General features: G+C 33.8%; 1 protein-coding gene and 1 non-coding gene across 2 annotated transcripts; one reads left to right on the top strand and one right to left on the bottom strand.

The window, feature by feature from the left end:
* The first annotated feature begins 42,018 nt into the window (after positions 1 to 42,018).
* Positions 42,019 to 44,129, top strand: LOC115992942 (probable 2-oxoglutarate-dependent dioxygenase AOP1). The gene is made up of 3 exons (XM_031117190.1): positions 42,019 to 42,392; positions 42,805 to 43,126; positions 43,881 to 44,129. The coding sequence occupies exons 1-3, from the start codon at positions 42,019 to 42,021 to the stop codon at positions 44,127 to 44,129; spliced, it is 945 nt and encodes a 314-aa protein (XP_030973050.1).
* Positions 44,130 to 48,595: 4,466 nt separating this feature from the next.
* On the bottom strand, positions 48,596 to 48,667 carry TRNAD-GUC. The gene has a single exon. It is a non-coding gene; the product is annotated as a tRNA-Asp (tRNA).
* Between the last annotated feature and the right edge of the window lie 23,422 nt (positions 48,668 to 72,089).

Here is a 72,089-nt window from a genome sequence, read left to right as displayed (position 1 = left end):
TTACAATGATCATATTATGTTGTGATTTTCAGGAAATACTTGTCCGTATGGTTCAAGAGCTTCAACTTTTCCTAACTCACATATTAAGTCTAGAGTTTGTTTTAGGGTTTTGTCACGGAATAGCCAAAGGGGAAGATTGTAAGGTTGAATTTATTCAATCATTTTGTTGGCTTTATTCGGTGCCAAATTTGCTTGAAATTCAGCATTTAGAAACCCTGTATTTAGGTGGGAATCGTGTAAGGGTAGTGTAACGACCCAAGGAAAAGCGCTAGTCACATCTACGCTACACCTCAAAAGGACTAGTCACAATTGAGGCTCCTTGTAGTTGTTAATAAAACCCAATTCAACCCAGTAAATACCCGATGTGGGACTCATCACACACACACACACACACATCACACAATCAATCAAATTAGGGGACATCACAATCTCCCCCACTTAAATCCCTAACGTCCTCATTAGGGTTCACTTTGTGAGGTAGTGTCTCTGAGCCCACATGGGATTACCGGGCCGGCTCTAATACCACATGTAATGACCCAAGAAAAAGCGCTAGTTGCATCTGCGCTACACCTCAATAGGATTAGTCACAATTGAGACTCCTTGCAATTGTTAATAAAACCCAGTTCAACCCAGTAAATATCCGATGTGGGACTCATTACACACCCATACACATCACACAATCAATCAAATTAGGTGGCATCACAATTTAAACTTGTCATGCCCCAAACCCAATTATAAAGACAAGCACGTGACAACCGCCGCACGCTTATAAAGTAAGCACCAAGGCCTTCTTAGCATCTAAAATTTATCCTCAAAAATTAAATCAAATAAATCCAAAATACCTCAATAATTTCCTTATGAATAGATCTCCAATAATTTAAAAAGAACAAAATTCAAACCTCATGTACATAATGCCAATTGGCCAATAAATATAAAACTATTAGAAGACCATCCAATCCCAAAATCACTAAGCTTCTTCCCTGCTCACAACACAACATCAAAACTCCCAAAACTTACTATTCTTCACAATCTGAAATTGGAGGGGAAAAGGGAGTGAGTTGACTACTCAATAAATAACCAAAGTCCTAATAAATTCTATCAAGCAATAGACCTGTAAAGTAATAAGATGTAATATGAGTCTTCAAAAGTTATAATATACTATGGATTTTCAAAAACAACTAAGGAATTTCATAGTCTTAAAATAATAAGTTGCAAATAGATCACATACTTTAATCTGACAAATATATCATAGATGGTTTAGAAAGTAGTCAGTTTTCAAAAAATACATAAGTAGTTTTAATGACTCAAAATAATTCAAATATTCAAACGTAATTCATATTCTTCACAATCTTATGACTATGGTCACGCTATATCCCCGTGATTAGGCATCAGAGTACCAATGAATAACCCCCATTGGCTGGGTATCAGACTACCAATGAATAACCCTCATTGGTTTAGGTATCAAAATACCAATGAATAACCTCCATTGGTTGGGTATCAGAGTACCAATGAATAACCCCCATTGGTTTAGGTATTAGAGTACCAATGAATAACCCCCATTGGCTGGGTATCAAAATACCAATGAATAACCCCCATTGGCTGGGTATCAGAATAAATTCATAGTCAAATTGTTCATAATCATATATATGAAATCATAGTTTCTAACAAAATATATCTTATTCAAATACATACATACATATATATATATATATATATATATATATAATCATATATTCAATATTCAAATCTATTTGTGATCTTTCTATAATTCTTTACTTTAAATCAATATAGCTAAAAAAAATAAATAAAAAATAAATTCAACATATTCAATGCTCATATTTATTGGTGGAAATTCTTTATTCTTTACTTTGAATCAGTATAGCTAAAAACAATTAAATAAAATACATCATATATTTAGTAATCAGATATATTTGTAATAATTCTTTACTTGAAATCAGTAATACAATAGAAATAAATTGTAACAACTGTAAACAATTTTCAGTAGTTAAAATATGCAAAGATAAAACCAATTAGGATAAGGTTACTTACCTCCAAAAGCCATGCCAAAAAGAACTTCTCCCTAACACTTCTTCTAAAATCCTTAGATCCCACCTCAATTCCAAGTTAATTCAAAATCCTTGTAGTTTTCCAAGACCAATCCAATGCAAACCCTTTTAGCAAACTAAATAAAGAATATACTCCAAACAAGTTTGTCACTTTGATCCTTGGACCTCAAATCTCAATGTCATCCAACACCACAGTGACAACAAGGCAAAGATGCTTTACATGTGAAAAGACTAAGTCATTGGAAATCTTCAAATAATTGGTATTGGCTTCATCTTTTATCCATCAATAAGGACCCTTACAGGACAAATCAGTATTGCCCACAATGGCCCACAAGCATCTAGTTACACTGCCCTCAATAAGAATCATGGGATAAAGTGTTGTGCTTTTAGTGATGAAATTTTTGCTAACTGGATGCATACAGGTTGGCTTCCTAGAAAGGAGAAAGGGCGAGAGGAAGGAGGGGGGGGGGGGGGGGGTGGACGTCAACTCCACTTAGAAATCTTAGGCGTGAAAAGCAAAATCCTTAGGGTGGCTAGGGTTTACATGATACAATTAGGGTATAAATATTGCTAACTTCAATACCAGAAATTACTAAGTTACCCCTAAAAATAAATCTCCTTTTTATTTATTTGTTTATTTTGGAACCGGGTATTACAGGTAGTATGTGAGAGAGTGTGAAGAAAAGCTCGAGAGAGTGTGCACTTAAGAAAAGCCTCGTGATTGGATCTCACGACTGGCAAGTCGCCAAAGGTGGCACACGTGTGAAACATGCAAGGAAGCTGAAGGGTCACACCAACTGGAGCACTAAAAGACAAAACTTCCAAACTGACCAGGCAGTTAGCTCGCGACTCATTCCAGTCGTGAGCTCAAGTCACCAGAATGCCCTGTTTGATGAAAATTGATTGTTCACATTCCTCACTCACCCTACTATAAATATCCTTATACCCACGAAATGTAGAGTGCTTCTAGAGAGAATTTTGAGAGAGAAATCCTAAAGAAAAACAAGATTGACTCATCCACAATCTTCATTCTTTGATTCTCCACATTTCTCTAATATCACCCTCTCCATTGATACATCCTTGAGAGGTACATCAGCTAAATCTTTATCTCACCATACCCATATCTGTGAGGAGGCATTTTGACACTTGGGAAGCAGTTCAAAAGGGACCAATTCATTTTGGTCGATGCAATAGGCTATTGCAGGATCCGGTAAGCTAAAGAAGACAAGGTTCAGTGTATCCTTGTTGGAGCAAGAAGCTTGGAGGGCTTAGGTCCACTGGGTAGATTAGTCTTGGAGGGTCTTCTACTATTCATATATCCCAACTTTATTCTCTAGTGGATTATTGACCACTTGGAAGGTGACAGAGAGGTTTTTCACCGAGGACTTCGGTTTCTTTTCCGAAACACATTGTTGTGTTATCTTTGTGTTTACATCTCTCTTCCCTTTATATTTACCTTTCAATTACTGCTGTGGTTGTGATTAATTTCAATTTAGATTGTTTTACCAATTCTATTTTAGCTTATTTTCATATTCCGCACATACACTGTTTGATTATAAGCTTATGTTGGTAATTTGTAAATTGGGGGTCTAAAAATTCATAGGTATTTTACATACTATTTGAACTTTCAAGCTTCTCACGAAATTACTCGTGAAAGTGCCACCGAAGCATATAACCTATTTCGCGGGTAGCTGTTTCTCGCAAGACAGTCGCGAAAGTCTTTGTATGAATTTCTGTGTTTTCTTTTTTTTTGCCATCCTCATTTTCGCAGGAAGAGCTAACTCATGAGTTACTCGCGAAAATGCCTTTTGAAATAGATTTTTGTTAAAAATAAGAAATAGACAATTTTGACGAAAACTCTAAACACACAAAAGCATAAAAACACTTTCAAAAATATATAAAATACTTAAAATCTTTTTAGGTTTAATCAACAAGTAATTGAGTATACACATCACATTTGAACACGTACAATCACACAAATGGAATAAGCATTCATTAAACATTAGACTTGTGTGTTGCGTGTGTGGATCAAGTATGAACTAGTCTATAGTCTAGTATGAAGTTTCAATGATCAATTCAATCAAGTCATACACGACTAGTACGAAGTCAAGTGACCTATTTCACTTGTAGAAATGAACATATATGACCCCTCATCAATGTGATTACAATAGATTGAAAGCTTTTCATTTGGTTTCCATTTTTCACACTTTTGATCAAAAACAACTCAGATTTTCAGAAGCGATTCCATAAACATTTTGATATAACTTTGACAAACATGAGCCTTTGGCTTTGGCATCGTACATTTTAATACAAATCACTTTCCCTTTTTCCTAGTCAAATACTAATTTGTGCGGTGGCTTTTTTAGGTCAATATATCTTTTCGAAATAGACATTTGTAGAGCTCTTTGAAAAAGAAAAAAAAAATGTGTGAGGAGATATATAGGCACAAGTCTACTCATGTATCAAGATCAAGCAAGACTATTAACCAATCATTCATGACAAGCTTGAAGATCTATTTACAACAATCAAAACATAGATTTCTAGATATCGCTCACACTTAGAAAATGTGCATACATAACATGCTAAGCTCATAAATGCACTATGCCATTAGTACGAAGGTACTAGGCCAAACTCACGTGTGATATACACAACCCAAGTGATCAAACTTATTGAGATTTTTTACTTTTTATGGGTTTTTGAAATTTTCAACACACTCAAAAATAGAACAAGCAAAGTAAGATCAACAAAAACAACAAGCAAAAACATGAAAAAGAAACATACACATGTGAGACCTATATAGTAATGATGAACCAATAATCAATAGTAGGTCACACAAAGGATATGAGTTAAGGGATGATATCGACACCACTGGTCTTACAGAGAGATGCAAACCGTGGACCATCAAGGGGTTTAGTAAAGATGTCTACCTTCTGATTTTCGGTGTTGATAAACTCCTGCCACACAATTTTCTCCTCCACCAAGTCTCGAATGAAATGATATCGAATTTCAATATGTTTAGACTCTGAATGTTGAATCGAGTTTTTGGATAGATTGATGGCACTAGTGTTGTCACAAAAGACGCATATGTTGTCTTGAGAGATTCTATAATCATGAAGGAGTTTCTTCATCCACAATAGTTGAGCACAACAACTCATGCTGCAATGTATTCTGCTTCAACCGTTGATAGAGACGTTGAATTTTGTTTCTTGCTCATCCAAGAAACCAAATTATTTCTGAGATAGAAGCAACCTCCCAAGGTGCTCTTCCTATCATCGACACACCCGGCCCAATCAGCATCTGAGTATCCGGCTAGGCAATCATTTGAATCTCTTGAGTACCAAATCTCATAGTTGGATGTACCATTGACATAGCGGATGATTCTTTTGACCATTGTCGGATGGGACTCTTTGGGAGCTGCCTAAACACATGCACATTCCCCGACACTAAAGGCTATGTCCAACCTACTCACAGTAAGATAAAGGAGACTACCAATCATGCTCCTATAAAGTGTTGGATCTACTTCCACACTGGCTAGATCAGAGCTCAATTTTACCGAGGAACTCATTGGAGTGGATGCATGCTTCTTGGAGTCTAAACTGAATCTCTTTACGAGATTTTTGGCATACTTCTCTTGAGATATGAATATCTCATCTCAAATTCCTTCTTCATTTTCTCCGAAAATTCTTAAGCAAGGTGATCAATTGTCGATCCGAATACAATGTCATCCATATATACTTGAGCAACAAGGAGAGATTTCTCATCTCGTTTGACAAAAAGTATTCGATTGGCTTGACCTCTCTTGAAATTATGATCTAAAAGATATGAGGTGAGACGATCATACCATGCTTTCAGTGCCTACTTTAGCCCATATAATGCTTTCTTCAATCTTAACACATGGTCTGAAAAATGAGGATCTTGGAACCCCTTTGGTTGCTCAACAAATACTTCTTCGTTCAAAAGTTCATTCAAAAAGGCACTTCACATCCATTTGGTATAGCTTGAAATTCATAATACGCGCTATGGAGAGAAGAATTCAAATTAACTCTAGTCTTGCTACCGGAGCAAATGACTCATCAAAGTCTATGCCTTCAACCTAAGTGTATCCTTGAGCCACCAATCTAGACTTGTTTCGGATAACTTCACCATCTTCATCGGTCTTGTTCTTAAAGATCCACTTGGTGCCGTTTACATGTGTATCCTTGGGCCTCGATACCAACTCCCATACATCATTTCTAACAAATTGATGTAACTCTTGGTGTATGGATTCTACCCAATTTTCATCTTTCAAAGCTTCTTCCACTTTCTTCGGTTCAAATTGCACAAGGTAGCAATGATACATCACATGATTCACACTATAGCTCAGTCCTCTTCTTAGACGGAGTCCTTCATCCAAATCACCAATTATGTTGCTTTTGGGATGAATAAGAGTTACTCTTGATGATGGTTTCTTGGAAGTGGAGGGTTCTTCATCACAAGAGATTGGGAGTTGAACTTCTAGAGGTGTAAGTGGACTTAAAGATCCTTGAGTCGATCTAGTCTCCCTTCTTGATGTAGTAGGAGTAGACTCCTTTTCCGATGATTGTCTCTCACCATCATCCCTTTGAGACATTATCATCACCCTCATTTTTCTTAAGGCTTGGAACTTCACCATCCTCACCAACATCCTTTTCTAGAATGGTGTCATTGGTGACTACAATTATCAATTTCATCACTGTCTTTGTCTACTTGTTATACACCCTATATGCCCGGCTATTTACAGAGTATCCTAAAAAGATCCCTTCATCACTCTTGGCATCAAATTTCCCAAGATTCTCCCTATCATTGAGAATATAGAATTTACTTCCAAATGCTCAGAAATATTTCACCTTAGGCTTTTTTTCCTTCCAAATCTCATATGACGTTTTCTTTGTTCCTGCTCAAAAGAAAATCCTTTTCCTAATGTGGCATGATGTGTTCACCGCTTCAGCCCAAAACTTCTGTGGGATGTCTTTGTTAAGTAGCATCACTATCACCATTCCTGGATCACCTGGTTCTTCCTTTCAACAACCCCATTCTGTTGTGGAGTCTTTGGGGCTAAGAATCCCTTCTTAATACCGTGCTTATATCAAAATTATTCAAATTTGGTATTCTCAAACTCCTTCCCATGATCACTCCTGATTTTGACTATGGGAACTTCCTTTTCATTTTAGAGCTTTTTGCATTACCTTTCCATCTTTTCGCATGCCTCCAACTTTTCTCTAAGGAATTCCACCCAAGAGTGCCTTAAGAAATCATCAACCACAACCATGATGTATCTTTTCCCACCCATGCTTTCCATTCTTGTTGGACCCATTAGATCCACATGAAGCAACTCCAAAAGACGAGATGTAGCAGTTACAATTACTTTGGGATGGGTTGATTTAGTTTTTTTCCCAATTAACATGGACCACAAACATTTTTCTCGATCTTTCCAAATTTCGATAAACCAATCACAGCTTCCAGCTTTAAAACCTTGCCACTTGCTTGAAATTTGCATGCCCAAAACGTTGGTGCCATAACTCCAACAAATTTACTTGCGCACTCTGGCATGATACATTTGGCTTGGGAACCACGCCATAGCAATTGTCGGTGGTCCTAAATCCCTTCAAGACTTGCACACCTTCTTCACTGAGAATTAGATACCCTTTCTTTGAAAATTGAACTAGAAAGTCTTTGTAAAGTTGTGATTTACAACTAATTTGTGTTGGCTTTAATTCTATGCCAAATTTGATTGTAATTCTGTTCAATATTATGTACCCTATAATTTGATAGCCCACTCATCCTAAGTGTAAAGTAAGGTTTTGGTACCGCTAGGAAGCGTTGGAAGAAGCCATTTGTTTGGTGGATGCAATCGAGTTGAATTACCTGATCCAAAGAGCTAGAGAAGACAAGGTTTCGTCAAGTCAGTTGGTAGCAGGAACTTGGAGGGCTCAAGTACATGGGCTAGACTAGGCTTAGAGGGCAGCAGAGAGGTCTTTTGCCGAGTTCTTCAGTTTCTTCTTCAATAACACATCGGCATGTTATCTTGTGCTTGCATTCTTCTTCGCTACTCTTTTAGCTTTCATTTTATTGTTGATATTTGATGAATATGGCTTAGAGTAGTTACATTATTTGTTCGCTCTTATTTACTCTATTCCACACTTAGTTTAAGTTAGAATAAAATCAATCGAGCCGTAATTTTAATTTGAGGGTCTAAATAGCTCTTGTGTTTTCATACAAATTCGAGCTTTCAATTGGTTTTAGAGCGGGTGCACTTGCTATGGTTTCATTACCTAAGTGTGATCCCAGACCCTTTTTCGAGATGGATCGATCTCAATTGCTTAATGCTCTTCCATACTTTGATGGGAGCAATTATGCTTTTTGGAAAGTCTATATGAAGGAATTTCTATGTTCTATTGATGATAGTGTTTGGGATGCTATCGAGATAGGATGGACTAGGCCGGAGGCTGCCAAGTCCACATGGGATAAGGCAGCTCTTGTGGCAGCTAATGCTAATAGCAAGGCTTTAAATTTTATTTTCTATGGTGTTTCTCCTAATGAATTTCACACGATCTCTCATGTTACAATTGCCAAGGAGGCATGGCAAATCTTGGAGACGACCTATGAAGGCACCAAAAAGGTGAAGGACACCAAGTTGCAAATGCTTACCACACGCTTCGAGGAGCTGAAGATGAGTGAAGACGAGTCATTCAACTCATTTAATGGGAAGCTAAATGAAGTGGTAATTGGAAAATTCAACTTGGGAGAAAAGACGAGTCATTCAACTCATTCGACTCTAAGATTGTGAGGAAGATTCTACGATCATTGCCAAAGAGTTTTCATGCAAAGGTCACTGCCATCGAAGAGAACAAAAACCTTGATGAGATTAAAATTCAAGAACTCATCGGTTCTCTTCAAACCTATGAGTTATCTCTACCATCTCAAAGGAAGAGCAAATATCTTGCTCTCAAGACAGTTAATGAGAGATTGGAAGCTCAAGACTCCTCGGATGAGGATGAGGTTGAAAATGATGTGGCATACCTTGATAAGAACTTCAGTAATTTCCTAAAGTTTAAGAGAGATGGAAAGTCCTTTAAGAAGGGAAAATTCTAAAATTTCAAGAAGGACAAGAAAGACTTCAAGAAGAAGGATTCAAGAGATTCTTCACTGTCCCAAATGGTCACATGCTTTGAGTGCAAAGGACATGAGCATGTGAAGAAATAATGCCCCACGTATTTGAAAGCAAAGGGTAAAGTCTTTGAAACTACCCTTAGTGACTCATATGGTTCAAATTCTAACTCAGAAGAAAGTTGTGATGTAGAAGGAAATTACTCTGCATTTATGGCCATTGCACCTGTGGACTCATAGGAAGATTTGAGCCTTCTAGTTGAAGAACTTGGTGAGCACACCGAAGTAAAGTCTATAGGAATTGGGGAAGAATCCGATGATGAAGATGAATAAACCAAGGAATTGCAAAAATCTTATAATTCTCTTCTTGAGAAAATTAGAGAGTATGCTAGAGTGGCTAAGCAACCATTAGAAAAATGAAGAAAGCTAAACAAGATTACAAGAGCATACTCATAAGGTACAAGGAAACGAAGTGTGAAGTTGAGGCGCTGAATGGAGAACTAACCAAGGCCTATTCCAAGCTCAAGTTTCTTAAGCTTGAAGTGATTCAAGCGAATGCCAAAGTGGAGCACGTTGCCTCCAAGAAACTTGACGAAGTGCTTGCACATCAAAAGCCTTTTTTTGACAAAAGTGGATTAGGATATTCCGGAGAGAGTAGTTCAAGTGCCAATGTGTCCAAGGAGATGAAATTTGTTAAAGCTAAGGAACCAATGGTAGCAAATCCAAGTGTTAAGAATGTAAAAGTGGCGAAGAAGCCAAATGGAACTACTCAAAAGGTTTTAACAAAACCTCAAAATCCATTTGTGGCAAATCCAAGGCTAAAGGGAAGTCTCTCCCAAAGCTTCAAAGAGATCCTTAAGTTCAACACTTCTACCACCATTGTGGAGTTCAAGGACACACAAGACTTAACTACTATAAACTTCACGCATTGAAGAAAGTGGATTTTCAAAGGCTAAAAGGACAAGGAAAGGGGAATTGGAACATCAAGCAGTCAAAAGGGCGAGAAGCTGATTCCGGTTTTGGTGATGTGATAAAGATAATAGATACCATCACTTCTTGTTTGGCAAACTTTAGCCAAAGGTTTGAGAATCACAACTCTAATACCCAATCCTCTAAGGATATCACCCCAAACGCATGTGCCGTGTGGGTGAAGAAGGGTACATATGCATAAGCATTAGACCATGCACATGCATCAATTCTTCTTATATGTTGTGACTTTGATTGGTTGTTTGCTTATGTTTCACATTTTGGCATGTTGCTTTTCAAGTTTGGTTTGTACTTGTTGTTTCTGTTGATCTTACTTTACATGTTCTGTTTTTTAGTGAGTTGAAAAATTCAAAAACCTATAAAAATTGAAAAATCTACAAAAAGTTTGATCGCTTGTGTTGTGTATGTCATATGTGAGTGTGGCCTAGTACCTTCGTACTAATGGCATAGTGCATTTACGAGTGTAAACTTATGATTTACAACTATTTTGTGTTGGATTTAATTCCGTGCCAAATTTGATTGTAATTATGTTCAATCTTTTGTACCATGTATTTTATGTGGGATTTTATTGTAAGGGTTGTATGTGAAAGAGACTTTGAAGACTCAATGCAATTGAAAACCAAAGAAGTTTTCACAAGTAGCTCACGAGTAGCCTTCCCGCAAAGTGAAGCATGTGCTCAGCATATGATTAGAATGCGAAGAGTCATGATAGATGGTGATAGTTGGTTTTCTCAAGTGTCTCGCAGGTAAGGCCTTCCTGCGAGATACTCGGGAAACATTCTGTTTTACCAATTTGTCATATCTAATACACCTTGTCCCTACCCACGCTATATATACTTACATTACCCACATATGTTAAGGAGTGCTTTTCAAAGAGAAAACCCTAGCCACTACCCTTGATAGTGAGAGATCGTTATACCCACAATTCTCTACACAACCCATTGTGGTTTTCCTTAACTCCTACCTCTCCATTTCCAAATCATTGAGAGGTTGATAGGCCAAACACTTACCACATCCATCCTGAGTGTAAAGTGAGGTTTTGGTGCTGCTAGGAAGCATTGGAAGAAGCCATTTGTTTGGTGAAGACAAGGTTTGGCGAAGTCAGTTGGTAGCACGAGCTTGGAGGGCTCGAGTACATGGGGTAGACTAGGCTTGAAGGGTCTTTTGTTATTCGTGTACTCCAACTTATTCTCTAATGGATCGATTTACCACTTGGAGAGCGGCAGAGAGGTTTTTCGCCGAGTTCTTCGGTTTCCTCTTCGATAATACATTGACGTGTAATCTTGTGTTTGTATTATTCTTCCCTACTCTTTTAACTTTCATTTTACTGCTGTGATTTTGATGAATATGGCTTAGAGTAGTTATGTTGTTTATCCACTCATATTTACTTTATTCTGCACTTAGTTTAAGTTAGAGTAAAATCAACCTAGCCGTAATTTTTAATTTGGGGATCTAAACAGCTCTTATGTTTTTACACATTTTCGAGCTTTCAACGAGTTTAGCTTGTTATGTATACACATCTATCTTTGTGTGGAAAAATCTTGACATCTATGTGTGACTATTGTAAATCGATCTTCACGCTTGTCATGAATGATTACTCAATAGTCTTGATGGTTTTGATACATGCATAGACTTGTGACTATATATCTTCCCACACATTTTATGTTTTTGCTTTATAGCTCAACAAATGTCAAATCTTGAAAAGAGATAATGAGCTGCAAAAGTCATCGCATATACTAGTATTTGACTAGGAAAAAGGGAAAGTGGCTTGTATTGAAACATATGGTGCCCAAAAACCCAAAGGCTTACTCATAAAAATGAAATATCAAAAATTCCAGCCATCGATCTCAAAAAGAGATGTAAAGATAAAAAAATGATCAAATGTTATGAATTGTAAAGAAGCCAAATAAAAAGCTTCAAAGATATGTAATCATTTTCTTGTGGGAGGTCATGTATGTTCATTTCTATAATTGAGATATAACACTTGACTTAGTTCCAGTTGCGTATGACTTGATTGAATTGATTATTGAAACTTCACTCTAGACTAAGGACTATTCCACATTTGATACACAAGGTTTTCAGACCCGGACCGTTCATTGAACCGTAAAAGGGAGAGGTTCAAGGTTTTTAAGGTCGAATCAAGGTTGAACCGAGGTCGAACCGTGATGATGTAATTAATTTAATAATTATTTAAAATATGAATTAATATATTAAATTAATATAAGTAAAAAAATGAACTAAAATAATCTAAACAAAAAATAAAGATCTAATTTTCAAATGTCTTTTTTATATCACAACTTTCATAAGGCAAATAAAAAATATGAAATCTTAAGCAAACATAAATATTGTTGGATAAAACTCAATATTTTACTTTTTTTTTTTTTAATCTTTTTATAAGAGTTTATGTTTAAATTATCTCAAGTTATGCTCTAGGCCATTAGACCATCCAATCAATTGTTTTATGCCAAAGCCAATTTGAATATTCAACTCTTTATGAAAATTTTTAAAATAAACAAAAGCCAGAGAAGTGGCCGGATAAAGACTTAAAGCTTTACAAAAATTGATTAAATAAGGAGCCCAGCAAAATTTTAAAAAAAGTGGTTGACAGAAAGCAAGCTGTCAATCATCTTCAAAGCCTATTCAAGCCTAGCCTACATACTTTACTTGACTATATTTATGGTATGTGGTTGTAAAGAATAGATGGATGCATTGTATCAAAGTGAAGAAACACTTGTACTCCAGCAAACATATATTGGATGACTACTTATCAAACCAGCTAGCAATCTTATCACCGCAGTAAAATTCAGCCCAAACTTATCTTAGTTTTCAACAATATTAATATTCACATTGGGGAGGGGCAATGAGTCAGAAACTTTAAAACTCATTTTTCTTGATAATTTTTAGACCCCTTAAACAATTGATTTAACCTAGTTAATTAGCCAAGTTGTTACTTAGTCAGATTAACAAGTCTAAGTTATCACAATAATAAAGATCAAATCATGCAAAGCAGCGGAAAATAAATAACACACGATATGATCACCCAGGAAACCAAACCGGTAAAAACTTGGGGAGGATTTGACCTAGCTATCCTCAAGGTAAACTTGAATCCACTATCAGAAAGAATCGAAGTTCATACAAAAGGACTTACAAGCACCCCCGCTCGACTTCCTAATGCTACCAACCGGTAGAACTTACTGACATGACCACATGCAAGCTCCGAATTCACGGACTCTTTCTTTCTTTGGATTCCACCAGCTACAAGCACCCCCGCTTGTGTATTCTTTAAGCTTTAATGGCAGCAACTGTTTTGATCATCAAGGTTTAGAGAATGTCTCTTCCTTGAAAACCCTAAGTTTGTGTAAAGGAAAGCTCCTCTAGATCTCACAAGAGATTTACACAAACCGCAATATGAGCAACACTAAAACGTGGCTAGGGTTTGCCTTTTATACTTAGGACAAATAAGAAACCCTAAAAACGTTTTAAACACATAGGGCTGAGTTGGACGAATCTGCAGAAAAGCAATCTGCCTGATGTTCGATCGGTCGAGCCTAAGCTTCGATCGATCGACCCAGGCCGAAAGCCATACTGCTTTCTGCTTTCCACTCGATTCCAACTTTGCATTGACATACAACTTTGAGTTAGCTTTAAACACTTCTAAACACATTGTTTTGATCATGGTTTGCCAACATTACACATTAGAGTTCTAAAATACATAAAGTCCTAAACTTTAGAACCTAACAAACTCCCCCTTTGGCAATCCGTGACAAAACACAACTTTAGAAGCTCAAAGTTTACAACATGAAAAAGACCTTTACAAAATAATGCTCATAAACAAAAATTCAATCCTAACTACTATCCATCAGTTGCAAGTGTAGACAGCAGCTCAATTGAATCAACTTGTATATTTCCTGAAACACTAAACAAAATGCATAACCGCATGTGTGGAAATAATACAAGTAAACAAAATAACTTCTTGAATTCAAACAACACACAAATAAAGACATATATCAATGAATAACTCATGAATATAAATCAATAAGCAGTTTGAAACAAGAAACAAATAAAGTACTAACAAAAAAACATAAAACTCCCCCTAACATGAATATCTATCAAAAACAAGGAAAGAGCTAAAAATGTTAAGTACAAAGTGAAGCACCTAGATACAATCTAAAAACTCCACAAGCTCCAACCAAAAACAAAAATCTCCCCCTGAAAGCAAACTCTACAAGTACTCCCCCTTTTTGTGACGGAATGCCAAAGGGCACACAAGAAATCCATCATCAAAAGGGAGGTGGTCCAAACTGCGCCAACTCCGCACGCAAGGCACGGATCTCATCAAGCACGTCCACCAAAATCTGTCCTTGAGCCGCTTGAACGGTCAAGAGATGATCCAACGTGCGACGAATGTCTGAATCATCCGTAGCAGTTGGTGGAGGAACAGCAGCATCAGCAGTACCTGAAGGCTCAGCAGCATCTGTACCTGTAGAAAAGGGAGGAGGGGGAACACTACTAGACGACGCACCTCTAGGACGAGAAGGAGGACCCTTCAACTGAGCAGCCCTCTGACGAAGAAAGGTGGCACCTATAGGAGCTATCACATGAACAGGCTCACCTGAAGGAAAACCATCTAAACCCAAATAGAGCAGAATCCTATGAATGAAAATAGGATGAATCAGCGCATGCCCTACCGCAGAACTCCTATGAACCTCGTTCAAAGAACGAAGGAACAAGTGAGGAAAACTGATAGACGCTCCAGAAGCTAAGGCATACAAAAACACACATCGCTCTAAAGGAATGGTGTGGAAGTGAGAGATAGGCCACACAGAATGACACGCAATCCTAAAATGGAGATAAGCAGTCTCGGTAAGCTCAGCGGACGTGATCCGAGGATCAGAACCCCACTGGATAGATGACCTAGTGATGTAAGACATGACTACATCTAAAGAGGGTGACTCCTCATAGGGATAGACAGCATCCCGAACTACCAGCACCCCTAGAGCATCAGCCACCACCCGAGGGGTAATGGTGAACTCTACACCTCGTATCCAACTCCCAACAAGGGTGTTGGAATCATAGATGTGGCAAGAGAGATTCGCATAGAACTCTCTAATCAGGGCGGTCGGAGGTGGATGATCTATCTGTACGAGAGGTAACCAACCCCTAGACTCAAAGTTAGCCCTAATGGCCGGATCAAGCGCATCTAACACAACAGCTCGCTCAGACTAGATCTTACGCCTACAAATCAAGGTGTCATAGGCTTCTCTACACTTATCATTCTTAAACAGCTCTACTCTAGGTGGAGACACAGAGGAAGTGGAAGTGGTCCTATTAGCTCTAGTTTTCCTAGGCATGATGCTAAGAGAAGGATCAAAACACAGAGCGAAAGAACAAAAACCACAAAACAGAAACCAAGGGTAGACTACAAGTTAGCACAAAAACAACAAAAAAAAATCTATATGATGCATGAACAAGTTAAAATGTCATGATGCATGTGCTAATGCAGTGAATTGAGTCAAAAAGATTCAAATTATAAAAATGGCTTGCACATAAAGGTTTTTAACACAAAAACCCCAAATTAAAGAAACCACTTGATCAATTTTTAAAAAAATTGACGAATTGATCATTGCACATGATAGAATAACAATAATAATGACCAATTACATCAATTGGAGAAGTCAATTTCATCAATTTAAACCTAATTTGACAAAATCCCCAATTCGGATCAAATTCAAAACCCTAGAATTTTCAATTTTTCAAAAACCACCAAATTGATCAAATTAAATCATAGGGAACATTAATATAACATCATGGCATAAAAACCCATTGATCAATTACACAAGAATTGGCTTGAATCATCAAAAACCCCAATAATTTTGAAAGTGCCGAAAATAGACATGAGAATGCATGAAAAATGCATGAAATCAAGAAATAAACTTGAAAAAGATGGGCAAAAAGGTCTTACCGGCTTCTAAAGACAAAAACCTAGCAAGAATCTTGAAGGAAAACGACAAAAATTGATGGTGGAGCCAAGTGCCAACACGGAGAGAGAGAGGAACTTTGAAAAAAATTGAATAGTGACTTTGAAAAAGTCCTATTCTGCCTTTTTAAAAACCAGAAACACGAGTTTCGATCGGTCGAAAATCAGCATCGACCGGTCGAAACAGACAGAGACTCCCTCTCTTAAAAAAATTAAAAAAAAATTTTAAGATTTCGATCGGTCGAAAAACAGGATGGACTGATCGAGTCAGGCAGAGGCTCACCAAATTTTCTGGAAAAACACAATTTTTGAAAAACAAAAAGATTTGACTCAAAGCATTAAAATTTAAGACCAAAAATGCATGAGTATGAGATGATATGTTTTTCCAATCAAGAATTTTAAACCCAATATCCCCAAAAACTAAATTTTGCATTCTTCACAAATTTTCAAACAACAAATTTAGTTTGCACATAATTCAAAGTGATTGCAAAAACTTGGTTGGTCAGACCATAAACACACACAATAACATGTACAATGTTTAGCAACGTGTAACTCGTGTAGTGTGTGCGACTAGCAAAGACATGAGATACATGTGAGGTGATATGTGAATAGCAATCAATCACAAAGTCTACAAAATTCATCACACAGAATTTTAAAAGAGACTATCACCTAAAGAGTTACATCATATAACTCCCACATCTCCTAGATCATAAGCTTGCAATCATGTAATTTTCTTGTATTTATGCCTCATAATATACAGTCCAATTTTAAGTTTATGTGAGTTTGGCATCAAGCCTAATAGTACACACCAATTAGATTTCAAGAATTAAGCACTTTTACCGAGACTTCACCTTATGTTCTTTTTGTGCATATGCTACACTTTCTCGAGCACAAAATCTTATGATATGCACTAAGGTGTTCATGATTGGCTAGTGAACAGTGGTGAGATGGTTATTTATGCCTTTCTCTAAAAGTTCAAGTCCAACATTTTAAAAAACATGTGACTTCAAGATTAAGACATAGTAATCAAAAAAACCATACACATCTTTCCCACACAACATGCACTACAAATCTTCAACTATTAGAATGTAATAAATAAGTTCATCAAAGCTAAACAAGGTACAAACAACATGTTATGTGAAAATAAATTGACCAACCTTGTTCTCAAAAACCAAGAAGAATAGTGCAAAATCAAAATGTGCTTCCTTTTTTCCCTTTTTTTTTATGATTATTATAAATAAAAACACCTAGAATGAAATGCATGAATGTTATGCAGTGCAAATCCTAGAGACAACAAAAAAAAAAACAAATAACAATGGTCACAAAGGGTATAGCAATGAAGCACAAGGACCATGTCAGAAAGACTCAGTTAGGTCGAGTCTTTTGCATCCAAAACTTTTTAGATGCACCACGAGCATTGGAATTTTTATTCACTTGAGAATGATTTCCAACTCCAGGATTAGAATAAAGGTTTAAAACCTTTACCAAATCACCAATAAGTACCATAGGATCAAGTGCTTGAGGCACAGGTACTTTTGGTTTGTTTGCTCTCTTTGCAGCTTGCAGCTTGTAGCAATTTAGACGTATGTGTCCAATCTTTCCACAAAAATGACATACCCATGCAGGTTTATCATGTGTCTTGTCCTTAGATAAGGTAGGCTTCTTAGGCTTAGATTCTTTCAGATCAACCCTAATCTTCCTAGATGGTGAACCTTCTAAGGGTTTAGCAACCTCACTCATAGGGGGTTTGACAGTATCACTCACTATCTCACACGCAGAAGGTTCAGAAGAAGAAGATGAAGGAACAAACTTAGTGGAATGGGGAGCGGACACATAGATGCTATCAACATAACCTAAACCAGTTTTGTCAGAAGATGACTTTTGAACACTCAGCATTTGATCAAGTTTAGAACTAGTAGATCTCGCAACAGATAAATCAAGTTCTAAGGATTTAACTTTATCAAGCAAAAGCATGTTTTCAGTTTTCACATTGTTCAAAAGGTCATTAGCATCAAATAATTTAACAAGCAAATTTTTATTTTCAAGCTCAAGAGATTCAATTTTCTTTAGGCCAAGTTCAACATTCATAGCATCCTTTGCAGCAACTTTGCAAAGATTGTTATAGGCCTCTTGAAGATCTGCATCTTCAGAGAGTTCCCCATCAGAAGGGTTCTCTTCAACAGATATGCTCTCATCAACTACAGCAGTAGCAGTGAAAGCAATGAAGTTTCCATCCTCATCACAATCAGAATCATGATCAGAAACTTCACCATCACTAAGGGTTACAGCCATAGCTTTACCCATAGACTTCAAATAGGTTGGACATTCAGATTTCAAGTGTCCATACCCTTGACATCTAAAACATTGAGAGCCCATGGAATTATTGGAAGTTTGACCTACTCTTTCTCTAGGTTTATCATTGTTGTTAACCTTAGTGGGATCATACTTCCTAAAATTTCTAGGTTCAGCAGTGTTTATGCCTCTTGCCTTTCTATTGTTATTCCTGAGAAAATTTCTAAAATTCTTGGCAAGATAGGCAATCTCTGTAGCAGAGAGCTCATCATCAAATCCACCACCATCAACATCATCAACTGACTTAAGAGCCATTGATTTGGATTTGGAAGTTTTGGTTAGATCCAACTCATAGGATTGAAGAGATCCTACAAGCTCATCAACAGGGATGGAGTCCACATCCTTACTTTCAGTAATGGCAGTCACTTTGGGTCTAAAGTCTTCAGTCAAAGATCTAAGAATCTTCCTAACAATTTTAGGTTAATCATAGATTTCACCCAAGTTAAAAGCAGAATTAACAATATCATTCAGTTTAGTATAGAATTCATCAAAAGATTCATCTTCAGACATCCTAATGCTTTCAAATTTTGAAGTCAATTTCTGCAGTTTATTTATTTAGACAGCCTTTGTGCCTTCATGCACAGTCTGGAGGATATTCCAAGCAGTATGAGCGATCTCAACATTCGAGATTCTCTTAAATTCCTCCATAGAAACAGCATTAAAAATTGCATTCATAGCCTTGCTATTAAACGAAGCTGCTTCTTTCTGAGAAGTTTGCCACTCACTAACAGGAGTAGTGGGCTTCTCCCATCCGTATTTAACGGAATTCCACACCCTCTCATCAATGGATTTCAGGAAGGCTTTCATCCTTACTTTCCAGTAAGCATAATTATTCCCATCAAAGTGAGGAGGAATAACTAGAGAGTGTCCATGTTCCATGACAACAGGGGTCAAGGATCAGCTCAAAGATCGATTGAGCCAGGCCGAAAGCCATACTGCTTTCTGCTTTCCACTCGATTCCAACTTTACATTGACATACAACTTTGAGCTAGCTTTAAACACTTCTAAACACATTGTTTTGATCATGGTTTGCCAACATTACACATTAGAGTTCTAAAATACATAAAGTCCTAAACTTTAGAACCTAACATTTCTCATTTCCAAGGCTTTGTCATGTCACACGTGCTAGGCTCACCAAACTAAAAAGCAAAAATAATGTTGAAAGAAGTCATCTACTTAAACTGAAGGTAGGAGACCAAGAAGAACGAAAGAATAAGCAGTGAAGAAACAAAGAAGAAGAAAGAGCTACATCGTCTGCGATGGGTTAGGTGTATGTGTGTGTGTGTTTTTTTTTTTTTTTTTTTTTTTTTTTTTTTCCTTTAAAGAGCTTGGCCTGAGCTGTAAGACCCACTCTCTGTTTTCTTTTTCTCTCTCATAATTTTTTTTTGTATTTTTTATATTCAAATTCTTTATAGACTGAGATCAGTTTTCCGGCCAAATATGGCAAAAAAATGGAATCGTGCGAACCTCTAAAACCGGCCACGGTTCTCATAACCGTACGATTTGACCGCGGTTCGAGTGGTTTCATGCATTTTTCACCTAGAGCGGTTCTTAGAGTTAAAAGAACCGCAAAGATGAACGGTTCGAGGTTTTTCCGGTCGAACCGTACGGTCCGGTCCGGATTTCAAATCCTTGTTGATACACACACAACACACAAGACTTTTGTTCAATGAGTGCCTATTTCATTTGTGTGATTTTACATGTTCAAATGTGATGTATATACTCATTTGCTTGTCGATCAAACCCAAAAAGATTTTTAAGTATTTTATATGTTTTTGAAAGTGTTTATGCTTTCGTGTTTTGAGTTTTTGTTCAAATTGCATTTTTCATGTTTTACATCAAAAATTCCTTCAGAGGCATTTTGGCGAGAAGCTCGCGACTAAGCTCTTCCTACGAAAATGGATTAAGGAAAAATATGAAAACACAAAATCAAACAAAAACTTTCGCGACTGTCTCGCTACAGTTTCACGAGTAAAGTCCTCCCGCGAAAAGTTTTGTGCTTCAGAGGCATTTTTCGCGAGTAACTTCACGAAAAGCTAACCCACGAAAAACGCATGTTTTCAGTTTTAAAGGGCTGATGTAGACAGTTTTTCAAACTCATTTGTTTTCCCTCACTTCGCCTCCCTTAAGCCTCAAACAACCCAAAACTTAATTTCACTCAAAAACCAACAAAATTTCAAGCGAAATCATTTCAAAATCTTTTCTAAGGTATGTTTATACTATCTTTTCTCTTTCTTTCCCTAGAGTATGAAGAAAATTTTAGGTTTTACTTGAATTGGCTTATTTTGAAAAAGGGTTGGGAAACTTTAAATTTTGTGAAAATTTTTTCAATTTATTGATTGGGCTCTGTCCCATTTGATCTGTTTGTGTTTGTGTTTGTGTTGGCCAATTGTGGAATTTTAACATGTATTTAGGAAAAATTTCCCTCATGTTCATGCATTGTTTACATGCTAGCTATGTTGGGGCACACCAAGTGTTCGATAAAATGCCCAAATGGCATTTTGGTGTTGTTTTGGACTCCAATGAGTACCAAACTTTGGGGATTACCATGATTGGACTTGTTTAATATGTTTTTATCATTGGTTGTGTGCTATACAGACTTTGACCCCAATGTGCTTTGTCATGCCTTCCACATGCATCATATATGTACACCACATGCACACTTGATGCACACACTTGCTCATTTGTCATGTTTTTGCATTTCAATCATGCTAGATTTATGTTATTACATGTTTAGCACACATAACATGATTTTGTGACATTGTTTATATTCTTTTTAGGACTTTGTGTTTATATTATGTACTAACTTGGTACTAATCAAGTTTGTGTTCCTGTCTTTGTGTTGTTGCAACTGTTTCTTTGCTATGTGACTATTTTTTTGCAAATGTATCATCGTTCCTCTCGCGGTAAAGACTATGTGATTGACCTTACATCATCCCCTATATCAAAGAGGACCCAACATTTGTCCGATGACTCCGACAACAAGAGATTCAAGACTCCCCTGGATTCTCAGACTTTCTCTAGCATTTTTAAGAATGCACCTACTGAAGTGGAATGGATTGTACGGTTTGACACCCAAGGATCCACTTTTATCCCTAGGATTTTTACGGATAAAGATTTGGCAAATCTATTTGGAAACTTCGAGGACCCGTTGATGAATTGGTTAAGGATTTCTACTCGAATGCTAGATTCACTGGAGTTGAACTGAAGTGTTGGGTTCAAGGAAAGGATTTTATCATCACTCCGAACTACCTTGCAAAGATCATTCGCATCAATCGACTGGAAAATGTGGACATCTCTCCATATGATGATAGACTTCCTCCAGTGATAGAGATTCTTCAAATTCTTGGAGCTAATCATGAGGCCTTAGCCAAAGGCACGTCCACTGGAACTGGGAAGTTTGAACCTGTAACAACCCAAGAAAAAGCGCTAGCCACATCTGCGCTATACCTCAAAAGGACTAGTCGCAATTGAGGCTCCTTACAGTTGTTAATAAAGCCCAATTCAACTTAGTAAATACCCAATGTGGGACTCATCACACACCCCACACACATCACACAATCAATCAAATTGGGGCATCACAATCTCCCCCACTTAAATCCCTAACGTCCTCGTTAGGGCCCACTTTGTGGGATAGTGTCTCTGAGCCCACACGGGATTACCGGGCCGGCTCTGATACCATATGTAACAACCCAAGAAAAAGCGCTATCCACATCTGCGCTATACCTCAAAAAAACTAGTCACAATTGAGGCTCCTTGCAGTTGTTAATAAAGTCTAGTTCAACCCAGTAAATACCCGATGTGGGACTCATCACACACCCACACACATCACATAATCGATCAAATTGGGACATCACAATCTCCCCCACTTAAATTCCTAACGTCCTCGTTAGGGCCCACTTTATGGGGTAGTTTTTTCGAGCCCACACAAGATTACTGGGCCAGCTCTGATACCATATGTAACGACCCAAGGAAAAGCGCTAGCCACATTTGCGCTATACCTCAAAAGGACTAGTCACAATTGAGGCTCCTTACAGTTGTTAATAAAGCCCAGTTCAACTTAGTAAATACCCGATGTGGGACTCATCACACACCCCACACACATCACACAATCAATCAAATTGGGGCATCACAGAACCTGAACTAAAAACTCTCACATTGATCATGTTTTCCAATCTTTATCCACTGACCAACACGAGATTCATCAATCTTGGAAGAGCATAGTTCTTATGTGATCTCATCACAGGAGCTCCAATTGATATTTGTGCTCACATCTTCCAAACTATGGGGAAAACAACAAGACGAACAACGACACGAATGTGTCTTCCTTTCTGCAGTCTTATCATGAAAATTGTAAGGTTGAATTTATTCAATCATTTTGTTGGCTTTATTTAGTGCCAAATTTGCTTTTAATTCAGCATTTAGAAAACTTGTATTTAAGTAGGAATCATGTAAGGGTAGTGTGTGAGAAAGTGTGAAGAAAAGCTCAAAAGTGTGCAATCAAGAAAAGCCTTGCAATTGGATCTCACGACTGGTAAGTCGCCAGAATGGCACACATGTGAAGCATGCAAGGAGAGCTGAAGGGTCACGCCAGCTATTGCACTACAGTACAAAACCTCCATTCTGGCAAGATAGTTAGCTTGTGACTTAAACTCGCAACTCGTTCCAATCGCGAGCTCGAGTTGCCAGAACACCTTGTTTGGTTGTAACTGACTCTTCGCATTCCATACACACCCAACTATAAATACCCTTATACCCACAAAATGTATAGAGCTTCTAGAAAGAATTTTGAGAGAGAAACCCTAGAGAAAAACAAAATTGACTCATCCACAATCTTCATCCTTTGAATTTCCAAATTCCTCTACTCTCACCCTCTCCATTGATTCATCCTTGACAGGTATATTAGCCAAATCCTTATCTCACCATACCCATATCTGTGAGAAAGTATTTTGGTGCTTAGAAGCAGTTTAGAAGGGACGAATTCATTTTGATTAATGCAATGGGCTATTGCGGGATCTGGTAAGTTAGAGAAGACAAGGTTCGACGTAACCCTGTTGGAGCAAAAAGCATGGAGGGCTAAGGTGCACTGGGTAGATTAGGCTTGGAGGGTCTTCTGCTATTCATGTATCCGAACTTTATTCTCTAGTGGATTATTGACCACTTGGAGGGCGGCGGAGAGGTTTTACGTTAAGGACTTCGGTTTCCTCTTCGATAACACATCGCTGTGTTAAGAGAGGATGAAATTAACTGTTGGATACGAGGCCATGAATTTAACATTGACTTAGAGGACATTGATGAAGTTCTTGGTTTTGAGGAGTTAGTCCATGATTTCAATCACTACAAGGACCGAATGCTCTCCATAGAGACAGTCCAATCTCATATTGGTGGAGTTAGAGAGGGAAGATGCCTCAACACTACTGCTTTTCTACCTGATCTGAGATGCCTTACCTTGATCATGATGTTCAACTTGTACCCGGTAAAGAAGATGACCACCATCAATAATGCAAGAGCCATTTTTGTAATGGAGCTTTGGGAGAACACTTACATTGATATTAGTGCTCATGCTTTATGCATTATTCCTGATGAAACAAGAACATCTTCAAGGCCAAAGTTGGTTCTTCCCAGTCTACTCATGAGGCTATTTCGAGCAAAAGGTGTGGAAATTCCTCAAGACATCAGCCTCATGACTACCCCTCTAGCTATCAATGCTCTAACTATTGCACGGATCAAAGTTCGTCTTCCAAGTGATGAAGAAGAGGGTAATCAAGAACAAGGAGAACCTATGGACACTGAGATAGAAGTTGAAGGACAACCCTCAAGCTCAAGAGGCCGTGGCAAAAGGAGCAGAGCTTCACTATCTTTTGTAGTACCTCCCAATGCATTTCAGACCATCCTTGAGAGGATTGACGGACTTCGAGATGTCCAGAATGAGCAATCTAACAGGCTGATTGCTATCCAAGAGCAGATGAATCTTCCTTCAGCAAAATTTGATAGCTTTGATACCTAGCAGTAGCCCTTTGGCCATTCCAGTCAAAAAGGGGGAGAAGTAGCTCTTGAGAGGGAGCAAAACCTTAAGCATTTTACTTTATGTTGTCTATGGTTTTTGTTGCTATGTTTGGATAAGTTTAATATGGGTTTGCACTGCACTGTGTTAAATACTTTGGTTTAAAATCATGGATGTGTTTAGTGTTTTTGTTATTTTTTTTTTTTTCAGTTAATATAAAGTACTTTGTATTTTGTACCCATGCTTTGTAGCTTAGTACTTGTTGTTAATGTTATGCATTTCTTTAAGTACATCACTCTTGTGCCTTTGTTGGATTTTATATCCTTGATGCAATTAAATTGTGTTGTTGTATCGGTTGAGTGTTGGATATACAAATGATACTTTGCATTGAGCTTATTAACTTGCATGTCTAAATGCTCACTCCTTGTGTGAATGATCATTGTGGTCACTATTTATAGTGATTGTTCATTTTTGGTCAAGCCATGTTTTATTGCTTCATTCCTTTTTACTTGATCACATTATGCTTGCTCCATATGCATTTCAAGGTTTTTGCTTACAATGATCGTATTGTGTTTTTGTTTTCAGGAAATACTTGTCCTATAGATCAAGAGTTTCACAGATTCTAGAATTAGGTGTGAGTGAGTTTTGTTCAACTGTTCCTAACTCACATGTTAAGTCTAGAGTTTGTTTTAGGGTTTTATCACAGAATAGTCAAAGGAGGAGATTGTAAGGTTGAATTTATTCAATCATTTTGTTAGCTTTATTCCATGCCAAATTTTCTTGTAATTCAGCATTTAGAAACCCTGTATTTAGATGGAAATCATATAAGGGTAGTGTGTGAGAGAATGTGAAGAAAAGTTCAAGAGTGTGCAATTAAGAAGAGCCTCACGATTGGCTCACAACTGGCAAGTTGCCAGAATGGCACACGTGTGAAGCATGCAGAGAGAGTTGAAGGGTCACCCCAACTGTTGCACTACAAGACAAAACCTCCAATCTAGCAAGGCAGTTAGATCGCGATTCAAACTCGCGACTTGTTCTAGTTGCGAGCTCGAGTCACCAGAACACCCTATTTAGTTGTAACTGACTCTTCACATTCCATATACACCTTACTATAAATACCCTTATACCCACAAAATGTATAGAGCTTCTAGAGAGAATTTTGAGAGAGAAACCCTGAAGAAAAACAAAATTGACTCATCCACAATCTTCATCATTTGATTCTCCAAATTCCTCTACTCTCACCCTCTCCATTGATACATCCATGAAATGTACATTAGCCAAATCCTTATCTCACCATACCCATATCTGTGAGAAAGTATTTTGGTGCTTGGGAAGCAATTCAAAAGGGACCAATTCATTTTGGTTGATGCAATGGGCTATTGCGGGATTCAGTAAGCTAGAGAAGATAAGGTTCGGCGTAACCCTGTTAGAGCAACTTTGGTTGATGCAATGAGCTAATGCAATGGGCTATTGGAGAGCTTAGGTGCACTGAGTAGATTAGGCTTGGAGGGTCTTTTGCTATTCGTGTATCCTAATTTTATTCTCTAGTGGATTATTGACCGCTTGGAGGGCGGTGAAAAGGTTTTACGCCGAGGACTTCAGTTTCCTCTTCAATAACACATCGCTGTGTTGTCTTTGTGTTTGCATCTCTCTTCCCTTAATCTTTGCCTTTTGACTACTGTTGTGGTTGTAATTAATTATGGTTTAGATTGTTTTACCAATTATGTTTTAGCTTATTATCATATTCCGCACATACATTGTTTGATTATAAGCTTGTGTTGGTAATTTGTAAATTGGGGATCTAAATGTTCATAGGTGTTTTATACACTATTTGAACATTCAAAAATCATGGTTCTTAATGGTGTTCATTCACCAAAAGATGGAACTATCCTAGTTCGTCAACGCTCAATATCCTTGGTGTCTCTTCAAATGATCAAAGGTCACTCTTCTGCTGAATGGGAAAAACAAAATCCGTCCAAAACACCAAAGAGTGAATCTTTCCCACATGCCACTCCTTTCAGTCATTGCTTAGTTGCTCACACTATCCCTAGGCATACCGAGACTACATCTCCTCACACTCTTGAGTCGTAGTCTACTAGCACTCAGCCAGGACAATCTAGCCCTCATGTTGACAGGTTGACTATCTTGGTTGAGGGTTTGCATAAGCATATTTCAGGACTTGCTAATGTTATCTACTCCACCAAAAACTAGGTTCAAATGCGTCTAACAACCATTAGACATAGTTAGATGAGATTCAACGCAAGCTAGAAGAGAGCCTTTAGCTATTCATGCCAAAAAGGGGGAGAGTAACTCACTGTATAGTTTGAACGATAGCATATAGTAAGGGGGGAAACATCAAGAAAGGAAGTGTGCATATTGAAAGGGGGAGTTTTTGTGAGCTCAAAAGGAGAAAGCTAACACATACTTTTGGATAGTCTAACCATTGTTTGGCTAGTCTAGTTTACAGCTTATTATTTTTCTGGCTAGTCGAGTTTACAGTTTTTTATTTTACCTTTATAGTTTTTATAACTCTTGGATATTTACATTGCTTTTTTTAAAAGCTTTTAAAGTACTCTAGTAAATCTTTCAGTTTATATTCAGTACTTTGTTTTTGTATCCTTGCTTTGTAGTGTTTTTAAGTACTTTTAGATTTTGTTGCATTATCTTTAGTACTAAAGACTTGTGCCCTTATTGGATCTTGTATCCTTAATGCAAATACTTCTCTTGTATTTCGCATTGGTTGTGTGTTGGACATGCAATTTATTTTTATGTTGCTCTTAATTGCATTGTGTGTTCGGATGATCATTTACTAGCTAAATGTTCCTTGTAGTCATTCATTTATGACTGCTCTTGTTTGATCAAGATATGCTTATTTGTTTATATATTGTTTATTATCTTGATCGCACTTTACTTGCTCATATATGTACCATGTATTCAACTTGTCATAAGCTTAATAAAAGTTTTGTTTGTGTGCAAGTGTTTCAAGTTACAAGTGTATAAGTGCAAGTACTTCACAGCTTCTAGATTAGGTGTGAGTGACTTTTATCACTATTCCCAACCTCACATTTAAGTCTAGAGTCTGTTTTAGGGGTTATCACGGAATAGCCAAAGGGGGAGATTATAAAGTTGTGATTTACAACTAATTTGTATTGGCTTTAATTCCGTGCCAAATTTGATTGTAATTCTGTTCAATCTTATGTACCCTGTATTATATGTGGGATTTCTTTGTATGAGTTGTGTGTGAAAGAGCGTGTGAAGATTCAAGACAAATTGAAGATCAAAAGAGTTTTCGTGGGTAGCTCACGAGAAAACTTCCCGCAAAGTGAAGCCATGTGCTCAGCACATGACTGGAATGCGAAGAGTCATGATAGATGGTGACAGCTGGTTTTCGCGAGTGTTTCACAGGTAAGGCCTTCCCATGAGATACCCGCGAAACATTCTGTTTTACCATTTTGTCATATCTGATACACTAGGTCTCTACTTATACTATATATAACCACATTACCCACTTATTAAGAAGAGTGCTTTTCAGAGAAAAAACCCTAGCCATTACCCTTAAAAGTGAAAGATTGTCATACCCACAATCCTCTTCACAATCCATTATGGTTTTTCTCAACTCCTACCTCTCCATATCCAAATCCTTGAAAGGTTGATAGCCCAAACACTTATCACACCCATCCTAAGTGTAAAGTGAGGTTTAGGTGTCGTTGGGAAGCAATGGAAGAAGCCATTTTTTTGGTGGATGCAATCAGGCTAAATTGTGTAATCTGGAGAGCTAGAAAAGACAAGGTTTCGTCAAGTCAGTTGGTAACAAGAGCTTGGAGAGCTCAAATACATGGGGTAGACTAAGCTTGGAGGTCTTTTGTTATTCGTGTACTCCAACTCATTCTCTAGTTGATCGATTTACCGCTTAGAGGGCGGCAGAAAAAATTTTTGTCAAGTTCTTTGGTTTCCTCTTCGATAACACATCGGCATGCTATCTTGTGTTTGCATTCTTCTTTCCTACTCTTTTAGCTTTCATTTTATTGTTGATTTTTGATGAATATGGCTTAGAGTAGTTACATTATTTGTTCGCTCGCATTTACTCTATTCCATACTTAGTTTAAGTTAGAGTAAAATCAATCGAGCCGTAATTTTAATTTGAGGGTCTAAACAGCTCTTGTGTTTCGAGCTTTCAAAAATCTCAGTCACATATTTGGGTGATACATAGCAAGTTCACTTTCAGCCCTTTGATATACAACACATCGGTCAACAAAGGAAGTCTCGGAATATCAACAGTTCCCTTTCCTGGGACTTGTGAGTGGCTACCAATACCAAATGTCACATAACCGTCCCCCTTCTCTTTAAGACTTTTGAAGAGTGATTTATCTCTGATCATGTGCTTTGAACACTCACTATCAAGATACCACAAACATGAATTAAACTCTTTCAATGCGGTATGTACAAAAAGACAAGCACGAGACAAACATTCTTGACCAATAAAGCTAGACTCATCTTCCTTTACATCATGCATGGATGAGTGAGGCTTTCTTTTCAAACCATCAATTTTATCACACAAATGTCTATTCCTTCTCTTATATTTTGCAATTAAGGAGTTAGACTCACACAGGCTATTATGAAGCTCATGATTCCTATGCTCTAAACATTTCAGCATGTGTACAAAAATTCTAGCATGTTTCTTAGACTTGCATAACTCTAGAAGCTCATTGCTAGGGCAATCTTCAAAGATGCTCATAGAGTCATTATCACAGACACATGAACTACACTTCATGTTAGCCTTTGCCATAGCTATATCCATAGCAAGTCAAGGGGCCTAGGATCACACTAGGATAATGAAATCCAATAAGTGTACCCATTCTGATACCAATTGAAAGCTCGAATATGTGTTAAAACACAAGAGCTTGTTTAGATCCCCAAATTAAAATTACGACTAGATTGCTTTTACTCTAACTTAGACTAAGTGTGGAATAAGAGTAAATGAGCACAAACAACTGATAACACTACCCTAAGCCATATGCATCTGAAAGCTCAAATTTGTGTGAAAACACAAGAGCTATTTAGACCCCCAAATTAAAATTACGGCTCGATTGATTTTACTTTAACTTAAACTAAGTGCGGAATAGAGTAAATGTGAACGGATCAACAATATAACTACTCTAAGCCATATTTAACAAATCACAGCAATAAAATGAAAACTAAAAGAGTAGGGAAGAAGAATGCAAACACAAGATAACAGGTCGATGTGTTATCGAAGAGGAAACTGAAGAACTTGGTGAAAAACCTCTCCACCATCCTCCAAGCGGTAAATCGATCCACTAGAGAATAAGTTGGAGTACACGAATAACAAAAGACCCTCCAAGCCTAGTTTACCCCATGTACTCAAGCCCTCCAAGCTCCTGCCACCAACTGACTTCACCAAACCTTGTCTTCTCTAGCTCTCCGGATCACGTAATTCAGCTCGATTGCATCCACCAAACAAATAGCTTCTTCCAATACTTCCAGCAGTACCAAAACCTTACTTTACACTCAAGATGGGTGTGGTAAGTGTTTGGGCTAGAGACAAGGTGTATCAAATATGAAAAATTGGCAAAACAGAATGCTTCGCGAGTATTTCACAAGAAGACCTTACCTGTGAGACACTCGCGAAAACTAGCTGTCGCCATTTGTCATGACTCTTCGCATTCCAGTCATGTGCTGAGCACATGCTTCACTTTGCAGGAAGGCTTCTCACGAGCTACCTGTGAAAACTTCTTTGGTCTTCAATTTCCTTGAGTCTTCACACTCTCTCTCACACACAACCCTTACAATAAAATCCCACATAAAATATAGGGTACAAAAGATTGAACATAATTACAATCAAATTTGGCACGGAATAAAGTCAACACAAAATAGTTGTAAATCACAACTTTACAGCATCCATTGTCAACGATATAAAGTAAAGTTTAAGAGTAGGGAAGAGAGATGCAAATACAAGATAACACTGAGACGTGTTATCGAAGAGGAAATCGAAAAATTCAGTAAAAAACCTCTCTGCCACCCTCCAAGCTGTAATCGATCCACTAGAGAACAAAGTTGGAGTACACGAATAACAAAAGACCCTCCAAGTCTAGTCTACCCAATGTACTTAAACCCTCCAAGCTCCTGGCTACCAATTAGCTTCTCAGAACCTTATCTTCTCTAGCTTTCCCAGATCCCACAATACACCCAATTGCATCCGCCAATGATTGACTCCTTCCAATGCTTCCCAGCAGCACCAAAACCTCACTTAACACTCAAATTGGGTGTGGTAAGTATTTAGACTATCAACCTCTCCAGGATTTAGAGATGGAGAGGTAGGAGTAGAGGAAAACCTCAAGGAAATGTGTATATGATTGTGGGTATAACAATCTCTAACTTTCAAGTGTGTATTCTAAGGTTTTCTCTCTAAAAAGCACTCCTTACAATATGTGGGTAATGAGGGAATATATAATGTGGGTAAAGACTTGGTAAAACAAACATGACAAATTAGCCAAACAAAATGTTTCACAAGTATTTCGCAGGAAAGCCTTACCCACGAGACACTCGCTAAAACTCTAGACTATCATGACTCTTCGCATTCCAGTCATGTGCTCTACACGAGGCTACTTCATGGGTTAGCTTCTCGCGAAATCCACTTGTTCTTCATTTTAAGCTTGAGTCTTCACACTCTCTCACTCATCCCTTATAATTAAAAACCACATAAATACAGGGAAAAATGATTGAAATAGATTATAATCAAATTTAGCACAGAATTAAAGCCAACACAAAATAGTTGTAAATCACAACTTTACACTTTTATACTTAAGAGTGTTGGACTCAAACCCTAAACGTTTTCGCTAGCTGTTGAGCTTTAATTAAAATTCTACAAACCACAATTCGATAGGTTGAGGCTTCTCTTCGATCGGTTGAGCTTGACAAATTTTCAATTCTTCTTTCAGCAACTTGAATGTTCCTGAATCTTAACTTGTATTAACTTCAGCAATGTCTAAAACACTTCAAAGACACTAAGATCCCATACTAGACATGTTTTTATTTTCAGTTTGCCAACATACAACAAATTTAGTTCCTAAACATTTATGCCTAAATATTTAGAACTTAACACACTTGAACTTCACGATGCAGTGTTCAGTGCTGCAAAAGAGTTGTTGGATCTGCCTGTCGATGTCAAAGCTAAAACCAGTTCCGATCAATTTTACTTGGTTATATAGGGGAACAACCTGATAGACCTCTCTTTCAAAGCGTAGGCATTGACAATGCATCAACTCTGGAAGGACCTCAAAATCTCACAACTCTAATTCAAAGTTTCACAAATCTAATGTGACCTACCGGAAATAACTATTTCTGGTAATTTGTATCTACCTTTTACAGATTTTATATGAAAAAATAAAATTTTAAGCCGTACTAGGAGCACAACTCTTTTCACAATTTATTGGGATGATTAGTGTTGATTGGTAAAATATATCGGTATTGTAGAGTCCATAATTTTAGGTTGGCAAACCGTGACCAAATGTAATCCATTTATAGTGTTTTTGATGAGTCTTGAGTGAGTTAAATGTGTATTTTATAGTCCCAAGACAAATACCCAAGTTCAGATCAAGAAATAATAAAGTTTAGAGCAAGAAAACAAGTTTCTGTCAGTTCGACACCTAGCTCGACTGACCGAGATTTTCGATTGCAAGCTCAACACCTGTATTGACCAATCGAGATTACAATATCAGCAAAAATCTAAAATGCAAAAAAGTCAATAACTTGCTTGTTTCAAGCCCGATTCATGATTCGTTTGTTGTGCAATTTAAAAGACATCATAAGCTATTCCTTTAGAGTTTTTTCAATAATTTGTACTTGAATTTACATTATTTTAATCGCAACATTGATCTCTTTGAATTTTTTGAATTCAATCCCTCATTTGCATTTAGATTGACACTAGTTGTCCCATGCCTTCCTTACTATATATTTAACACTAGTGTTTTGGATTCCACCAAAATCTTATAGACAAAACATAAAAATTATCATAGGTTATAGATGGAATGTCAAGGCTAGCCATGGGCTAGGTTGGAATAATTAGGGCCACAGACTTGATGAATGTACATCTACCAGCCCATGAAAGAAGTTTCCCCAACCCTTCAATCTTGCCTCAAGCCTGTCTTGTAGGTACATGAAACCTGAAGAACAAATGTTTAAACTCAAGCCGATTTTACTTAAATAACTAACTTGATTAATTAACGAATTGTAAGCTTGAGTTCCAATTCAATAAAGTGTGCATACAACCATATCGCAAAGAGTGAGCAGCGGGAAAAATAGAAAGCACAAACAATATGGTTATATAGGAAAAACCCTGACAAGAAAAATCCTCTGAGGTTAAATCGATCATCACCCAACAAATAAATTCATTATAATTATTGCGTTGAAAATATGATTCAAAGGGAAACAAATTGGAATTTCAAAATGATCTTCCAATTCCGATGTTTAAAGGACTGGAAATGAGGTAAAACAGAGCTCTAAAATTAGATATTTTTTCCACTGTAAAATTTTATGAGTATTGGGGTTTCTTAGTTCATTTAGGGGTTCATTATGATTTATGTCAGCATCAAGGGGGCAGAAACCTTAGAAAAAAAAAAAAAAAAAAAGGTTTGACTGTGAATTATTATTATTATTATTATTTTATTTTTATTTTTTTCTGTGTAATGGTTTGCTAAAAGGCGTGCTAAGGTAAGAGGTGAAGTCCAAAGCTTCTATTGCTTAGTTCTTAATATTTTTGTTCATACTTTTAATGCATAATTTATTATGTCTTTCATTTATTTATCTTTCTACAAATTTTTTATATAATTCTTTTATTTAACGTAGACTTCGAGCATATTAAACACTTAGAATTAATTCCCTATGAATTAGTTTACTAATTTTATCTTACCTAAAATCAATTAAATTCATAAATTTTAGTTTTAAAAATTAATTTATGTGATCTTATTGCTAAATCATTTAACTATGATTATTCTTCATATGACTTTTAATAGTTATAAAATAAAATTTTTAAAACTATATTTAAATGTGTTGTATGTGGATCCCTAAATCTTAGTATTTTAAGACTGTATCTTGTCTTTTCCTCTATTTAATTTTTCTTTACCAACCAAATCACAATTTCTCTTTAGTTAAATTTTATTGTTTCAATTTAATTTTGTCTTTTGGATTACTATTCCACACCATTTCCTACGGATTCAACCTTGGACTTGCTGAGTAATTAGTTTACAACAGTCATGTGCTTGGAGCATTATTGAAGTCTCAACAACAACAATAAAAGATATTTTTCCTCAAAAAAATAAACAATAATAGATATAAGTTGACCATTAAAGTATAAAAAAATTTTAAAAAAAAAAAAAAAAAAAAAAAAAAAAAAAAACAAACAAACAAACAAACAAACACTCTGTAGTCTGTATAACCCCATAACTCCGTCGGATCTCTACCTTGTTTATCCTTTTTCACAGGTGTTCGTGGGCCGGAATGAACTGTTGATCAACTACAACTCAATTTTCAATTGACACTCATGATTACTTTAAAATCAATCTTCAACCAATAGAAAGAAACCATTCTTTCACATGATTATAAAGTGAATTCTTTTAAAATTATCTTTACTTGAAAAAAAGGACATTCGTTAATTTACAATGAATAAATTAATGCGAGTTCCAATCTTATGTGATTTCCTTCAATTGTCTTCATTTACATTCATTAATTTCCTATAAAATTAATATAATGCTGTTAGTCTATATCTTTTAGTGTTGACAAACAGTGGTCAGAGTTTTGCTATATCTTAGAGTTGTAATTAGAGATCAAGTTGAAGAATCAAAAGACTACTCAAGATGAAATTTATGTAACCTAGACTTCAATCTCGATTCCTTTCAATCGATCTAGCCTTGACCAGCTAAAAGTGAAGTTTCTATAACCTTGACTCCAAGCTCAATTTCATCCACGATCGACCATGCTACCTCAATAGCAACCTCAATTCCTCTCGATATATTGAGCTTGCGCAAATTAGCAATCCAAAAGGCTCAACAACTTGTCTATTTCAAACCCAATTTGAGCCCAACTTGTTAGGATTAAAAAAAATAAAAATAAAATAAAATAAATAAAAAAAGAAGAAGACATTATAAGGTGACCCTAATTAAAAATGTTTCTTTTACAAGAGAGAAATTATTGTTTGTGTGGATAGAGTTTTGTAACCAAGATTCTCTCAATTTCACCATACCAAAGATATTGAAGTAAATCTGAAGATCATCTAGTGAAGAATCTAGAGCCATAACACCAACCACAGACTACTTGTTGTGAAAAAAAAATTCAAGAGGTTCTTACAATTGATTGGAGGTTTTGGTCTGGATCATGGGTGTGTGGAAGCAATTCATGTGCTTGAAGAGTCTAGGGGGGTGTTTGGTTTATCAATTTCCATAACTCATATCTCTATTTCCATAACTCATAACTCAAAAATGGTGGGACCCATAGCTAGAAGTCCATTTGGCACCACCATAACTCTGTCCCCATCACTCAAATCTCTGATTTTTTAGTTATGAGTTATGGAAACTGAAAACATATTTTAGTTGTTTTTAGTTTCCATAACTCATAACCCAATGGCATTTCCGTAAATAACACTACATGGAAAGACCTACTGTTAGACTTTAACCGCGACTTTTGACCATCTTTTTTTTTCTTTCTTCATTGGGTTCAGTGCATGCCTTCATCTTCTTTTTTTCTTTTTCCTTTCACACTAGGTGGCTTCTTCTTCTTCCTTCTAATCTAGTTTTTTTTTTTTTTTTTTCTTCTTTCACTAGGTTCTGCGATCTGATCTGGGTTTCTTTTTTTCTTTTTTTCTTCTTCTTCTTTCACTGGGTTCGATGATCTTATCTGGGTTTTTTTTTTTTTTTTTTTCACTGGGTTCGGTGATACTGAAAAAAAAACAACTGCACCGAGTGACAAGTATGGGGCCCACAAATAGTGTGAAAAATATTGAGTAATGACAAGTGAGTGATGGTGCCAAATGGGTAGGGCATTTTGAGTGATGAGTGATAAGTAACGGAAATTAAGTGATGACAAAAAGGATCCAAACACCCCCTAGATATTTTGGTACAGTAAAAGGGTTTCTTTGTAATTTGCCTATTAGCTGGTAAAGCCTAGAAAAAAAAATTCCTGAGATTTTAATTTTTCTCTTATCATAGTTAATTTGTTTAATTGAAGAAGGTTTCCCCAATGTGGTTTGTCTTTTAAAATAATTTTTCCATCAGTTTTTCCTGTGTTACCATATCACTATCTCCATTATGTTTGGCTTTGTGCAATTAGTGACATATTATTTAATTTGCCATTAAATGCTTATATTGTTTACATGAAAATTAATATTAGCATAATTTAATTGAATCATCAACTTAGCCCATTCACTAAGAGCAAGTTTTGGTAGACTATAATAGATTTTGTAATTAGATAGTTATTTATTCTTGTGTAATAACTATTCAGTTATTCTTGCTAGCATCTTTATTATAGGAACAAATTATTTCCTGGAAAGAACTATTCCTTAAATTGATTAGCAGCTATTCTCTTCTAAAATTACTGTAATAATTATTTATTAATACATATGACAATATTTCAATTAATATATTTCCAAAATATACTTCCATAAGTATCATTTTTTACAAACTTTCTATATGTAGCAACCAACCTTTGAATTTGAATAATTATTCCATTATAACATCTATCATTCCTGGTTATAAAATAATTACTATTCCTAATGTACTTGTCATTTAGAGTACCAAATGTTCCTTAAGTAATCCATCCTCTAAAATCCTAATAAATGTGATTTTTAAATTTTAAAAAATAAAATTTTTTCTACAATCAATTTTTAACAGACATTTATGATTATTTTAAAATTATTTTTACTTAATAGAAGGACCACTTTATCCTTAAATTTGATAATGACTCATTATAATGTGAATTCCTATTCTAAGTCAAAAATAAAACTTCATAGCCATATGAAATTACTATTTTATCCTCTAATCATATTTGCTCCAAAAATTAATTTTTTCAAGGTTGCTTAATGGATGTCTACAATTGTCTTAATTTTTATGGTGGTCATATTTGCTCAAAAATGACTTTTTTCAAGGTTTCTAAATGGATGTCTACAATCGGCTTGTTTTCAATGGTGGATAATTAGTCATATATCAGAGTTCAATCAAATGAACAATTTGTTAGTTAGAAAGTCAGGATGATTGAAATTCGATACTGTCAGTGAATGGATTGAGGAAAGCCCCAACTTTCTAACAAAGGGCCTACAGAATGATGTAACTCATTTTTTGCATTAATAAACTCTGTGGTCCTTTATATCATTTTGAGAGAGAGAGAGAGAGAGAGAGAGAGGAAACCAAATAATTTTATTGTAATTATTGCACGACACTTGAAATAGCAATATCATTCGTACTTTCATAGTGACAATTATAATTATAAAATAGTTAAAAAAAAAGTTATCCCTATAAAAATTAGTTATAATTAGTACGGCTTTTAAAATAAGGTTTTTGGTACCTATCTATGCTAGGTAATCATTTTTTTTTTTTTTTCTGATAAAAGGTTACATATTATTTTGTTATCATGTGATTACGGGGACTTGGTGGTCCTGTTCTACGCACGCATAAATCTAAAACCAGGCCAATCAATCGATCAGAGAAGATTATCTATTTCCCTATTACTCTTTCCTTTCTTGTTTCCGTGCCAATTTGCATTAAACAAATGGATTTGTAGTTAAGAACAATCTTGACTTTGGTTCTTACTAATTAGATGGAAACAAGAGAGGGAATAGTTTGTCAGTTCAGAAATAATTACAATTTTTTTTTTAAAAAACTCTCAGAAAGAATTACATGAGAATAAATTTAGATGATTTTTATGAAAGAGCCATCTAAATTTGCAACCTCTTTCGGCCTAAGCAGTATCCGGGAAATCTTGGAAGGACAATTTTTATATTCAAAAAGTTTATAACATGGCATTTTTCATAATTGTTAATAGATTTTCAAGATAGTTTTTTTTTTTTTTTGGTGGTTTGTGCATGATAAATGTGGAATCAAAGCTATGCAATTCTAAACTTCTAATTATAACTTGTTACCTTAATAAATTGTAAAAATATATTGTGAAAAAAGTTGAATAATTGACATTTCTCTTTTATATTAGTTTTTCATAAACATTTTTCTTTTTGTGCAAGTGAATTACTCCATACAAAAGAAGGCCATAAGACAATAAAAGTATGCATTTGCACACCCAACCTACCAACTTGACGTACTGATTCAACTCAACCAAATGCCTTGGATCGGTTTTTGTGGGCTGATGTGTTGATCTCTATTGAAATTTTATTTTAAGTCTCAAGTTGGGTAAAGTTCAAGTTAATGTTTTTTTAGCCCATCTAACCTAACTTGACCTACCATATATATAATTTTATTTTATTAACCTTTTTTTTTCATTTTTAGTTTGAATAATTTGGGTATTTGAGAATTATTTTAGACGAATTTGAAATTTTGGATAGCTATTTTATGTGAATTATAATAATTTATTTTTATAAAAAAAAAATGCTTGATTAATTTGTCCAAAGACCCATATGGATGGGGGGTGAGTTAGTTTCTACACATGTGATGGGTTAGATTGGAACTTTCCCTACCCAACAAGAAAAGTTGGCTTGAAAAAACCCTCTAATCCAACCAAGCCATACACACCCTATACAAATTTCTTTTTAAATTTTTAAGGGAATTGGAGTATATTATTATACCAAAGTATTCGAAATACCATATGCTAGAGTTTCAAAAAGAAAAAAAAAAAATTACCATATGTAGCATCTTTGGACGTTTTTCAATTTGCTTTCAAATCATAATGAAATAAATTAAGATTCTAAAAATAATAATAATAAATTAACCAATTCATTTTCCGCATGCTTTCTAATTAAAATAAAATACATTACAAGAAACCATAATGTGATCTCATCCACGTGCTTTTCACTTAAAAATAAGGTGGAAGTGTTAGCGGCTCGCCGGGCTTTGGTTTTTGCTAAGGAACTTGGTTTTGACAGGGTGATTGTGGAAGGAGATTCTGCAAACACTATTACCTCTATTAATGGAGGTCACACGGATCACTCGGCTTTGGGTCATGTATTGTTGGATATCAAACGTTTATTTTCTTGATTTTCTCACATTTCAGTTAAGCATATTAATAGAGAAGGAAACTGTGTGGCACATAAGCTTGCAGAAGCAAAAGCATAAAGTATAGAACACAATAACACACAAGGGTTACGTGGTTCAGCCTAACGGTCTACATCCATGGAGGAAACCCTAAAGGGCTACATCAATAATATATAATATATTATAGTGTAGTACAAATCCTGCGTTACAATGAATCATAACATGTGTATATATAGTAAACTAAACCCTAGACTAATAGACTTCTAGTACAAGTAAGAGACTTGACTTGCACACAAAGTAAAATTAGACTTGGGCCTATGCTAATGGGCTAATATATCTCTAACATATATCATTTTTGTCAAATTATCGTACACAAGTTAACCACTAATTTCACTTAAAAATAAGGTGGAAGTGTTAGCGGCTCGCCGGGCTTTGGTTTTTGCTAAGGAACTCAATTTTGACAGGGTGATTGTGGAAGGAGATTCTACAAACACTATTACCTCTATTAATGGAGGTCGCATGGATCACTCGGCTTTGGGTCATGTATTGTTAGATATCAAACGTTTATTTTCTTATTTTTCTCACATTTTAGTTAAGCATATTAATAGAGAAGGAAACTGTGTGGCACATAAGCTTGCTAGGCGAGCTGCCAGTTATCCTTTTTTGGTCTGGATGGAGTCTGTTCCACCCGACATTCTTAAGGTGTACCAACTTGATTTATTGAAGATGCAATAATAAGATCTCTACCCTTGAGGGGATTTTTTAAAAAAAAAAAAAAAAAAAAAAAAAAAAAAGGTGAGAAAGACACTCCTTGCCATCTCATTAATGTTTTAAAATTTAATTACGTGACTGCCTCCACAATTAACATACACCACTTTATAATTTGTTTGTTTAAATATTCAACACCTTTCCTATCTGTACTTATCTCTTACAGCTTCACCTTCCTGCGTAGGCCACAAAACCAGCAAAGAACAGAGCGAGTTGACCTGGCAAGTAGCGTTGTACCCCCGGCCGACATTTCACTTATATTCAAGCAACTCAAGGAGACATGTTACAGTCCCTCATAACTAGTAACTACTCAAGCTGCACATGGTCGGCTTTTGGATACCTTGATGGATGACACGGCTGAATGCACTACACATTGACCACTACACCAGCTGAAGTGTCTTTAGTTGAAGATGTATTATACTTAAGGTGCTTTTGTGTAAGGCTTATTGCGTTTGTGTTTTCCTAAGTTGCGTTTTTTGGTTAGGTTTGGGAAGCGTGTTTTGCTTTTCTCAGATTCAGTGTTTTTGTTTTTAGTAGGTTTCGTATACTATTCATGGGACTCACAAGTATTTTTTTTTAACAAAAATAATTTTAAAACTGTGTCCCACAGCACTATTCACACATTTAAAAATTATTTTGTTACAGTGTTTCAGTTTCCAATTTTCAGTAATAAACGGTATCCAAACAGACCCTTAATATGCATTTTGAAAGCCCGTTTTGTGCTTCCTAGCGGCACGTTTTTTTCTTTAGTAGGTCCCGTGCACTATTCACGAAACCCATAAACCTCTTTTTTCAGCAAAATAAACATTAAAAATGGGTCCCACGGTACTATTCACGCTTTTAAAAATTATTTTGCTATAATATTTTTAGTTTTCAGCAATAAACGGTATCCAAACAGACCCTTAAGTGACTTTCACACGGTTTTCCATTTTATTGCACCACTTTTCCCTCAATAAATTATTATTTGCTAAATTTATTTGCGTTCAAGAATTATGCTTTTACATCTTTACATGTAAACGTGGAATTTATAATTTTATTTCAAATTAAAATGCTTTTATTTGAAAAATTACCAAACACAATTTTTTTTTTAATTCTTGTTTATACTTTATTATTTTTTATTGACTTTATGAAAATTCATTTCAAAGTTATGTAATTGAGTTTGGATATATTTTTTAGTCAATTGTTTCTATTTTTACTAATTTAATATATTTATTTACATTTTAAATAATTATTAAATTAATTAAACTTCATTACGCTTCAACCTCAATTTAACCCTAATCTAACCTAAAAAATCTTGAACCTCTTCTTATTATGGTTCTTTGCATGATCTAAGTTTCAAAACCATACAATTACAAAACAACTCTTCTAAAAAAAATTACACAACAACTAAACCTTAATTTTTTTTTCAAACTTTACTAATTAGCTATTTATCTTTATAGCATTTTTGGGTTTATGGAAATTTAATCTTGATTTTTTATTTATTTATTGAGATTACTATTGCTTAATGCTTGGTGTTTTTCTTTTATAATAAAAAATAAAATTTTCAACCATTCTTTATACTTAGCTATGAACAGTTTCTCAAAAATAACTACTCTTATTACTACCTAGTCAATTTCAAAACCAGAACTTTAACCTATTTTAACTTTTAGGTTCTGTTATTTTTTTACCGTATATACATATTCAAATGTATATTTCATGGGTATTTCATGAATATATAATCTTGATTTCTTTTCTTTAGGATATAAAAATATTTTATGCTAGATATCTATATATTAGAAAACTATATGGAAATTAAATCATTTTCTATTTTTTTTTAAATTGCAATTATTAATTAATTCAATTCAGAACATTATCAATACATGGGATTTTTCGAATATCTCGTAGTTTGCAAGTGAAATGGTCTAGAAATTTAACAGTCTGTTTGTTTTAACAAAAATATTTTCTAAAAAATAAGTCACTTTCTAAGAGTATTTTTCATAAAATTATTTAATTTTACCATGTTTTGTAACAACTTAAAATGAATTGAAAATTAATATCCTAACTTTTTTTATTTAACTTGCTGTGAGATAGAATTATTTTTCCAAAAAAAAAAAAAATAGCAGAGTACAATTTCTAAAAATAAGTCAAACTTTTTCTGTTAACCCAAAATTATTTTCCTTTGACTCATTTATTCAGTTACTACCAAAATATTGAAAAACATGAAAAACTATCTTCATATTAAGTTTCCCACAAATTAAGTCATTACTTCCTTATATATAAATAAATAAATCATTTTCTTTCCATTAAATTTTTTTTTTTAATAAGTGATAATTTTTGGTCCACTCATTCAGGAGGAATGTAATCCCACCCACCAACCTACGTAATATGTTTGACCCCAAATGCAAACTGTAAAGCATTTTTTCTTCCTTCACCTCCTGTCTTATTTTATAATTTACTGTCATCCGTCGAACTGTATAAATAGGCCAAAATGCACCCAAAAGCTCAAGCAAACTACAACACATAGTAGCATCTTCTATATCCACCAAAGAGTAGAAGAAAATGGGGTCCGAATCCACTCTCAGACTTCCTGTCATAGATTTCTCCAACCTTGATCAAAAAGTACACACTCCCGAGTGGGACTTGGTGAGAACCCAAGTCCTTGAAGCACTCCAAGAGTATGGTTGCTTCGAGGCTTTGTTCAGTAAAGTCCCCCTAGACCTTCGAAAGGCTCTTTTGGGTGCAACAGAAGAGCTGTTTGACCTCCCTTTACAAACAAAGCTGCGTAACATTTCTAAAAAACCCTATCATGGCTATGTTGGGCAATACCCTATGGTGCCACTATATGAGAGCATGGGCATTGATGATTCAAACATCTCTGAGAAAGTTGAGAGCTTGTCAAATATCTTCTGGCCTGAAGGAAACCCAAGTTTTAGGTATAACTTCCTTTCCTCTAGTGATAAATAAAATTGTGGAAATATGTATTATATTTTGGCTGCCATGGAATATAATCAATTATAACCTTAATTTATTTAATATAACAAAATAATAATAATAACAACAACACCAACCACTCTTTGTCCCAAAATTTTGAAGTCGGCTATTAATCCTTAACAAGACTAATATATAATCATATTTTCCATTAGTTTCTTCATAAAATATTAAATGTTAGAGAATATTAGTTTATGTTTGTTTGGTTTAGTTTATTGTTTATTTAGATACAACTATACTTTTAATTCATTTTTTGAAAATTAATAAATAAGTAATCCAAACCGACACTTAGTTGAAACTTGCACCTATGACTAAATAACTATTTCATTTATCTGTCTTTTTTTCCTTTTTGGGCAGCAATACCATACAATCATTCTCCGAGAGACTATCAGAATTAGATCAAATAGTCAGGAGGATGATTTTGGAAGGCTTGGACCTTGAGAAATACCTAGAGGAACACATGGGGTCAACCAATTACCTTCTTCGGGTCATGAAATATAAAGGGCCTCAAACCAGTGAGACCAAGCTTGGACTGACCGCTCACACAGATAAAAACATAGTGACCATATTGTATCAAAATCAAGTTGAGGGGTTGGAGGTAGAGACCAAAGATGGTGAATGGATCAACGTCAAACCCTCTCCAGACTCTTTCACTGTCATGATCGGTGATTCTCTACTGGTAAAGTTGCTATTTCTTCATTAGTAGAATATATAAAAAATAAAGTCCTATGAAAATGTTATATTACAAATGATGCATTTTACAGTCCAATATTTTTTTGTATGCCATATTGATCAGGCACAGACAATTACCTTTCCTAGCTTTTTGGGAAATTGCAAGTCTGAGCCTCGGTGGTGCGCATATAGGGCCAACTACCACAATATTTTAAAAAAATATATTTTTATAAATAAATAATAAATAAAAACCTAGACATATGATATGACATATCATAAGTGCTGGAGTATAGAATAGAATATTCTAATTTTGTATCTAAAAATATGGTACTTTCACCAAATTTGATTAAATAAATCTTTTTTTTATGAGATTCATAAATCTATTTTTAATTCAAAGTTTTTTTTTTTATCTTTTTTTTTTTTTAGAATCTATTTTGTAAATTGAATTTTTTTTTTTTTTTTTTTTTTTTGGTTGGGGATAAGTGAAGTTGAAATGTTATGGACCTTGCCTTTCTCTAATACTCTTTTTCTTCTAACATAAATTGTATGCAACCAAAAGAATGAAATTAAAATCATTGAGAACAATTAATTATGTAATCAAAAGTCTTATAACTGAATTAACACCAATTAATATTTTAAACGGAAATATTTTTAATATTCAAATCTCTTCACCTCAACCATCAAATTATCAAAAAGAATAAAACAATAAACAAAGCAATTAATAATATATGTAAATAAATAAATTGTGGCTGATTTTGCAGGCATGGACAAACGGCAGGCTGCACTCTCCAAATCATCGAGTCATGATGACCGGAGATGAGGCAAGGTATTCAACTGGATTGTTCTCAATCCCCAAAGCAGGTTACATCATTGAAGCCCCGAAGGAGCTAGTTGATGAGGAACACCCTTTGCTCTTTAAGCCCTTTGATCATGTTCAGTTCCTCGGCTACTACTACACTGAGGCTGGTCAGAAAGCCAAGTCTGCTTTGAGGAATTATTGTGGAATATGAGAAATATGCCTTGTGTGTATTGTGCACTAGTAGCAACTTTTATTGTTTAAAATCTGAACCTTTTGCCTTTTAATTTTAAATAAATCGCTTTGTGTATGATTGTGGTAATGAGTACTACAGCTTTTTCTTAGTAAATTGTAATAAATAAAGTTTTTCTTTTTAACTTTTAATGGTCAGAATAAAAGAATATATACTTAAGCAAAGCTTGGGTTTGTTATCATTGAACAAAAGTCTTATTTTGTATTTTTTGCTCCCTGCAGAATTTCTTATTTTGTAATTTGGTCATAATAGGAGACATAAATATAGTGTAAAACGAAAGAAAAAAAAATTAGTTGGGGCTCATTAATAAAGATTACAGACAGCCTATTAATCTCAGGTACCTTGAATTTGAGTGAATGAAAGATTTTGTCAAATTTGATATGGCTAGACCAAGAAATTTCACCAATTGATCTTCAAATTTACTTTGATAAATTCGAATGGTAAAATTAAGAGAATTAGGGTTTGGATCCTTAGAGAAGAGCTAATGTATCCTTAATAATCTTTCAAGTTTCAAGTAACGCACAAATTAAGGCTAAAATTGATGACTTAATGGGCCTTTCCAAATTTGGTCGTGCAATTCTTGATTGAAGTAGCTTGAAAAATCACGGTTGTTATCAAGATTGATATTGAGCTAACAGAAACTTCTTTTTCTTGAGCTGATTTTGGGTCTTTGTCTTTATTTTTGAATTACAACTCTAAAACTCAAGAAAACTCATAATTTAACATGATTTGTCAATACTAATACATATAGACCTAACAACTTCTAGTCAGTCATACATAGAAAGAATTATGGAAACACTGGAATGCTCAACTTTTTCTGTGCATCAGCCAAGGTATAGTAATAGGATTGGCAAGGATAGCAAAGGCTACGTACATCACCTACAAAAATGATAAAAGTCTAACTGATCAGCTTGGACGGCCATATTGACTGTAAGCAACAGTACTGTAGGTCCTCCCCACAAGGGGTCACTTGGCTCTTCAAAACCAGTATAGGCTTTCAAGGACTTCACCTTGATCAATTTAGAGCTTAATTTGCTGCTGTTGTAATGTCAAAACCAGCATGGCTCAGCAATCTATATACATATATATATACGAGTGAAAACCTCAATAAAGTTGAAGGAAAACCATTCATGATTGGATATGATGTCCTTGTTATAGGAACGAAAAAAAAAAAAAAAACTATATACTTAAACCATATTTTGAGAGAGTATGCTTACTATTAAACCTTACGAGCATCGATTTCTTATGACTTAAGAGGTTACTTTGAGAGAGTGTGTTTACTGCTAAAGCTTTCAAGGCATTCATACTTCTTGGATCAGTTAGGACTTAGGAGAGGTTATTTTGAGAGAATATGTTTACAGCTGAATCTTATGAGCCATTTACACTTATTGGATTTGTTAGGACTTCTTGGCTAATCGGTAAAAGAATTGTTTTTTTTTTTTGCATTTTTTTTAATAAAAAAGTTACCACCAGATTTAGCATCTATTGTGTATCTCTGTTTCCGTTTATTTTTAATAAAAAAAAATTGCATATTATCATTTAAATTTATCCATGATTGTCTCCGATTTGGATTGATTGGTAGAGTAGTGTTGCCTCTACTCATCTTTCAATTGATGGAATATACAATCATCACATCAGCATATCACTTGGTAGAGTATACATATTTTGCTCTCAACAATTTGGCCATGGAGGTGGAAACTTAGAGAAAAGGGGGAGAGAGAGAGAAACGTACTGCAGTGGAGAGAGAGAAGGAAATACATATATCTTTTTTTGGGTTTAGAGATAAGTATGGAATGACATAAATAAGGGATAATAAATGAGATCAATAAGAATATTAACATTAATGAATATTATTTTTTAACCGTTAGATTTACTTAAATCTAATGGTTTAGAAAATGTGTAACTCTTTAGAATTACACCAGGTGTAACTTGAACCCATCTTATATATAGATGAGTTCAAGTTACACCTGGAGTAACTCTTTAGAGTTACACATTTTCTAAACCATTAGATTTAAATAGATCCAACGGTTAAAAAAAAGATACTCATTAATGCTAATATTCTTATTAATCTCATTTATTATCCCTTATTTATATCATTCCATACTTATCTCTAAACCCAAAAAATGTATACGTATTCTCCTTCACTACAATACGTTTTTTTCTCTCTCTCTCTCTCTCTCTCTCTCTCTCTCTCGAGTTCCACCTCCATGGACAGGTCGCCAGCTACAAAAAAAGCCACAGCCGCCAGTTGCATTTCATTCTTATCAGATCATTTTGCACTTGTCTTTTTTTTTTTTTTTTTTTTTTGACATGTGTATTTTATCTTTGGATGAAAATACAATTTTGTTGATCAATTTCTATAAGCAAAAGGGTCTTGAATCAAGATAATAGGTAGTCTGTGAATGCATTATAAAACAACATGTTGACAATGTTTAATTGAAAGCCATCCTTGGAGACATTAACACGTTTTGGCAAAATTGTTAATAGACTTCCTCCAAAACATTTTCATCATTCTTCTAACAGACTGCTTCTCCAGTATAAAATTTTATCCAATTTCCATGCCATTTAAATACTGCAATTTGAATCACAAAATTTAAATAAATAAATAAAAGCACTTAAAAAATTGGATTCTAAAATGAGAATAATTATTATTTTGAATGGCAATAGGTATGAGAGTATCGGACATCTTGCGTTTTACATGGTGGGATGCGTGTGTGTATATTTAAATTGTATAAGTCTAAGCATTTGAGTACAAGTAATAGGTACTTTATCACATGATGTTTTACTAGTGAAAACCTCAATAAAGTTGAAGGAAAACCATTCATGATTGGATATGATGTCCTTGTTATAGGAACGAAAAAAAAAAAAAAAAACTTAAACCATATTTTGAGAGAGTATGCTTACTATTAAACCTTACGAGCATCGATTTCTTATGACTTAAGAGGTTACTTTGAGAGAGTGTGTTTATTGCTAAAGCTTTCAAGGCATTCATACTTCTTGGATCAGTTAGGACTTAGGAGAGGTTATTTTGAGAGAATATGTTTACGGCTGAATCTTATGAGTCATTCACACTTATTGGATTTGTTAGGACTTCTTGGCTAATCGGTAAAAGAATTGTTTTTTTTTTTTTTTTTTTTTTGCAATTTTTTGCATTTTTTTTAATAAAAAAGTTACCACCAGACTTAGCATCTATTGTGTATCCCTGTTTCCGTTTATTTTTAATAAAAAAAAAAAATTGCAGATTATCATTTAAATTTATCCATGATTGTCTCCGATTTGGATTGATTGGTAGAGTAGTGTTGCCTCTACTCATCTTTCAATTGATGGAATATACAATCATCACATCAACATATCACTTGGTAGAGTATACATATTTTGCTATCAACAATTTGGCCATGGAGGTGGAAACTTAGGGAAAAGGGGGAGAGAGAGAGAGACGTACTGCAGTGGAGAGAGAGAGAGAGAGAAGGAAATACATATATCTTTTTTTGGGTTTAGAGATAAGTATGGAATGACATAAATAAGGGATAATAAATGAGATCAATAAGAATATTAGCATTAATGAGTATTATTTTTTAACCGTTGGATTTACTTAAATCTAATGGTTTAGAAAATGTGTAACTCTTTAGAATTATACCAGGTGTAACTTGAACCCATCTCATATATATATTAAGGGTCATGCTAACTAGTGTCCTTAGGGTATTGGTTAACAATTCATTTTGGGGAAGTTTTAACACCACTTTTATGGGAAATGAAAAAAAAAAAATATATATATATATATATCAAAACATTAATTGTTTTTTTTTCTTTTATTTTTTCATAAAAACTTTCTTTAAATGGATTATTAACCAATACCCTAAGGGCATTCGTTAGCATTTTTCATATATTAATAGGTAAAACTGAAAGAAAATCTAATTAGATTTCAAATTGGATTGTAATTGTAGTCTAGTTTTACGCCACATGTCCTATCTATATATTTTTTTAATTTCTAGGGGAGTTAATGTTATGTAAAAAACGAAGAGACTAATAATAAACAATAAAAAAAACCCCATGTGTATATCCAAAAAATAAAATAAAATAAAATAATAAAGAAGAAAAGAAGAGTAAAAAACCAATGTATATATCTATGACTTAAACAATGTATAATTTGAATCCATATATATTTAATTGTGTTGTTTTTAATTATACCGTGTATATGCATGGATTATACACTAGTATTTGTTAATAATAGCCCCCATGGACTTCTTGGATTTGTATATTAATTTGTTAATCATAGTCCCATACTTGTTGGTTTACAAACCGTATTGCAATTTTTGACTATTGAGCTCAGTATTTATGGTTATAAATAATTAAACTTTTGAAATGGATAGGGTGTTATCAGTAATTTGGACGAATTCGAAATCAAGACAAAAAAGAAAAATATATAACGCCGTTGCCGGGGATCGAACCCGGGTCACCCGCGTGACAGGCGGGAATACTCACCACTATACTACAACGACTTGTTGATAAACTCTTGCAATTTATAATCTTTGTAAATTCAACGTTTGCCACGGCTGTAATATCTCACAAGTCTACTTCTTGAATCTTGGTTTTCAATGTCATTGGGTTTTTTTTTTTTTTTTTTTTTTCCTAAGAACAATGTCATTGATTATTCAGTAAAAACTAAAAGATTAGGTCCGAACATCCAACAAAATTATTTTAAAAAAAAATAAAAAATCAAATGGCTTAGTGAATAGTGATAGTATTTGGGTGTGCTAAAAAAAATGTTACTTTAACACACTAGAGGATTACTTTATCTATTTTACGATATCATTTAATAATATACCATACATCCTATAACTTATTATATTACCCGTTTATTCAAAAAAATTATTTAAATATTCTTTTTTGATTATTTCTTTATTAGTGAGAGGAGGGAAAATGATTATTTTATTTAGAAGCGAGATTGTGGATTGATTTAAAAAATGATGTTCTGTTTTAATTTTTATGTCTATTGTGTTTTGCTACTGGTAGCATATTATTGTAGCAAAGTGTAAAACTTTTGCTAATTTTTTCACAAACGGCACACTGGATGGAGATAGTTTTTACTATTTGGTTTGCTAAAAAATAGCATTTAGAGTTTTCTGCTATTTAAATGGATTTACACATTATAGGTAAAAGAAATTGACGAAAATTTATAAATTCAATCTAAATAAAAAATTTGAAGTAACTTTTTTTTTTTTTTTTTTTTGAGGGAGATAATTTGGAGTACTTTGAAACAAATTTTCTATACTACTACCATTTAAGGAGCTTCACATATTTAAAATCTTCATTTTTTTAGTTAAAAAATGCTCCTACACCTCTATGTTTAAGTAGAGATAAAACTAAAAGATAATCCGGTAAAAATACAATTCTAACTCCCACTAAAATATGACCTAAAAAATAAGGTCATTCTCCTGTTAATTTTCAAATTATTTTATCCACTTATAAATTAAATTCTCAAAATAAAAATTATATATATATAATAAAAACACAAGTTTTTTTTTTTACAAAATAAAACCACTTAAAAAAAATGTTGCATCGCATGCGTGAAGCGCATATGAGCAAGTGTTTTTTAAAGTTTTTCTGTCCTTTTAATTTCCATTTCTTTTCTGTTTTTTCTTTTTCTTTTTCTTTTTTCTTTTTTTTTATTTTTTTATTTTTGATACTTGGGGTGTGAGGCTAATGGGCAATCACATCACTGGTCGTGAATTTGGCATATTCCCTTGTAATAGCATCAGATTAATATGAGACAACAAACGCAAACCGCCAAAAGGAAAGCTAGTCATAATTGATTACAACTAGCCAATACATTATACTAGTATAGAACTTTACCTTGTCCCTGTTAGCTGACAGCCTGACACTGCCCGTACATAACAGACCTTTCATTATCCTAATTTAGATCTAAAATTATCAAAAAAATAATAATAATAATAACCTCAATTTTAGCCAAATGCCTGAGAAAGATATAAGTAAATACTCAATATAATCTTAATTAAGAAATATTCTTACATATATATATATATATATATAAATTATAGTATAGCATGGTATGAGAGATCAAACACGACAATATCAACAAACTAGATGTGCTATTCTAAAAAACAAAATAAAACAAAAATAATAATAATCTATATGTGCTAATTTATGAATATTCCTCTCCAATGCATGACAAATTAGAAATTGAGAAAATATGGAATTGAACCCGGCCTTGCTCTAAAAAATTCGTAAGGACGAGGAGAGGGCAGTGTGTGGATCTAATTGGTAGAGGTTGAGAGAGGAGGAGACATGGGATGAAGATATGGAATTAGGAGGAGATGATGTTTTGCTTTTATAGTCTTTCTCGTTGGACTCCTTGGTTCTGGTTGTGGGATTAGAAGAACTCCAGACTCTATTGAGATCACCCATAAAAGTGTGCAGGTGAGATGTTCTTGCTTAGGCCAATGAGTATTATTATTGTGGTTTTCTTGGCTTCCGTGTTAAATGTTAATGCATCATTTACTTGGGCACAAAAATTAGAAAATTTAGATAAGATACATGACACAAAATTGGAGTCCAATTTATAATCTCCATGAAAGTGTGCAGGTAAGATGTTTTTGCTTAGGCCAATGAGCATTATTATTGTGGTTTTATTGGCTTCCGTGTTAAATATTAATGCATCATTTATTTGGGCACAAAAATTAGAAAATTTAGATAAGATACATGACACAAAATTGAAGTCAAATTTATAATCTAATTAAATTTTTTTTTGAGTTTTGGTTAGGACAAGTGGCGCAAAATTGAGAATCCAATTGAAATCTAATTGGATTTTCTCTTTGCTTCACCTATTATTATATATATAGATAAGTCTTAAGTGTCAATCGAAATATAAAACTTTTCAAAAGTCACCTTGTATTGCTGCCATCGCCAATTTGAAGTGACACTATTTGGCACCATTCTATTATAGCCTGTTGGGTCGTGACTCTTCCATCTTCTTCATGATGAAAACTCACAAGAGATCTAGCTAAGGAAACCATGCAGCTTGGCTTATGTATCTCTGCCGTTGCATTATCTGATTTAGGAATATAAACAAACAATCAGAAAACAAATAAGCCCAAGAGGGCTTTGATATCTAAGAAAGGTTTGCCAATTTCTAAAATAAGTGCACGGTCTTAACTCTTTGTAGTTCAACATTTCAATTAACACTTTTTGATATTTTCAATTGAAACTTTCAAGATTCAAATCTTATACCCTTATTATAACTAATGAATTATCACGAAACTTTCAAACTCAAAACAGCTTCAACAACTACCTGAGAATCTACTTCAAAGAGATAACATATTTACACCCAATCTCTTAGATTTTGATCCGGCCATATAAGCTTCTTGGGCTTTAGCCCACCTAGGAAACCTAGTTGAAAGTTTATTGGTCCAGCCCTAGCAAAGTTTCCTTCATCATCCTTAAGAACTATTGTTGTATACACTATACATGTTAGTGTTTTAAACCCCAGTTGTCTCAGATTTTATTAAATATTAACCAAATAATTAATTATATCAATTATGCAGTAGATTTGAATTAAACAAACATCAAATATTCACAATTCAAATTAATACCAAGAATGATGACCCAGGAAAACTTTGGAAACTATAATTTCAAAGTAAAAAACCTGGGGGGATTTAACCTAAACAATCCTCAAGACAACATTTCACTAATAAAATAAAAGTTTATATAATAGACTTAACCCTAAATCTACCGCTACTTCATGTAGTACTTACTCACGTGACCACACATAACTCCGAATTCACAGACTTTTCTACTATGAAACTATTGCACACAAACTCACCTATTTATGACTCTAAGATCTCCACTCAAAGATTTGGATCAACAACACAAACTCTCCAGTTTGTAACTTTAAGATCTCCAATCAAAATTTTAAATCAGCAACTATGGTTGATTGAATGCAACAGCTTTGCTTTATGACTAGATCTATTGTTTACACAAGGTCTCCATCTATAGCTCCAAAAGGGTATAGAAAATCTCCATATCTGTGTACATAACACTCCCCTTTTGAATCTATAAAATTGTGCTCTAGGGTTTGTATTTATATATCCTTAAGTTCCATCAAAACCATAGATCAAACAGTTGAGATAAAAGCAAGATTTGAAATCTGGCCTGTATCTCGATTGGTCGAGATAAGTAACACTTGTCTGCACATGCTTTTCTGATTTCTTTGAGCCTTCAACTGTGCTTAACTTCATTTTTCTTGTTTTAGAATATTTCTAGACTAAAAACTAGACAAAACTAAGTTCTAAAGGTTACAATTTGTTCATAGTTGCCAACCTAAAAATATGGACTTTACAATACATTTCCTAGACTCTTACAAAAGCATCAAAATTAATTTCACTCCATCACAAATCGTTAAATACTGTCCCAAAAATGAATTTGCAACAACAATTTTATGTCATAAACCTTTCTTGGTTGCATTAAATTTATATATATATATATATATATATATATATCTGTGGAGAGAGAGAGAGAGATCATAAGTAGATTGTAGACAAAACCGAATGTAATCTAATTACTAGAATATATTAAAAAAATATTTTCTTAGAGAATACCAAACCTAATTAGTGTTGAGTTGCTTTAACATAATAAAGTAATAATGATAAATTGGGTTTTCATTTTTCTTTGTTAGGGGGAGGGGGAGTGGGGTTCAAATATGAGAGGTTATTTCTTGTTTAAATTAATAAGCAACAATTTAGGTCAAAAGTTTTATAGCTCAAAAAACACCTCTTATGTCTACCAGAGACATCCATAATTTAAATCTCTTGTTCCTTATTAATCGTACCTATCGAATTTAGTGAGAAAAAAAAAAACAAAAAACAAAAATTTAATACTCTAGATGGTTTGAGAATTAAGACATAAACATGGAGAAGTCAGAGCTTTCCAAAACTAATATGATAACAAAAAGGTTTTTTTTTTTTTTTAAATAAAATAAAAGGAACAAACTAATACTTTCACTCCACTATTGTACTATTAGATTTGATTTTGGAAATACCATTGTTATCATAATCTAATAATGTTATAATAGTTTATGAATGTTGTGAGTAAATTAAGGTTAACACGAATGACATAGCCGCTTGGTCTTTGTGTATCTTGACCATAATGGCAAGAATGGTTGACTGATGTCAATTTCCTCTATTCTTTTTCATTTAACTCACGTAACTTTCTCTCTATCCTAGTTTCTGTAAAAAAAATTAGCGTCTTATGCAACTCAATTAGGGATGGCAAAACGACCTGCCCTACCTCAACCACTATGCCTAACTTTGCCTTATGCAGATTTTCTCTGCCACGAAGAGGCGGCCCATCCTATCTTACCCCACCTTACTTCGAATGTAAATTTAGATATTTTATTTAACATTTGTTTAACTTATTTATACATATAATATAGTTTTTTCTATAGATATTCCAGTTATGATATATATATATACACACACAGAATTATTTTATTATTATATTCAAAACACTTGTCTCGATTTTTCTCTTGGTACTCCCACAGTTGCCTTATACATTTCATCTTTATCTCATTAAAGTTGAATACATATTATTAGGATTAATAAAACATTTTCAACCCGACCTACCTCATGTGGATTTTCCTCACCTCGAAGAGAACACAAGGCAAGAATAAGATACCCATGATCTGACCCTATCTTGTCTCATTTTCATCCTTAAATCCAGTGGTAATAGAATCATTATAGTGCCTCGTGTGTCATTCGAATCTTATCTTCCCCTGCTTCACTATCTATCTTCCTATCTTTAAAAAAAATGTGTCTTACCAAAATAAAGTTTTGCTACACAAATGTGACATGTAAACAAGTTTGAATGAGTATTTTCTTTTTTCTTTTTTCTTTTTTCTTATTACTTATTAGAGTTAAATTCCAATGACATTCTTGCTTTTAAAGAAAGTGAGCATGATTTTAAACCTAGATTGGACCAGCAATTTTGATTGTGACCTGTTTGAATTACAGTTAAACCACCAATTAAGTTCATAAAAACGTGGGCAATTTTGATGGTTCGAGTGGGTTATCCTTCAGTGCCATCACTATATCTCCACTCTACTACTACCATCGACTCACGCCACACTATCGATTCCATTTGGTATTGAATTTAACCCCTCTTTCTCACCCTCTTATCTTTTTGGGTGTTTCTAGCATTGAGCAACTCTACCTTTGAAACTTTGGCCCTATTTCATGTTGCTGCTCTCATATATGAATTCGATGAAAAATCAAAATCCATAACTATGACTATGAGAAAAAAAAAAAAAAATGCCTCTAGTGAGAGAGAATTATTTCAACAAACTGAGTTGATTTTTGATTGACCTAATTTTGTTGGGTTAAGGAAAAATCTATGATTATGACTACTAGATGTCATATGCCATCGTTATTGAATGATTGATAAACGGAAAAATTGCACTAACCTCTCCTAAGGTTTTTTGTTATTACATTTATCTCCTTTCTAGTTTGTAATAAGACATTTACTTCCCTTAAAATACAAACTATTTACACTAACCTCTCATGGATGATTTTTATAAAAAAAAAATTAATTCCAAATTTCCTATTAGATGGGGTGTGGATGATAATTTAAATGTAATGTAAAATAGGAAATTCAATATTTTTAAAAGCCCTTTTTCAATCATCCAGGGTAGGTTAGTATAAATAGTTTGTATTTTAAAAGAGGTGAGGGTCTTATTCTAAACTAGAAAGGAGATGAGTGTAATAGCAAAAAATCTTAGTGGAGAAGAGTGCAATTCACTCATTAATAAATTCACTATCTATTTATACTTGTTTAGGTTTTATTAACTTTTTTTCATGTTATAAAAGCTGTGAAAATATATTTAAAAATATCAAATATCTAAAATTATTTGCTTTTTTGAGTCAATTTTAATTACTATTTTTACAAATTCATCTATTTATTTATATTTAATTATGAGAAATCTACCTAATTCTCTAGGCAATATTTTAGTCCCCAAATTTTAATTACAACTAAGTTAATTAAGGCTAATCTGACAATTAATGTGGAATATATGTGAATAACTAAATTAACTATGGGTACTTGCAATTGAATGGATAGACATACTAAAGCAATTAAATCTGCAATTGCAATAAGTAAAGATAAGCAAACCAAAGATAACACTTGATGTGTTATCAAAAAGGAAAATTGAAGTACCTACTATAAAAACTTCTTTGCGGATAGACCGTCAAACAATCCACTAAAATAAATCGTTTCGGTACAAAGGTTACCCCATAGATCCTTCAAATCTAAGCTACCCAAGCACTTGAGTCTTCTAAGCTCAAACTTGCAACTGACTACATCAAGTCTGTTTTTCAAACTATATCCTAGATCCCACAACCAAGCTTGATTCCACCTTCAAGCCTCCAAGTCTGAAATTGAGCAATCTCCAATTGTTACTAGCAATCCAAACAATAATCATAGCAATCCAAACAATAATCACAACACTTAGGTGATGATGGGTGTGAATGATCAAATCTCCTCTCAAGGATTTGGCTATGGTAAGAGAGAAGAGTGTAAAGAATTAATGGTGTTTGGCTCTCACAATAAAATTCTCAACACTCTCAAGTGAGTGCTTCATTGTATAAATCGTGGGAATTATGAATATTTATATTGGGAAGAGGCTGGAACAGCAGGTAATCCAAATAACTAATTTCTCTCTAGTATGAGCAATTTATGGGTGCGAAATTTCCAGGGACTCGCAAAAAGAGACCCAACTGCTTTTTGACGAAATGTCATATGTCAAATTCATGAATGCCAAACTGACATTGGTGGGTGCAAAATTCAATTTTCCAATGTCAACAACTTTGAATTGAAAGCCCAACCCAAATACAACCTCGCCCACAAATGCAAGATATTAAGCAAAAATTACAATCAAATTTGATCATGAAATAAAGCCAATACAAAAATACACAGCTTAACAAATTTATTATCACGTCATTAAGATTTGACCTCCGACCAAACCCTGCTCTGATCTCAAATTAAAATCTTGATATGACCTTAAAATTTTGAACATTTCCCGATTCTAGTAATGATCTCCATATCCATGCAGCCCTCATAGGCTATTACTTTTGAAAATGTAAGAAGTAGGATTGGGCAATTCCTTCAATGGAGCGGTGGGAATTGCCTCAGCCTTTTATGAGTGAATATAGGCATGTTATGAAATAGTTAATTACTGACTTCTATTAGTGTTGCCTAGTGTAGCTGTGTATAGGTACTAAGTAGGTTACCTTTCTTGTAAATGAAAACAAAATCTCCTTCTGATCTTAATTTTCTTTTCTATGATTCCTTCACGGTTGAAGATTCCATACATTCCATTCTTTCATCAACTATCGTGTCAGGTAACTCTCCCCCCGTCCCCCCCTACACACACTTTTTTTTTAGTTAATCAGTTAGACATTATTATACACACTCAATGTCCGTTGAGTTATCATACATTTTAAGTGGAATTTTCAGTTCATCTTTGTGTTAGAACCATATTCTCACTCCTCGAATGTGTGTTTGTTTCTCAAAAAACAGAATGTTGAGTTGAAATTCATGTAGATTTTATACAGTAATATTTTAAATCTATTATTAGATTACATTACATTATCTCTTTATATATTCTTAAATTTCTAAACTTGTATATTAGTAAAATATTCTAGACACAAATTATGTATGGGAGTTTATAATATAATATCCGGGAGATTACTTTTTGTGGAGACTTTTTTTTCCTTAATAATTCAATAATTGAAGGAAAAGAGATTTGAGCCCATGATGTTTAAACTATCGGTTGAATTATAAGACTTTTGACACTTTTTGTAAAGGCTCTCTAATTGAGACCTTTAATATGCTATATTGAAACACAACTTAACCCAAAATGAATCTCCTTCCACTCTACTTTTTCGTACTTAATTTTCTTTTCTTTTTTGATACCTTCACTAGTGGAGATTCCATTCTTTCATTAACTATCATGTCAACTCCTTTTTTTCCCCCTTTTTCATTTGGGTCATGCTAACGAGTGCCCTTAGGGCATTGGTTAACAATTCATTTTAGGAAAGTTTTGACACTACTTTTATAATAAATGAAAAAAGCTATCAAAACATTAATTGTTTTTTTTTCTTTTCCCATAAAAACTTTCTTTAAATGAATTATTAACCAATGCCCAGGGCATTCATTAGCATTTCCCTTTTCATAAATAGCTAATAAGTAATACATTATATGCATAGATATCTTCGCTTTCAATTGAAGTTTGTGATGTGCTTTGCTAAGATAATGTGTGTTTAGTTCTCAAAAATAAGAATGTTTGTGGAGTTGAAATCCATGTTGCTTTTATAATATTTTTAAATCTATTAATTACATTACATTATCTCTTTATATATTTTTAAATTTCTAAACTTGTATATTAGTAAAATATTATAGACACAAATTATGTTTGGCTGTTTCTAATATAATATCTAGGAGATTACTTTTGTGGAGACTTTCTTTTTCCCTTGATAATTCAATAATTGAAGGAAGAGAGACTTGAACCCATTATGTTTTTATTAAAAATGTCATAAAGTATCAATTGAATTATAAGACTCTTGACACTTTTTGTAGAAGCTCTCTAATTAAGACCTTAATATGCTATATAGGGACATGACTTAACCAAAAAACTTTAACCTATGATTTTAGGTCCAATTATTTTATAATTATTCTTTATCTCTTCACTTTTTTCTTTTTAAAATACTTCCATTCACACACACACATGTATATACCCCAAAATATAATAATGTCTTATTACATCAATTAAAAAACAAAATGCACTAAATATGCTAACAAAAAGGCCATATGATTTCATCAACATTGGAGAAGAAAGAGCGTATGAAAGATAGCTAGTATGCTTAAAAATTGTAATTTTTCCCTTAAAAAAATGTAATCTGCAGTATTTCCATTCCTTTTCTGTATGACTTGTATCCAAGCCAACCGTGTCCATTAATCATGCCTTTCATTTTCATGTTTTATATAATCTTTTATTTTGATATCGACACCTTATCAAACATACTTTTTTTTAATCCAAACTTGCATCTTAGGTTTTTCTGCTCACCCAAGTCCATGTCGGTGACAGCTTTAGGACTCCTGGACATTGATGTGTCATAGACTTGCTGAAAATTTTGAACCTTTACTTTCGAATTTAAGATAGAGGAGCAAATTGATTTGAAGAGTGGGCATATTTAGACTAATACCAAAGAAAATCATTAAAGAAAAGTCATGAATTCAAGTGATGAAGTTTTAATTTTAGTCACTTCAGAAATCTAGGACCTGTTTGATACGTGTATTTAAATAACAGTTTTTAGTTTTTTTAGAAATACATGTGGGTAAAAAAATATATATAAAAATACATGTAATGTTATTTAAAAACTAAAAATATATGTTTAAACACATGAAGTTTTAATTTTAGTCACTTTAGAAATCTAGGACCCGTTTGATACATGTATTTAAATAATAGTTTTTAATTTTTTTAAAAATACATATGGATAAAAATATATATATAAAAATACATATAATGTTATTTAAAAACTAAAAATATATGTTTAAACACATATACAAAACTGGTTATTAAGATTTTATTAGTGAAAGTTTATAAAATGAGAAATGGAATACTGTTTACTTGGTTAAGAAGGGTTACATCAGTAGGAAGTATCACCAACTTTTTCGTTAATTATCCTCAACTTGCCACATCCTATCTTATCAAATATCATGTCAATCCACTAGTTTTTCTGTGCGTGAGACCTGTCAAAGAAAAGGGAATGTCCATGAAGGACAAACCAAAATGTCTATATGGTAGGCTAGACCTCTAACCCTCTTTATGTTTAACACCGATGATCCGATGGAGGATGGGTAATTTGTGGTTATCATTAATGGCCCGCTAATGATTTAATAAATCCAATAATTTGGTTTTAGTCAGATAGATGATGTGAAAGGCCATCTAATGCAAAGATTTAGCATAGATATTATGCCCAAGATAAAAATAATATTGAAATTTAAGGTATGCTTTCATAATATGAGACAAGCATAGATATTTGGAAATGCTCCATTCTCTTTAATTAAAAAGTATAAATGATGTTTCAAGCATAGATTGCATGAATGCTTAAGAGTAAATTATACTTTTCTTCTTTGAAATTTGATGTAATTCAATTTTTGATCATTTAAAAATGTTTGGATTTGGTTTTGATATTTCAAAAATTGAGCAATTTGGTTCTTATTAGTTTATCTGTTTTTGTATTTATGTGATGAACGGAATACTAAAGCATCTCATTTTTAAGGGACCGAACTGAACTAAGCTCATATTTAATAGACCAAAATCAAAGTTACCCTATAGACGAATGGACACGAAATTGTTCCCTTTTTAAAATTTCATGTACCAATTTTGACACTTTAAAAATTCAAGTACCAAATAAAACTTATCCCAAATTTAAAGGACCACAAGAATAATTTACCCAAAGTTTAAAGATGAAGAAATCAAACAATTGAGGCATAAAAATAGTTGGAAAAATACTCAAAACCCTCCATGTGGTGCCCCTGTAAAACACGAAACTTCTTGAGATTTTGAGAGTATAACACTTAAGCCTCTATGTTATTGTTTTATATGTAAACAATTGCTATTTCAACACTTAACCCTCCATGAGGAATGTCTTTTCTTTGGTAAGTAAACAAAGGGTGAGAGGAAATACAGCCTAAACATATGTAAACGATTATGTGAAAATACAGCCTAAATTCAAAAGGGTGAGAGGAAATATTAAAAGAGTAAAAACCGAAAAACCAAAGGAATGTCTTTTCTTTGGTAAGTAAACAAAGTTATTTCTTAAATGAATGTCACTTAAACAGCAAACATTATGCTTTGGACTAAAATTTTCTTCATTTGAAATGTGTAGGAATTTAGATGAGCCTTTTTGGTGAAGTGGTATATCAGTCAAACTCATGGGAGAGTATGTAGCTGATTTTATGTGAAAAAGGTGCATCAATCATTTGAAAAGACACTGACCTCAGGAATCCAAGTCCACTGTATTGATATTTTAGGCATTGAGTGCTTAGTACACTATATGGGCCATTTGATTCTCTTAAGTGAAAAGAGCAACAGCATAGTTAGATGATCTCAATGGACTTGCGAAAGCTGGATCAGACAAAAGATGGTTCTCAATTCAACCCATTAATCTTTAAAATACTTTAAAATGCAATTTAGATTGGTGTCAAATTAAAGTGATCGTGAAATGTGCAAGTTGAACCTTATATTATAATCATAATGATATGTTGATGGTATTCAAATTAGTTCGTGTGGAACATCTTATTCATAAAATCAAACTTCAACCCGGCCTTTATATGATTTGATTGAGATTGATTCTGATATTCCCTGAAATAAAGGTAGCTTGATTCTGATATTTGACAAACACAACGCAACATAATGCTACCTAAAGAAGAAAATCATCATCATATAATAATAATCATTGCATTATTAGCCAATAATAATCATTTATCATCGCATTATTAGGTAATAATAATCACGTAATCTGTCAATTCAAGCAAGATTTGGAACTGAAAACTTTGGCAGATATTGGAACACGACACCAAACTTTATCACATTAGCATGAAAGTCTCAGCTTTGCACAAGTCACCAGGTAACAGCCAGAAACTTGGGCTTTGGCTGTCATATTTTCCCTAGTCCATGCTAGTAATTATTGTCAAGCCCACACGATTATTCTAGGCCAAACTACCAAGAAAAAGACAAGGGTTGGAAACCATATACATTCATTTCAAAGTACTTCAATCATATCCATAATGGGGCCGATAAGCTAATTGAAGTTCAATTAAATCAAGCATCTATTCTGATTATCAAATCTAGTGGATATATCAGGAAGCAAATTTTATCTGCTTCATTAAGGGAACCCAAAGATCAGAAAGAGATCCAATTTTCTTTGATGCTGACAATGTGTATCTTTCAAGTGTCAGCTCAATAAATCATATATACATGTTGAATTCATGCTAACCATACAATCACAAACTCTTTTAGTTTAGCGACGCCATTCTTTCGTGATTCAAATTATTAGATATTTCGAATAGATGTTTTAACAAAAAAATTCATCAATAAAATTAAGGACAAGAAAAGAACTTATAGAAATCCAAGAGTTGGCACCTAAGCTTACTTGGGGGTCAGCACCAAGCAAGAAAAAACCACAAGAAATTGACACCTAGGGTTTGCTGGACTTGGTACTAGACCATAAAACCAAAAGGAACTTTCATTCATCAAAATCATCTCCCCTTCTGATGAGTATACTTAGTTTGCTTATATAGGAATACTAGTCACAAACCCGTGCTACGCACGGGAACCTATCTGTTTGTGTGGTAAACTCATCTGATTTTAATTTGTGTTACAATTTGATGAAAAAGTTATTGCTTGAACTTGTAATGGCTTACAAAAAATAACTCAAAAATTCAAATATTAAAACTTCTAAAATGACATCTTAAAAATTATTTAAACAAAACAAAATATATATGATTACACAATAAAGAAATATAAGAGAAAGAATGGGTCAATTTAAAAGAATAATTCATGACTATAACTATTGAAATCCACCGGATAGTTTTAGATATTGCAAAAAAATGAATCTAAAAAAATATAGATTTTCAAAAATTCCAAAAGGTATAAATTTTTTTTTAAAAAAAAGCAGAAGATTCAAAGCTTACAAATTATAGACAAAAAAAAAAAAAAAAGTATATATGTGACTACACAATAGGAAAATATAAGAGAAAAATGTGTTATCCTCAAAAGAATAATTCATGACTATAATTATTGAAATTTGTCAAATAATTTTAGCTATTACAAAAAAATAACTAAAAAAATCTAGATGTTAAAACTTTTGAAAGGCCAAAGAATCATAAGATGCACTTCTTATAGATTATTGAAATAAAATAAAATATATATGACTACGTAATAGAGAAATATAAAAAGAAAAATTGATTGTTGAAATCTACCAAACATGTTCAAATATTGCAAAAACTAAAGCAAAATTCAAATGCTACAACTTCTAAAATGCCCCACACACACACACACAATTAAAGAATTAGAAGATTTAGAGCCTAGAAGTTATTGAAACAATTCAAATATATATATGAATATTCAAAAGAGAAATACATGTTCCTATAAAAAGCAATAAGTTTTAATGGGTCTAAACTTTAAATAATGAAAAAAATGGAATCATAAACAATCATAGGTATAGGGTTTGGTGATTCATAGTTGTATAAAATAAAATAAAAAATTTTTCTCACCTATTAGTTTGTGCTCCTAGCAACCCTACAAAAACAAAAGGAAAAGGGAAAAAAAATCCATGAAAAACCATTAACAAAAATTTTTAATGGGTCTAAACTTTAAACAATGAACAAAAAATAATCATAAACAATCATAGGTACAAAATCTATGGTTAATTGTTATATTTTTATAAAGCAAAAGAATTAGAAAATCTAGATTAAAAAAAAATAAAAAGAGACGTATAATGGTTGTAAAACACAATAGTTAATTGTTATATATTTATAAAGCAAAAGAATTAGGAAACCCAGATTAAAAAAATAAAAAGGGACGTACAAAGATCAGTGGTTGTAAAACCAAAAGAGTCAATTTTATAACGGAAGCTGTTTCGGTTTGGTAAAAAAATGGTATATTTCAATACTGATTAATACCGGTGTACCATTTCGGGTTTACTACTATTTTATTATTAAATTAATAAATATTTTATATAATCTATTAAAGATATTAAAAATTGTAATTAAGTCCATCCCGAATTTATTTTTGATGAGAAGTCCATCCCAAATTAATATGTTCAGCTTCAGCCAAGTGTTAAAACTCAATATAAATATATATTAACTACTAATTTGAGAATGACAAAAAAATTAAATCAAAACTTATAATTAGTAACTTAATATTTGCCACCTGGAAGGTTGACAGACCACATAAATTCATTGATTTGTCCACAACTTTTTTTTATTTTTTGATAAACTGATTTGTCCACAACTTTTTAGTGGGTAGACCGTATACTTTCACTTACTTTTTGAAACATGGGGTACAGCTAGGCAATGAAATAAAAGAGTAGGGTAAAAAAGAGAAAGCAAAAGATAGAAAGAGAAGCTAAAAGAAATAAACGATTACAAAGAGTTGTTGACGCCGATGAAAAGGAGAGGAGAAAATAACGCAGCGACTAAGAAGAAATTGAAGGCGCTTGCGACTGGATTTGAAGAGCATTTCTTATACCGGCCAGAAGCACAAAAAACTGAGGAGAAAGAAAGGAGGTATGCATTTAATGAGTATGAGGCTTTTGTATTATCGGGTTTTAGAAGAAAGAAAATCAAAAAATTTATTTATTTTTTTAAAATAATGCTGACGTGGAAAACTATGGGAATTTCAGAGGTTTCAGTTTTATATATATATATATATATATTGATTAAATTCTAATTGGTATAAGAAACCCCAACTATCTTACTACAAAAATAGTTTTACTTCAAGAAATTAAAATACTAATGATCTAATAAACTACTGGAACCTAAAATAAAAATATAATTGACCAATACATATACTATTAGTTTTTAGACCCCTGAACAAACAATACTTAACCTGATATTATGGCCAAGTTATTAATTAAGTCAATTATGCAAGCCTTAGGTTAAACATATATCAAACATATCATGCAGAGGAAAATCTAAATAACACAAAATATGATGACTCTTAAAAACCAATGAAACAAACTAGTTTAAAGATAAAAACTTGGGGGAACCAATCCCAAGAAGAACAATCCACTATCAAATAGAAGTTTACAGTCAAGAATATTTAATTCGTAGTAAACTTAACTATGATTATCAAACCTAGCTCTGAAAACCTCAGACTTCTTTGATATAAATCTACTCCACCATGAACTTCTAGTTCATGTTTTGCTTTTCAATACACTTGATATCTGAAACTTAGGCTAAAACTTTGTTCCACTGGTACTTATGGTATAAAAATGATCTCTAGTAGATGCTTGAAAGAGTAGAAGGCACAAAACCTCACAAATCTCAAAAGAGTAGCTCTCCAAGACTTGAAAAACGTGTTTTAGGGTTTTCTTTATATATGAAGTAAATCTGAACTAAAACCCTAAACATTTAATGAGCTGTTGGGCTTTATTTAAAATCTGCAAAATCACGTCTCAATCGGTCGAAACTTCTTCTCAATCTATCGAACCTGTCTAATTTTGAATTCTTGAACCTACTGGTTTTATGTTCTTGAATTCTGACTTGCAGCACTTTGAGCAATGTCTAATATGACCTATAGACACTATGATCTATACCTAGAGAAGTTTATATATACAGTTTGCCAACAAACTAAACATTTAGAACCTAACAAATACAATTGATGTGCAAAATAAAATAAAGATCATTTTGTGTCTCCCGCATTTGTATTAATCATTTTATAATTATAGTTAAACATGATGTATAACAGCGGAAGCTCTTTTACTATTTGTTGTGCAATAATGGAAGGTTTAATACTACTTGTTGGCAACAACTCTCCCAATATTTAAAATCAATAATAATAAAGACAAAAATAATTCAACAAATACAAATATATAGAAGACAAGAATTTACGTGGTTCAACAAACAACCTACCTTCACACACACACTGAGATCAATTCCACTATACTCAAAAAGGCTTACAAGACTTAACCTCTCTTGCATAACTCTCACTTATGGGTATCTTTTCAACCTTTAAAAAACTATCAAATTATTCTTCTATAAATATGAGCAAAACCTTGGTCAATGTTAGAGTTTTAGGCCACGATTGTCACAAAATTAATCAACTTTTAACCAAATAACTAATTAATCAATTACGCTCTTGAAGAAATCGATTAACATATCACATAAGAATAGATCACATAGACAACATAAATGATGACCTAGGAAAACCAACGAAACTACCTGTTTCTCTGTTAAAAATCTGGGAATGATTTAACTTAAACAATCATCAAGGCAACATATCCATTAATAGAATTGAAGTTTGTACAATAGACTTAACTCTAAATATACTACTACCTCATGTAATACTTACCAGTGTGACCACATGTAGATCTTAATCCTTAAACTCTTTTATTATGGAGTGTTTCACATGAACTCCCCTGTTCGTGACTCTGAGATCTTTGCTCAAAGATTTGATCAGGAACTATGGTTTACTAACTACAAAAACTTTTTTTTAACTGGATTTGATGTTTTCACGTAGTCTCTAGTTATAGATTTAAAAGGACTTGGAAAAACTCCAAATTTGTGTACATAATACTACCCTCTTGTGTATCCAAAAACGTGCTCTAGGGTTTGTATTTATATTTACTTAAATTCCATCAAAACCCTAGATCAAACGATTGAGAAAATTAGTTGAATTTTCAATCTGCACAAAACTCGATAGGTTGAGATGTGCAGTTTGATCGATCGTGATAAATACAACCACAAATAGGAAACCAAGACAACTTTCCTACACGAAGAAAAGCCAAAGAGGTAACCAAATCCAAATATGAATTTGAGACAATATCTAAAAAATCTCTACCTTATCTCAAATTTCATTGAACAATTTTCCTTCATAGTCACAACAATTCCGCCTTAATCAAAGCCATTCTTTTTCAACTAAGATGGTAATTATTTACATAGACAAATTCATGCACGCCTATATCGACCAATTGCAAACTAGTACAGAACTTTCTCTTAAACCATTCAAGGATCAACCTTGGGTTCTAATACCGCTACCTATGCAATAGCATTCCCAAATACACAAAGAAAAGCCAAGTAAATAATTAAGTCCAAATAGGAATTTGAGACAATTTTCAACCTATTACATTTTACCTACAAATTAGTTTAAAATCTAAATCTTTTTACCTTTACATAAGATATATTTTGAGGTGAAAAGAAAAATGCTCAAATTGTAAATATCACATATTTTTTTTTTATTAACGAATTAAGATAACCATTATACTTCATCTTGATTTATACTTTCTTTGTCTCTTAGTAAATTATCCTTCCGCAAGCATAATTTAAAATAATAAAAAAAAATAAACAAGATTCTTATTATAAACTATTAGAAAATTTTGAATATTTTGTATAATATATGTTATTTGTGAAGTTTTTTTTTTTTTCACCATTCAAAATTTTGACTTGGCCCCTCCAAAAATATCTCACCTAATCTAATGGCCCTCTAAAATGAGTATATGAAATAGTGACCCTCAAAAACCTAGTAGTTAGCCCTCTAAAAAAGATTTTTAACTAAAAAAAAATCTTTCAAATATAATTATCCTTTTATCATAATTGATATTATCTTTAAGTACACAAGAATCAACTATTATGTTTTGTTTTATTAAAAATAGAGAAATATTATTATTACTTTGGACATTTTCTTTTAAAATGTTCAAAGAAAACTAGATAAATTTTGTATCCTCTCTAAAATTTAGAAATATGATAAATAAATAAGTGTGTATATATATATGTGGGGAGACAATTTTCGGAACCCAAACCCCAATCGTGTGAAGTTTTGATCCAAAAAGCCCAACACAATGAATTTAGTAGAGTATGGGTTTAAGAACTAAGATTAGATAAGTTAGGTAGAGACTTGCATGGGACAAAGGTACACATGAGCAAGAACAAAAACCATTACGTTGAAAAATCTTCTAGTCCGAGGAGATTCAAAGTTATATTTATGTATACAGACCAATACATTAGGATTTCTTTGTATGCCATAGTATTCTTGCCTTTTTTTTCTCTCCCCCCTCCTTTTGGGGGTTTCTATACATTATATAGACCCTCCTTTACCATCTGGGCTTTACACTTGTTGATCATCCAAGCTTCCACTTGAGCACCCATCCCATCAAACACCTATTTCAGTCCTTTGTGAGTTGCGGTGGCCAAGACAACACTGTTCAGGGGTCTTCTCCACATTAATGCGGCCAGGAAGGTAGTTGTAGTGCATTCAATGTGGTGGTGGCCGCTTTTGCTGAGATATTTTGTGTTTCCACCCTTTTCACGTATTTAGGGGATGGGCTTCAGTGGCTTGGACGTACCTCTGCTCCGAGTTCTCAGTGTCCGAGGAGAAATTCCTCCTCAGACCTTTTTTCTTTGTCTCCCATGATAAGGCTTAAAACGTGGATCGCTGAGCCACGTTGCCTCCTCGAACAGGCACAAGGCCCAACTCATTATTTTGGGCCATAGCCCCGACAATATATATACATATATATATATATATATATATATATATATATTTAGAAACAAACACATACACATAAACAATAAAGAGAGACCAATATTCTAACACATAGGCGCTAATTAATTCTATCCCATAACTACTCCTAATGGTTTAAACCAACGTCACATAAAGAAGTGGGGAGACTAAGATTTATTCCTAGTATTCCCCACTTTGATTCTACTTAAAATATAGGTGAAACCACACTATTGGTCTTTAAAGTTTGCCCACTGAGCGCTAGTAGTTCCTCAAGTTTGAAGTGAGTGCTATTAGTTCCTCAAGTTTAAAAAATGAGCACAATTGGTTCTTCTGTTAATAACCATTAGTCTAATGCCTACGTGGCTAACAGAATTATGACATGACAAATTTCTAAGTGATGTGGCATCAAATTTAATATTAAAAAAATCAAAATACAAAATCTGACTCATTAAAAAACTCATCCTCCCATTACAACCCAACCCATTTCAGGTGACCCATTAAAAAATGAGCTTTAGTGGTTGATGATGATGGCATGAGGAAGAATGGTGCTTGGGTAGCATTGGGCCAGTCATATGGCTTTATGTCTCCTTATCACACCAAAGTCTCCTCATGCCAGATTCTAAATGCTCCTAAGTGCTCTTTAAAAGGGACATGTCCGATTACCCAACTCGAGTTGGATCAATGAGCAGTATATAGGGGCAGCATGTGGAGGCACCTTACTCCATATGATTCCCTAAGGCCTGGGCATAGGAGGGCCATGGTGGGTAGAGTTGGTTTCATCATGGGCGGTAGCAGGTGGTGTCGACCCTATATGGTGGTGCATGGCATTGGTGGTTTGGTGGCTAGTTGCTTGTGTGTGAGTTGGGTGGCTTGTGTGCAAGGCAAGGCTGGACTACCATGATAATGTGCAATCAGATGCTATAGCAAGGCATGGGCTGGTGGGTGCTAGCCTAGTTTATGGATATATGCTAGTGGGCTGATAGGTAGTTACCTTATGTGCTGCATGTGGGCAGGCTGTGTGGGTTGTGTGACTGATGAGGGATGGCTTAAGCATGAGTCAAGCCTCTCAAAACGTTGATGGACATGTTATATGGGCTGCTGGGTGATGGGTAGAAGCCCCATGATATGCTAAGACATAGGCTATGACATGTGCTGATGTGCAGTGGCAGTTACAAGTAGTTCCTAATGTTCTTGATGTTTTAGCATGCTGTATAGGGACTGAAAACATGGAAAATGAGCCAAGACAGCAACAGTTGATGGTGTCCTAAGTCAGACTTAAGTGGCAGATTGTCCAAGGTTCATGGCAATCATTTTTGTATATTTAACCCTTATGTTGTTGGGGGTGTTAGCAGCAGAGTGTGTATTTGCCTTACAGAGAGAATTTTGTGTATTTCTCAAGGCTTCATAAGGGTTTCCTTTGTACTTGAAATTGAGTAATAAAGGTTTGGGTTGGTTCCCTATAAACAGTGTGTGTGTGTTGTGTGAGTGTGTGTTCCTAATAATATGTTCTAAGTGTTCCCGCTGTCTGTGTGTGTGTGTGTGTGTGTGTGTGTGTGTGGCTAAGACTAAGTCAGGGACTTAAGGCCATTACAAGCAGAAAAATTAAGAGAAAAACTGATCTTGTGACACATTACTACCCAACCCATTTCAGGTGACCCATTAAAAAATGAGTCTTCCCAATTTGATATCACGTTACACTTATCTAGAGAGAAAAAAAATCATTAACGATGTTGTCATCCATCGCTAGCACTGCCATTTTTTTCTCTCACAACCCATTCCTCTGACACTCATAGCCACTAGTGCAATGAACAACTCAGATGCATTTCAATCGATGGGATCAATGGAACCTAATAACTAACTATTTGGTCCTAGTTCAAATATTTCTTCCAAATGGTACATCAATATGGCTATATAGATTATTTAAGCATTGTAAATGAGACATTATGTGCGATGATTTGTTTTGTTATTCGCTTTGGATCTTAAACACATTCGGAGTACATTTGATGTGATTCTAAACTCTAAAGCGTTTATAAGCGAGTATGAATTTAGTTCAGGGTGTAATGTTCAGCGATTGATAGGATTTTGTAAGTTTAAGATCTGTGTGACACACTAGTTGCATATGTGAGAGGAAGGGGGGAAGAGGACAACGATGCTGGGATCTCTCTCTCTCTCTCTCTCTCTCTCTCTCTCTCTCCTCTCTCTCTCTCTCTCTCTCTCTCTCTCTCTCTCTCTCTCTCTCTCTCTCTCTCTCTCTCTCTCTCTCTCTCTCTCCCCAAATCATGAGGTTTCAAATTGGGAATATATGTTTCTTAATGAATCATTTAAAATGGGTTAGTAATGGGTAGATGGGTTTTTTTAATGAGTCAAATTTTGTGTTTTGATTTTTAATATTAAATTTGATGCAACATCACTTAAAAATTTTCCATGTCATAGTTCCATTAGCCATGTAGGCATTAGACTAACAATTATTAACAAAATGACTAATTATGCTCATTTTTTAAACTTGAGAGACCAATAGCACTCACTTCAAATTTAAGAAACTAATAGCGCTTTGTAAATAAACTTGAAAGGACAAACTTTAATTACAAAATTGGTTGTAGGCTAAGGTTATAACCTTATTCAATATCTTTTTATTGGAGGTGAATTTTGACAAATTCATCATTAAATTACATCTTTTTCTTATATCCTCTATGTTTGCAAAATTTCTAGAAAATTCAAGATCAATAGGTATGTCATCAGCCAGATACCTTATAGCTGGATTGGCACCTCCCCATGCACAAAGTGCTTGGGGGGTCTAGAGGGGAAAGGGTTCGAACTGCGGGATTAGCAGCATGTTATAATTATCTCTAAAAAAAAGAAAGCTACGTCATCAATAAATTGTTTAAATAGCGAGTTTTAGTAGTTTAAAATTATGCATAAAATATAAGCTTATAGATCATTTAATAAATAAAATCCGATTGACTCAAAATTTGACTTGTGTATAAAGAGTGTAAAAAACATGCAATTCAACAATTAGATTTTTAAAATATGTAGTAATTTTTTTTTTTTTTTAAGTTAGATTGTAGTCTTAGGCTACAACAAATTTTATAACTAAACTTTGTCCAACTTAAGGGACCAATAGTACTATAGTTTCGCCAAAAATATATGGATGCTGGTACGGCCAAAAAATAAAACAGAAAAAACGGCCTACGAAAACCTGCCTTTCTTGAAATAAGAACATTTACCTAAATTTCAAATCTCATCAATTTTAATATTAAAGTGAAGAACATTTTGAAAATATATACAATATTTGTTTATCTTTCCAATAGGGTATCATTTCAAACTTAACGAACAAAAAAGGAGAGGGGATATGATATAATATATAACACTACTCATTCTCACATGTTTTTTATTAAAAAAAAATGGTAAACACCTTCTTTTCCATTATCAATGAAGAATTTTTGCTAAGGTAAAAGCCTACCGATAGTAAGACAGGAAAGGAGGGCTTTTTTTTTTTTTTTTTTTTTCTTGGTTTTGAGAGTTTTTATGAAAGTAGCTAGAAAAGTGAAATGAATCTGCCTACCAACATAATAAATCACATTCAATTTCATAATTTGTTCACTTATACAATTACGAGTGGTCGATCTTTTCAATCTTGTACAACCCAATATTTTATATTTATATTGGATATTTATAATCATGAAAATCGCTAGTAAAGCGGAATGAATTTGCCTACGAACACAATAAATTATACCTAATTTCATAGTTTCTCGACTTATACAATTGTAAACAATTGATCTATTCTGTCCCGTACAACCCAATATTATATATTTATATTGGATATTCATAATCACACAAGTTATAAACTTGTGAAATTTAGTGAGTCGATTAGATGGGTATCTAGAATTACTCTTAGGTGACAAAAAAATAGAAAGAAACAAAGTCAAAAAGGTAAAAAAGGGCTTATCGCCCCATCCTCATATATGATAAGGCAAGGCTGGATTCTGAGGGCTAGGCCCAATGTCAAGGTGCACGTGGTTCCAGAAGCAACATCATCTTCAGCTTACAGGACATAAATTTTTTAAAAAGCAACGAAATGACTGACACTTGTGTCGTTACAATGACGCCGAAAATCCACATTGAAAATCAAGAAGAAAGGGTTTGCTTTAACTCAACAATCATGGAACAATCATAGCCTCAAAATTTTATCTCTTAAATTATTCATTTCTTTTTTTGAGTTATTGGTTTGTGAGGAATAATTGCCGTGTTTGTTCTTTGTTCTCTTATTTTACTCTTTTTCTTTTTCTTTTTTTCTCCTTCATCATTCATCAACTTCTTTTAATTTTTTAGTCATTTCTATCTATATAACATAGTATTATTCATATTCTTGGAACAATCATGGCCTCCTGTTTTTGTCTTTTAACTAACTATCGATTTTTGAGCCATCGATTTGTCAGGAATAATTGGTGTCTTTTTTTTTTGGGTAATATTGTATATTTCACTATTGTGCTTTGTACAAACTTCATCTAATGATTTACAATATTTGGGATTCGGACATAAAATCTATTGATTTACGAGAACTTTTAAAAGGTAATGCTCTTTTTTGTTGAGCATGATAAAAATGTTATTAATGGTAAGTCAATTTA

This window comes from Quercus lobata, chromosome 5 (genome assembly GCF_001633185.2).
Source record: "Quercus lobata isolate SW786 chromosome 5, ValleyOak3.0 Primary Assembly, whole genome shotgun sequence".
Lineage (NCBI taxonomy): Eukaryota > Viridiplantae > Streptophyta > Magnoliopsida > Fagales > Fagaceae > Quercus > Quercus lobata.
Note: the sequence above shows the minus strand (reverse complement) of the source record. Positions and strands in the feature narration are given on the sequence as shown.

What these genes read in the sequence shown, in the direction of transcription:
- LOC115992942 (XM_031117190.1), top strand. Translation starts at nt 42,019, where the DNA reads ATGGGGTCCGAATCCACTCTCAGACTTCCTGTCATAGATTTCTCCAAC. An exon ending in GAAGGAAACCCAAGTTTTAG is followed by an intron (nt 42,393 to 42,804) that starts GTATAACTTCCT and finishes CTTTTTGGGCAG; the next exon opens with CAATACCATACAATCATTCT. An exon ending in TGATCGGTGATTCTCTACTG is followed by an intron (nt 43,127 to 43,880) that starts GTAAAGTTGCTA and finishes CTGATTTTGCAG; the next exon opens with GCATGGACAAACGGCAGGCT.